Here is a 72,089-nt window from a genome sequence, read left to right as displayed (position 1 = left end):
AAAACCCAAGCAGGGCCCATCTGTGAGGAATTAGATTGCTGAATATGTCATATAGATCTCAACCTATAATTTAGAAATGTTTTAAATACAAAGCAACGTTTTCTTAATTAGTATTTAATTAAATTTAATTCAATTCAATTCAGTTTAAATCACAACAACAGTCACCTCAGGCCCTTTACATTTATATAATATACAATAGATAATAACATTATATTATTTATATTATCTTTAACTTTAAAGAGAAAACCTCAACAATAACCACCTTGAGCAAGTACTTGGTGACAGTGGGAAGAAAAAACTCCCTTTTAACAGGAAGACACCTCCAGCAGAACCAGGCTCAGGGAGGGGCGATCATCTGCTGTGACCAGTTGGGGGCGAGGGAACAGAAAACACAAGAGAGCCAGAGTTTAATAATAACTGATGTTTAAATGCAAAGTGGTGTATAAATACATATAGAGTGATAAAAGAGTGAAGAAGAAACACACAGTGCATCATAGGAAGCCCCAGCATCCAAGGCCTATTGGAGCGTAACTAACTTAGGGGCCAGGGTTAATTGATCCAGCCATAACTATAAGCTTTATCAAAAGGGAATGTTTTAAGCCTAACCTTAAAAGTAGACATGGTGTCTATGTGCTGAATCCAAGCTAGGAGCTGGTTCTACAGAAGAGGGATCTGAAAACTGAAGGGTCTGCCTCCCAATCTTGTAAACTTTCAAACTGTTTCCTATTTTCTGAAAGAAAAATAGGTGGAACTATTATTAGTAAACAATAACAACACCTGAACACCCAGCCCGGGAGAGAAGCAATGATGCAATCAAGAACAACTAGGCTTTTATTATTATTGTCATGTGTCTGGCTGCAAATAGCTCTCAAAATTATGTCTGAAAAATGTAGTGCATTGACTTGATGTCTCTTGGCTGTAAGGGGGAGATTTCAGCTCAGCGCAGTCACACAGGCATAGTGGTGCAACCATACACACAGCAAAATTTGCCCTCTTGATGCTGTGACATTTCCGTCTCTGGTCTGTGGCTATAACACTACGGTGACTGCGATCGATCAAAAATTGTTGTTATCACAAGTGTAATCATTTATGAATGTACTACAGGGGAGTATTTTGCATCATTATTAAAACACAATCATCCAAAGAACAGACATAATTCAGCATCTTCAAGTTAAAAATCCATAGAAAGTAAACAAAGAGAGACACAAAATCTGTTTTGTTTTTTTTGTTTTATTTTAGTAAAAGTAAAAGTTTAGTAAAAAAGTTTAACAAGATCCAAATTTGGACCATACCGTAGTTTTCACATGTTAGAAGATATGTAAGTCACACAAAAGATAGTACAGGTAAAACATAGACAAGCTGCAGATGTTAGACTGTGTATCGTGCTAACTTTGTAGATCATTGGAGTAATGATCTGTATAGAGATGGATGGATGGATGAATGGATGGATGGATGGATGGCTGGATGGATGGATGGATGGATGAATGGATGGATGGATGGCTGGATGGATGGATGGATGGATGGATGGAGATATATTTTATTTTGAGAAAATAACCACGGCCACATTAACAAGGCCAAGCATAGACACTGTAATCATAAGCGAGAGTATCTCAGTATGGAGAACATTCAGGTCTGCAATAACTTTTTAACAAGCAGTTACTCTCTGTATGTCATTAGCAAACACATTCAAAGAAGCAGATAAATACGGCAGATTTACTGTGGAGACTATTTTATGAGAAACAGCCACTAGTATAATAATCATAACCAGCCTAACTGAGCTCTAACTGCAAAAGCAATTCACAGTCTTCATTCGCATTTAGCTCCTTATCACATAGCACCCACTCCCCCCACCCCCTCAACACACACACACACACAGATGCACACAGTCGCACATTTTAAGATCCTATTCCAAATGATTGGCCATTACATTGTAATTGCAGATTACACAGTAACGGTAAAGGAATAAAACTGTCAGCATCATTTATTTGCACATGCCCATTATGTACACAAGACACACAACACACGCCCATGCATACACACACGCATACAATGCTGAAATCCACACATGCATGCATACAGGTGAAACACCTCCATCCTTGCATATAGGATATACTACATACATATACATACACACACACACACACACACACATATATATATATATATATATATATATATATATATAAACATGAGGAAGAGCAACAAATGGCTGAGTGACCCTGAGGTTTGGTCCCTGCGTCATTTTAGCTCCTCTTATCTGTGTACTTTTGTGTATGCTTCTGTGCATGTTTGGATGTCCGTGTGTGTTTTCTGCCCACAAAAAAATGACTTCTGACACCCTTTTAGCCCCTGTAAATCATCTACACACACACACGCTCACAAATGTGATGATTTGTGGGGTAATAACAAGGAAACGTCAATTCCACGCTCCACTCTACATGAAGACCTTCATGGGTCTTCTTTTTCCATGTCAGTTATTAGTGACTGTGTTGCCAGTGTGTAATGGATGGCATGAGACTTTGCACACAAACACACAAACTCAATTACACACAAAAACCAAACACGACCTTTGCAGACGACATCAAAATACACAGAGGGGCAGTTAGGTGGAAGTACCTCGATGAAATGATACTTGGCATGTCGCACCCTCACACGTTCATTTGGATTTGAAAGTGTACGTAATGTTTTGCATCAGAGTGAGTGAAAAAAGAATTCATAACTTTTGTGTTCTCAGCGCTAATCACAGAAACAGAAATTATCTTCTCTGTGGTAGTCTTCCATGAAAGACAGAGCTATCATGATAATGAGCTTTTGATGATTTTAAGATTGGAATTATGCATAATGCTTCACATGAAGGCTTTCTTTGCAAAATGCAAAGCTGATGTGGTAAAACAAAAATTTTTGCTACTTATAATTTAACAGACTTTATTTCAAAGTGATTATCTTTGCAAAGTAGGAGATTACTTTCATTAGAATTGTTTCTATTGATATCATACCAGTTTTCGCTTTGTTGCTTGTGTTGTTGGCCTTTTGACTACAGCGACGCAGGTGTAGCCCATTTATGAGTGTCTCTTAATAGGCTTCGTTTGCATACTGATTTTTGCAAGACTTTCCTGACCTCACAAATGCTGGTTTGGCTAAAACAAATAATAGAAGACATAAAGGGGAGACAGAAAGCAATGAGATAAACAATTCAATAACAACAACAACAACAAAACTGAGTTGATAGCAACAAGAATTGTGTGAGAAAGTTGTGGAGGCAAGCAAAATGAAATTACTCCAGATTTCGGCAGATGCTGCCATTAAACAGATCCAGCTGTGTAAGTTGAATGGATGTTCACAATGCAAAGATGTGCTTCTTCAGTGTGCATTTTTTATGTACACATGCGCTCAGCAGGGGTTGAACTGAGGGCAGTTGTAAAGCGGAACTCTGAAAGGGCTCAGAGAATAGCCATGTTCATTATTTTATTTGAGCATCCCCCTCTGGTTGTGTAATACCACACTGTTAATACACAATTTAAATTAAAAACATTTAAAAAATATTTAGAAGACATTTGGTAAATGGACTGGTTCTTACATAGTGCTTTTCTACTCTACTTGAGCACTCAAAGTACGTTATGCAGCATGCCTCATTCACTCATTCACACCCATTTATACCCAATGCCCAAGGATACTCAGGCATGTAGACTGGAAACTGGAGCAGCCATCAACCTTCTGATTACTAGACAACCTGATCTACCTCTTAAGCTACAGCCATTTAAAAGAAGGTTGTTTTTGTCATGGTTCCCCCATCCTCCAAGTGTACACTTCTATGTTTGTATTGCGCTTTCTCTCTTCTATCTGTGTGGGTGTGGCACTAACAACTCTCAAGTAGGAGTGGGTGTGGTTCAGGAAGGAAGGTACACATATTTTCCATTTCCAAAACCTGGGAGTACTTATATCATGTTCTAGTCTCCCCTTGTTCCCATTACCTGCTTATTTGAAGACCTGCAACAGGTTAACTGTTTTTACCTGCATTTCTCCTCCTCCTTGTCAGTGTGCCTGCTAAAATACTTACTTATTTTGCCTAGTCCACTTTCTCTACAAATTTACCTCCCCTAAGCAGAGTTAAAAACTGGAAGCTGGTCCTGTGGAAAAGTGGAAAGAAAGGAGGATTCACCTGATCTGAGTAGCTCTAAAACTTATCAGAGTTTACAATCTGGTTCATGAGAAAATTGCTGGTGAACTGTCACTGTTTTAAATTAATCGTGAAATTCCATCCATCCGGGTCGCGGGGGCAGCAGCCTAAGCAGAGAAGCCCAGACCTCCCTCTCCCCAGCCACCTCCTCCAGCTTATCCAGGCCTGCCGAGAGATATAATCTCTCCAGCGTGTCCTGGGTCTGCCCCGGGGCCTCCTCCCGGTGGGACATGCCCGGAAAACCTTACCCAGGAGGCGCCCAGGAGGCATCCTTGTCAGATGCCCAAAATCGTGAAATTGTTCATTAAATTCCACGTACTTGTTCTTATTTGTGTCCTGCCTTTGAGTATCTAAAAAATAATTCACTGACCAAGTCACTGGCTGAAAGCTTATTGATTGGATAATAATTAGCTGTACCCCCCAACATTACAATATAACACAAATATATCAAAACAGCAGGCCTTCTAATTTGCTCCTCTAGTCATGAATTTATAAATGTGTCTGCACCAGAGAGAGACTGTGAGAGAGGGTGAGAGCAAAGAGGAAGAGAACATTAATTAACTAGTGCTGACAACTGCTTCTTTTTTCTATTAGGATCTGATTAGAGGGAGAAAGCACAAATTACAGGTGTTATAAGAGAGTTAGAAAGTGGAAAAAAAGGGAGGCAGTGAAAATTGGGAGCAATAAGTTAGGAGTAAACAGGCAGTGAAAAAGAGGGAGATGTAAAGAACAATCTACACTCTGTTTCAAGGTTTAGAAAAATAATATTTTCCAAGTGGATTGGCAATGCTGGGCTTTTGCCCTTCAGCACACAGTGAAAGTAACTGTCACTGTACCCCCTTTTGTACCCTGTACCTCCCACTGTCATTGCTACACAGAGTCTCAGGGTGTTGGATTTGGGACGAAACCTTCTATACATGATGTCAGTGGGTTCTATCTCCTGTTTGGCCAGGTTTTTATTCCATCAGGGTATCTGATCACCTGTTGATTGGTAAGATCTTGTTCTTCCCATTCAGCTGACTTCTAAGGACTTGCCTGGCATTCTGGACGTTTTTGGTGGTTGCTGGCAACCTTCCGATTACAAGACGAACTGCCAACTCTTGAGCAACGATTGCCCCTTAATGTCTGCAATGTTGCCTTCTGGTAGTGTATGAAGCGCTTTGAGGCGACTTTTGTTGTGATTTGGCGCTATATAAATAAAATTGAATTGAATTGAATTAGTGTAATCTTGTCAGTTCTGACTATCTTCCCTCTCTTTGATACCATCCAACAACACTTCTCCAGTTTGAATGGCATTCAAATGTCATTGCTGTAGATCCTAGTGGTGTGGTAGAGTCAGTCCTGGCATACAGCTTGATGTCATCCATGTAGAGGAGATGTTCCTTTCCGTTCCATAGTCGGTATCGTAGCCAGTCTTGTCAAGTCTCACTAGGGAGTTGCAGGCCCTTGCAGAACAGCAGTGGGGACAGGGCATCTCCTTGGTAGATCCCACACTTGATGGTGACATATGCAGTTAACTTGAAGTTGGCCTCTAGTGTTGTTCGCCGCATCCCCACTGAGTTCTTTATGAGGGGTCTTACTGTGCATTGAGTTGAGTCATAGGCTTTCTTGTAGTCAATCCAGGTGATGCACAGGTTGGTGAGCCTGGTCTTACAGTCTCGGGCGACTGCTCGATCTACCAGGAGCTGGTGTTTTACCCCTCTAGTATTCCTTTCTGTGCCCTGCTCATGAATTGAGCCATATGCCTGTTCATCTTAGCAGCTATGGTGCCTCAAAGGAGCTTCCATGTGGTACTGAGGCAGGTCATTGGCCGGTAGTTGGATGGGACTGGTCCCTTCTAGCAATCTTTGTGGATCAGATCTATTCAGCATTTAGTTAGCTATTCTGGATGTCTCTCATCAATAAGCAGCTGGTACATTTGTGCTGCCAGATGCTCATGGAGTGCAGCACAATCCCTACTGTGCCCATCATGTGACCAGCTGATCTACATGACAGCAGCAGTGATCACAGAGATACTTGTCTATAAGATGAACAGTGACAAGGAGCAGAATATCCAAACACAAATTGTCAATAGAAAATTTACCCCTTTAGCCTAGTTTGTAATTGTCAAACACAATTTGTAGTGTATTTGTAAAATGCGCTTAATGCAATTAAATCATTGTCCATCATTATCTATTTTACAACCTCTTTCAGGTCCACTGGACTAAATGGAAATCACATAGAAATATTTTTAACCAGCTAAGAATGCATGCCATACAAACACAAACCTATCCTTGATGATTTGAGAACAGGTGCATTCACACAAGCAAACTTCTGACATTGGAGGCGCTCTTTGAAAGCATATTTTCTGAAGTAATTTGTGTTGGTTTTTTTTTTATTGAGCCATGGTAGCAGATTGCTCTAATGTAAACCTCATTTGTCATTGTCAACACACACTATAACACACAAAACAGACACACATAGAAACATAAGACATATTCTGTCAAACTTACATAGATCCCTCATTTGAAGACGGGACCAGAGAGAAGTCTACATACAACAGCAGCATTGAAGTGGATGCAGAATTGTTCAACAGCAGCTACGACTAACTCAAGGAATTAGAACCAAAGGGCTCACTGTAAGTGAGATTTCACAAACTCTACATGAGGACCAAAACAAAAAATGACCCGGCTTTTATGATCTGATTTTAAAATTGAACAAGCATATTTAAATAACAGTATATCATGATTTTTTTTAAAGAAAAATTTTGGCATGAATATTTCATTCTGTTCTGAATTGCTGCATCTGGTCTCAGAATGAACAGAAATTAGATTAAAAATTAGTTTAAAAGAAACAATAATCCATCATGGTTATATGAAATATTGATATAAAATACATAAAAGGTGAATATATTAAAAATAAAGATCATATTAGATGTTGAGTCTCAGCCACTTAACCATGTTATTAGATGAATGATAAAAAACCTGGCATGTGTAATGAATAAATATATGTATGCTAGCAAAGCTCATTAACCAAATTATGAATAACATTTAATGACTCATAAGATGAATAAAGAGATATGAGATATTGCAACTGTCATAAATGTCTCCTATCTACAACTGAATTACAGTTAGGATACTAATGTGAGTTTTTCCAACTCAGTTCTCCCATTCTGTGGAGTGAAATGTAGATATGAAGCAAATGAATGAAAAAGAATTACGAGACATGGCTCCTTCTCCCAACGCCTGTTATGGATAATTCCGTTCAAAACATCACTGCTGATTAAAAAAAATATCTACCATTGATTAATCATTTATAATTTGATTTACAAATTTGCACCATTATAGCTCAATTGTAGCTAAAGCAGCAATGGCTAAGCTTTTATATGACACTCATACAAAACATTGAAAATTGAGTGAAAGCTGTTTAAACCACATAGCACTATATTAACATCACTTAGAAACAGCATTTGGTTTAACAATGAACTGTGGCGATAGGCTGACACCAATAAAAAAACAGAATAATGGTTCTCATTTAGCACAAATTGCAACTGTGAAGATAGAGGCATTTTTTATGCTAACAAGGGAATGCAGTTCTGCGAGAGAAACCACCTGTTCCAGCATATGGTGTTCCCAAAGACATATTAGCTCACAATGGTGTACATTCATTTTTGTTCATGTGCAGTTGTGTTTGTCTCAAAGACAAAGTTGTAGATCTAGCTCCCTCTTCCTCTTGTTCTGTCAGATCAAGAACATGTAATTTGTTATAGAAAAAATAAAAATCATTGTTGCCATACCACTAATGAGAATGACTATATAAACTGCCCAAAAATATTGAAGACACATCAGACCTCATTGGGGAAAAAAAGCATACTGAATATCTACACTGTGCTACATCATTTGATAGAAATGAAACTTATCAAACAACAGAAAGCTGAATTCAAAGACACCTGACAATCAAATTGAAAAAGATCTGCTAGTCCGTTTTTCTGAAATTTCATTGCAGCAACTCAAAATGATGCTCAGTAGTTTGTATGGCCCCCATGTGCTTGTATGCTTGTATGCACGGACAATGTTGGTGCATGCTCCTAATTAGACAATGGATGGTTTCTTGAGGGATTTCCTCCCAGATCTAGACAAGGGGATCACTGAGCTCCAGCAGAGTCTAAGGTGCAAACTGGCAGTGTTGCCCAAAGGTCGCACTTCCATGTCGAAATGTAATGTTCCAGAGGTGTTCTATTGGATTTAAGTCAGATGAGCATAGGGCCAGTCAATGGTAATAATTCCATTATTCACAAGAAACTGCCTGCATACCTTTTCCAATTGAGGCCTGGCATTGCCACGGAGCAGGTGGAACCCAGGATTTTATCCCAATGCCTAGGGGCAGTCAGGGTGCCGTTGCCTAGCTTGCAGAGGTCTGTGCATCCTACCTTGATATACCTCCCCAGACTATCACAGACTCACCACCCAGCTGGTTATGCAGCAGTAACATTTTGCCACTGTTACATATGCTCAGGGTGAACCTCCTCTTATCAGGGCACCAGTCATGGACATCTCAATTCTGGTATTCTTTGGCAAATGGCAATCAGGCTGGTCAGTGACCACAGGGCCCACAAAAAGACATCAGGCCTTCAGGCCACCCTTATTAAGTATATTTCTGAATGTTTGGTCAGAAGTATTCAAGCTAGTGGCCTGCAGGAGGTCATTCTGTGGGGCTTTGATAGTGCTCATCCTGAAGAAAGTAATTTGCAATGATGTGGCAACCGGATACCATAGATAGGCAATGAGATTTAGTGTCTTCATTTGATGATAAGTGAAAACCATCACTGACAAATTGATGCGCGACTAGCAAATGTGTGGCTGCCCCTTTAAAGAACTACAAGATACCCAACCATCTACAATCAGAGATGCATCTACTGGCCTGAGGATGAAGATTGTCACCAGACTGAAGACAGCAACACAACCAAGGCTGCAAATCCCCAGGCTCACTGAGAAACTTGCATAAGAAGTAATGTATGCAGATATTAAACACATCAGAAAAACTAATGAGCTTGTATATGCCACTGCCACAGTAGTACTGGAACTACAGCCAGTATCTTAGCTCCTATGAAAAGATACACCAGAATATACATCAATAATATTGATCTCAAAGTTGGTATTGGTATTGGATATATACTAGCGTGATAGATTCAATACATCAGTTCAGTATGTAGCCCACTGAAATGTGTTGCATCAAATCAATACTAAACTCCTTACAATGCACAAAGGGTTCCACCCAAAGTCCAGCAACCTGGGTGCTGAACTCTGGTACTTAATTCCAGTCTAGAAATAATTGTGGAAGACCAAGCCCCTCCATGAGTTGCACCATTGGCAAATAAAGGCAGTGGTTGACATCAATATAACCTACCAGTGGCTGGAAAAGGGTTAACTCTTTGTCACCCAAGTATCATACAAGTCATCTGGATTTTTTTAACATTGACTGTGAAATTACAAAATAATTATTATCTTTAAGAAACCATTTAGATTTTGTTTGCAGCCCAAGATGGTCGAAGAGTTATGGTAATGTGAAGCGTGCAAGGTAAAATCTAGGCAGAGCTGATCTTTCTGTCCATGTTGCTCTGCGGGGGGGTGTAACTAAAAAACACCACAGAGGCTCTAATGACGGCAGCACATGAACAACATATATGTGTGTGCATGTGTGTGTTTTGTTTACTTACTTCCAGTGTCTTTAGGCAGAGCCTAGCACAACACTTTCTGTTTCACTTGCACAAGCGCATGCACACACACACACGGTCATCGGCACTGATGTGGTGTGACAGCACTGTAATTTTAGCTGTGCTGACTCTCTGGGCTTGTCTCTCTCTCTCCCTCTTTCTGCCTCCTACCTCTTTGGCTTACGATCACAGAGTGGTGTACATCAAGTGCTGCCTCCAGCAGTGTCTGTTTGTTTGTGTGTTTGGCGTGCATGTGTGTTTGCCATTTTACCATGCAGTTTTTCCCAGGGTTAGGTCATGGAGTCATACTAAGGATAAGACTCCTTCACTAATACATTCCAAAATCTCCTCCCAACACACACAGACCCAGACTCTGCACCACTGTGCTCTCCTTACAACAAACCCAAATCCTCTTTTACACAGCTGCGCTTGCTGGATATGTTCCCTTGTACACTCTTCAACATATTTGAATTAAATTCTCACTCACTTTTAATCACACTAGAACAAAACAGAACTGCGAATTTCATTATGGAAGCTGTGGTGCATAAATGTTTGTCAGTGACTGTTGTTGTTTTTCACATTGCTGTGCAGTTTCTACTCAGGGTCCAGCTTTAGTAGTCAGTATGCTGGGAGAAAGGCTGGCTGGAAACAATCTCGGACTGCTAAAAAGGCCTTCACAATGATTTACCATACATGGTACAACTCTGATATCACTGTGTTTCATTGGTCTCCTGAAGTAAATGTATATATCAACAAGAATCACACAAAACATCTCACTCACTGGGTAGTATTTGCTTTTAAGGCAATAGTGTTGTCCTTTTTTTTATATTCATTTTGTTTTCTTTGTTCTTTTTAAATACATTTTAAGAAGTCTTTACTTTGATTACACTAACACTATGTAGGTGATGGATAATAGGTACTGGCTTGTAACGAGCTGGACATGATTAACTTACATTTATGTAATATCATTATGCTACAGTATATTACAATCTTTTCTGTATGATGTAATTCAGGGTTAACCTGAAAGAAAGGCAGATGTGAAATGTAAAAATGAGATCAGAGGAAGATCAAATGATAACGTGATATTTAGAATCCCCAAAGGCGGTACAATTTTAAGCATAGTTTTAAATATGAAAGAAATTTTATGAAAGTTTGACCTTATTTGACTTTAAAGAAGAAGTAATGTGATATTTAGAATTGCCACATATCATTCACTAATATAGTTTCTAATTAATAAGATGTTTTGTCAGTTTTCAACCGATGAATTCTTAAGTTAACTTTGAATATCTTGGTGGATATAAGCCAAAATTTTAAAGGATTGCTAACATGACCTCGCCCTACACCCTTAGGCTTTGAAAAGCTTTCATACAGATGTCAGTGGTGTTTCTAACAGTTTTACTATTTTTATTGGTTTCTTTTCAAATAAAGGGTTAGATCTAAATGGGACATAGACATTAGAGACATATATCAATTTTTGAAGATGTTCTGTTAAAATAGTATTTGACCCTTTTTGCATTGCTGTAGGGAAATTTTTTGCTGTCAGTAACTGAACTGCGTTGAAGGTCACAACATAATGTCTGTGCATTTTCAGAATATGATTTAGTTTGGATAAATAATATAAAGAGTAGAAAGGTGGTATTATATTTGAGAAGTCAAGTGGTTTTAATGACTAGCAATGAATTACAGTCTGTTCTCTTTTATGTTCAGAAGCAGAGAGCAGAAGTAGCAACAGGTAAGGTTACTGATGTTTCTTGTTAAAATCCTGACACCCCAGGCCTTATACATGTAATGTTTGTATAGGTGTGTGTGTGTGTGTGTGTGTGTGTGTGTGTGTGTGTGTGTGTGTGTGTGTGTGTGTGCGTGTAGTTGCTGTTAAGGCCACACTGTCGTCTGTGTGTCACTAAATAATGACTCTGTCTGAGCTGCGTGCCCTCTGGGCTCTCCTGTCTGCCCACAAATACGTACAAACACACACACACACTCTTGCACTGTTCTGGCTGGCCATGGCTGGCTGATTCTTAAATGTCAGATGACTTCACTCCTGGAACAATATTTATTGAGCACTGTTCTCTCTTTCTCTCTTTCCTACTCTCTCGCATTTTGCTGGTCAATTTCTTAAAGATTCTAAATTGATAAGTCCATTAAAACCTCTTTAAGAAGCCCCATTTTAGATTATATGTATTTCAATGGAAGAATTTGCACAGACAAAGTCAAAAAAAACGTGTTCATTTAACACTTTCTCACTCCTTACTCTTCATTTATATGAACACTTGGGTATTGGTTCCTTAACCAGATGTACATACTTTCTTTACATGCATTTTTATCTTTATCACAATAGACTTTATCACAGTTGTACATATTAACACATGGGACTTGACAGCACCAATGTGCAGTTCAGAAGCTAGTGCTTTCCTCATTCACCTTACACCTATGGTCTTCCATCTACAGCTTCTGCAAGATAACATTATGGTCACTAAATTGCTTTCTTTAATGAGCCTCTCAGCTTTTTTAGTAAGATGTCAACTGTTATTTATTTACTGAATAAATGCATTTAAGAAGCAAAAAAACAAAAAAAACAAAAACACCTTAATGTCACAAAACATAATTCCTCAGGAAGTCTAATTTGTGAGTTCTGGCTAAGATGACTGTTCTCCAAACCCACACACACAAACAAATAATAATAATAATAATAATAATTCTTTTGCTCCCGGTAAATTTCCTTCCATCTAAAGAAGAAGAGAAGAGAGAGAAAGTTAGATAGCATAAGAGAAAAATAGATGGAGGGAGAGCGGTAGATGGGACAGAGGATAGGATAGAGTTTAAAGTCATTGTTATGTTTGTAGATTTCTGCTTGTTTGGAGGAGCAAACTAATGCTGTTGCAAGACACAAAGCCAAGTCGGTATTTTAACTTTATGTTTTTAATGATATTTGGCTTAAGTTTACTTACTTACTGTTCTAGAAGCTTCAGGCTGCTTTACTAGTTGTTGACAGTAAATATTCCACTTGTGCTTTTGAATGCATCCTCAATTTCTAGTAGCATGATATGTGAAAATGTGAGCTAACTGACAGATAGGCTGACTAGTTGTGTAGATTCTGCAGCTCAGGGAGGATATCCAAAAAAAATGGTGTTTGTAGAAAGGTTATCAAGTATTGATATAGCTTACAAAAAATGTATATTTATTTATAAATATTAAATTTGGCATGTGGATGCATGAGGTTTACAGAAAGACAACCAGAGGCAATGCCCACTCTCCACCCCCAACTTCCACGGAATAAAAGAGAAAAAAGAAAACACAACACCGATCCACTGCCTGTGCTTTATTCTTTTATGCATGCTGACAGCCTCCTGCATCTTTCTGCACTCTGCTCGGATGTCATCACCTTTCGGCACTCCTTCCTGGTTGAAGAATTTTAAATTATTATTATTTTTATAGTTTGCATCAAAATATTTATTAGCTGAAACATTCTTTTAGTAGAAATAACAAAACCACTCCATCTCAGTACACCTATACAACATAACTGGTAAATTCTACATAAGTTATCACAAGTAAAAATTATTTTACTGAAGAAAATTTTCCCCATCTGTGCTACCTAGATTCCTATTCCTCCTGCAAACATTTAAGGTTGAGTTCAGTTTAAATACTTTATAAGGGTGGATCATAATAGCATATGGCTATTGAGGCTGTCCTGTGAGGACCTCATAACTGAAAAATGCAAAATAAAATTAAAAATGCTCAGACAACCAGGCCTATACCTGGATTTTAAAAGTGTATTAAAATTAAAATTAAGACATAAAAAAAAATCAAGGCTGAATTTAAAGGCTTTAAAGGCAACACATTAATTAATCAGTATCTGCAGGGGGATTCGAAATATTAATGAATAATGAAGGTGGTGTATAAAAAAAAAACAAATGACTAACCATCATCAAGACATTACTTTCTAACATGCTAAAGGAGTTATTAAAGAAAACTATTACACTGCTAACTCCACTACATCACATGTTGATCAAAGTGGCTAATGAGAGGAAACTAGACTAAACAGGGGTTTTTTTTTCTCATTAATGCTTTGTTTTCACACAACATGCAGATCAAAACTGACCTCAGAGCAGTAAAAAGGACAGCCATTGGCAGCTTAGTCTCCCATTAAAGACCACAGGTTTATGCACAAACAACCAGTAAAAGCTGCTAGCCTAAAAGCTTGAAAAGCTGAATAAATTGTTAATGGGACACTAATGCCGGTGAAATGGAGAGACACTATAAATTCTACTGGCTAATATTCAAGCACAGTAAAGACTGCTTCCAGAGACCAGAGCCAACTGTGGCTACATGATGGTAATCATTTAAAGACTGGCTGCATAAGGGTGAGAAGCTTTAGGACAGGACACTGTTTGAGATGCAAGGAGATGTGTGTTGGAAGGACATACTTAGTATATCATTGGGATTTACATAATTTTTGGAGCAAAAAATCAACTCCTTGAAAAGTAAAATCAGTAAATTGTAAGGTTACGAAAAGTTTAAGTTTCTCCAGGAAAAGATGTAAGTTATTATGTTATGATGTCACAATACAGTGTGCTGTGTGTGTTGGGGAAGGTGGTATTGTTAAATGTCATTCTTCTGTCTGTCTGGGCCTCTTGGGGTCATTACAACATCACACCGGAGGACAAGACTGGAGTAGAACTGACAAATGAACCTGTCCTGCCTATCTGAGCACACACACAGAGACAGGCACTCACACACGTACAGATGGTGGGACAGTCTCGTATGTCAGCAACCTGATGGAAATCTGGCCTGGACTAACCAGCTGGAAAAGTGACCCTCTGGTTAATGGAGTGGCTGAGGAAATGAGAGGATGAAAGAGAGAGAGGTAAAATATGAGTGAGGAAAAGTTGCAGAGGCTGGGAAAGTAAGAGTAGGTGTGGGGGAGAACGGGCACATTTATAGAGTCTGTTCATTTCCAAGGAATACACTTGTCCCAAAATTTGCTGCAATTGGCCGAAAGGGTTACTGACAGAGTAACCTAAACACAGTTCTCAATGAGTTGAAGTCATGTTAAGACCTAAATGTCTGAAATATTCATTTACAATACTTTTAGGCAAATAAACCCAACTTATATTTTAGTTATGACAAGCATAATAAACTCCATCGGTTTTTCCTACAGGGAGGCTGGTTTTTCCAATAAAACAATTGCAGGCTTATAAATAGATACAACAGGAGCAACAGGAGTTTAGTAACCACAGCAGAAAATGTGTGCATGGGTGAATAACAAGCAGCTGGATGTTGCAATAGACAGTGACTGCTATCAGATGTGTGCTGATAGATATTCTCATTTCTAATACTCATTTAATCTGTGAAATCAAAATCGTGAATGCCATAAAGTGACCCATTAAACGTGATGACTCGTATACTTTGAAATCTGTAAAAAGTTTAAATCTGTAATTATTAACTCTACTCATTCTATGAAAGCATAATTAAAAACTTTAACATTTTATTCATTTTTTCAGCCAAGTGAGAGGAGGAGAAATTAAGAAAAAAAGACATAAAAGTGCATAAACTTTATAACTACAATAAATAAGTAAAAAGAATGGGCAAGAACCATCAAAAGGAAAGGGTAAAGTCTTTCATATGACTCTGCAGTAGTCACGCATCTTCACTGGCTCCAGCAACAAAGAAGAGTGATGGAGTGGGACTGCACTGAAGCACTGAAGTTCCAGAGCTACTCTTAGCATCATGTCCTAACAGTCCATTAGTTGTGTAACATACACCTGAATTGTGGCCATACTCAGTATTTAAAAGACAGACATTGTTTCCATGTCTGAAAATTGAAGCCAGTGTGGAAGTATCATAAACTTGCATTCTTTCTTATGACCCGCAGGGGACAAAATTTCTAGAAACCCTCCAGCTCCTTTTACCTATGAAACAATATATCTCAGGGTTTTACAACTGGATTCACCCAACCAACTTGTAAAGTCATGGTGGCTACATCTGTCTTCAGTATAACAGTCATGAACTGATCACCAAATAAGCAAATTAATATAGTAATTGTTGTAATATCGTAATAGAGGGGTTTTTCTTTAAAGATGTTTACTTCGGTTTTAAGGCAAAAGGTGGGTAAAACATCCTTTAGGATCCGTAGCTGCTAGCAAAGCATTAATTACTGCCTTGCCATTATTTACTGATTATTGATGTTTTTATTTTCTTTTTCTTTAAGTGACTAAAAAGAAACAGCTTAAATAAATAAACAAATAAACACTATGTTCGCACACCTCTTGCAAAAAAAAAAAAAAAATGGGAACATGCATTAGCCAACAATAAACCAGCAACCCTGGTTTTAGTCGATTATGTAAACTGTAATAATGGTCAAAATTAATAAAGTTTGGATTAGATATAGTACGTTTATGTCATAAGACAGGCAACCAGCGCTCACGTTTCATCAACATAAATAAATATTTTGCCCATAACCCTCTAAGCGGTGGCAGCACTGACCCATCAAGATTGAAAATTCTTGAGTGTACTGTATGTTTGTACACTTTCATCCCAGCAGTGTAATGATACTCCACAACATATTCAGAAATGTGGAGCACTACAGCTCAGGTTTCCAGTGTTGGGAAGGTTACTTTTAAAATGTATTCCACTACAGATTACAGAAGACTACACTGCCCATGAGGCTACCTTCTTTAGGGCTATTAGCTTAGCACAACAACAACAACAACAAAAAGGCGCTCTCTCACCCAGAAAACACACTGTCACAGAGAGAGCGTGTCACCCTGTAACCATGGCAACCGTAACGCTGCAGCCTGGAACAACAGAACATAGCTGTCAAACAAAACCCAAACAGTTCTGACCCGCCACAATATGAAACAGGAAAATACCGCTGAGTAATCCATTTATTTCAACAAAGTAACTGTATTCTAAATACCACCTTTTTAAACGGTAACTGTAACGGAATACAGTTACTCATATTTTGTATTTTAAATACGTAACGGCGGTACATGTATTCCGTTACTCCCCAACACTGCAGGTTTCACAGATACAAATTGGATAGCAAGTTACCAATTGTAGGTCTCCCCACCAAACATATGACTAAAACCAATGAAGAGAGACATGTTACATTCTTTTCACAGATGTAACAGATATATGCATATTATATAGATTATATAAACTATAGATTATATAGATATACAGATAGATATGTAATAGATGCTTTTGCATTATTTTTTACCACTTTAACATAATGATGGCACAGTTTGTGCACTAGCTAGATTTTGTCATTGATGACTGTTGCTATGGAAATGTGATAAGCAATTCTGATTTGGACACAGAGTTATCTAATTTATTAGATCTGCAAATGCAACAATGTAAAACATAAACTATAGAAAGTGAGAAGGAAACATTTATTTAGTGCTGATGGTTTTGTAATCCCACTTTACAATATCTACAGTATGTGTGGCATTGTAACAGTCTATGAGCCTGTTTGTTTTAATTAATTAATAAACCTTAAGGTTATACAGCATGCCTATTTATATTGGTGCATAGAATAGAGCAAGGCAATGCGGTGCAACAGGAGTGAGAGATACAGTAAGCAAAGGAAAGAAGGAAAAGGTGAAACATTTGTGTGGTCAGCACTCATCCTGTCATCAGGCATCAGCTCATTTCACCTTGAAACACTGGACAAACACACACACAGACAGTCAGGCCACCTTAGCTCAGGTAAAGCAAAAGCCCCCGACTTACATCACACAGAAAATCTGTCACTGCAAAGAGATTTAAACAGAAAAGGAGAAGAGAGAAGTGATTTCTAATTTGTGAAATGGTTGACAGAAACACTTTTATTTCCTCTAACACCTGTAGTAAAACTCAAACCTCCCCACAAAGCAGTCCCATGCAGCCGTTTAGCTCTGTACTCAAGGTCAGAGTTTTTGATGAGTTATTCTGCCATGTGGAAGATTGTATCAACAGCGGGGGAGAAAATAGTTTCGGTATGGGCAGTGACAGTGTACCCCCAGGGAAGGTGAGGACATAGGTAAAATGTACTTCACCTTTCATGGAGGGGATGAAGGGAGGGGGGTTCTGTCAAACTCAGCTTCGGGCAAATTAACATCACAATCAAACAACGCTTTTTGTAATGCAGGTCACATTATCTTTCCGTATATCTGAAATGGTCGACCTAAGAAAATCTCACCAAAAGAATGCTTTACTGCAACACATATAACAATGTGCACTCTAAGGGAACCTTTTAGGTAATACAAAGGAGTGTGTTTTGTGCTCCTTCTTCTGTGATATGCATTCTTTGGCCTAGATTGTATCTTATCTACTGTATTAAACACACGTGTATTTGTCGGGGTTACAGAGCTCTTACAAATGCTGGAGACCTATCATAAAATGCTGAGAGTTGCAATGTTGTTACAGGGATAATGTGAATGGATAGAGATATAGTTTAAGAGGACTGAAATTGGAAAACAACAGAAAAGATTAAGGAAAATTACTCACAAAGCAAATAAAAAGCCAAACAACTCTGAGCAAAATACCTAAATGGAGAGATTTTCTTTCTATGAAGCAAACTGAACGGGTCACATTTAAACTCATGTGTAATGCATTTTAAAGTTACTCTTTACTCCCTTTAATTTTCTGTTTGTTTCTTTGAGTCTTTGCTTGTCTGTACATTTCATTACTCTACATGAAAATCAGGAATGGAGGTGGGAAGTCAGCAAAGGAAACACGAGGCAGATGGGAAGGAGGGAACAAGGAAAAGGTGAGCGAGTGAGTTTGTGTGTGTGGGTGTGTGTGTGTGTGCTGGGGAGGTGCTGTAGAGCGAGAGCTAGTGTCATATCTTTTATGGGGACAGGACAACGAGTATAAATAGATGGTCACTGTGAATGCAGGTTGTGCCACACATACAACTACCTACTATTCTTACCAACATATACCGCAGCAGACGGAGGTTATGGCTGAGGCACTGTACATGATGTGACCTAGTTGGTGGAAAGTAGGCTATAAAGAAATAAGTAAAGGAAGAGCATACACACACAAACACTAACTCAGTTGGTCCAAACACCTGACGTAGGCAGGGTGTTTTTGAGCACACTCTGAGCATCATTCGAACTAATCCTGTGGACAAACTTACACACTTTAAATTAAAGATTTTAAAGATGCATTTTCACTTTAAAATACTGTATCAAGCTTTAATTTGCATTTGCATGACTCATTGTTAGAGGCAAATAGTTTAAGTAGCTTCTTTCTTTTTACTTAGCAAGATACATTAACCTAATTCCATCCAAATCTCTGAGGTACACCCACACACTGCAATTTTAATATAATTGCAAAGTTAGAGGACCCAGCATCCACTCATTGTTTCTCTGAGCCTCTGCTTTTAACGGCAACCACAATAACGCTCCAGTTTCGCTCCAGTGAAACTGCAATTCCTTGCCTATGATTTGCAGTTTTGTTACAGTCATTGCTCTCAGATAAAATTTAATTACTGTAATTTTTTTGTTGTCTGTTCAGTATGTCAAAATAGCACTGATTGATACAGTATCCAGTAGGCTTGAATAGCAGTTCTGCCTCCATAGCCCTGGATACTAAACACAGCAGACATCCAGAGAGACGCATGACTCGACTGCACCCAACATTAGATCACACTCCAAGAAAATATTATGGAAATTTAAAAAATTAAGCATATTTCATATTTGAAATCTCACTAGATCACATATAAATTCACAAGTTATGTTGGCGTTACCTTCAACTTTGACAAAGCTTTTTGCTTGAGCTGCAACATGATAGCAAAAAGTTTTTTGATATTTTTTAGGTAAATCAAGCAGGAGATTTTTATTGCTACATGAGGGGACTGTTTGCTGTTTTCTGAAGGATAAGCTCATGTCGTGGTGAGATGTCGGTTGTCTATCCCTCTACCTACACTACACAAGAAGTTCTACTCCATCTAATCACTCCATTAATCAAACTCAAACACCCAATTGATCGCCTAATTGAATGAGCTAGATGAGCTCCTACACCACCAACATTCTGTTTTCTTTTCTTTTTGTTTTGTTTTCGGTTCTTCCAAAATGTGACTGGCAAGTTAAATGTGCACCCCGTACAGAGTACTGCTCTGCTTGTGAAAACGGTTTTGTAAAATCTTCTGTGGATGAGCTTTATAAAGCTTGACAAAATAATCCTGGTGCTTAAGAATTAAGAACATACCCACACTGCAGGTGTAGAATTTGAAAGAAGGTGGCATTTAGGAAGCAGAGAATGGTATAAAGATGCTATCACTGATAGGAACCGCCGTATACTGAGCTGTTAAAATCTGTCTCTTGTGCGTTATTGAAGTGCTGGTCTGCCTCATTGACTGTAGAAAACACAGTCAATGGTCTGCCTTAAAGCTACATCGCCTTATTTATTTTATTGTTGTATTGTTTGTATATATCATTTCATTTTTTTTTTTTTTTTTTTGCATTCTAATATCAACATAATGATGTAGAGTCTAAACACTTGGTATTTCAGCACATTTGGTAAAAAAAACTGCAACATGCTCAGGAGCTCAGATGGGTTCCAGGTGAGAAGGTAGAGCCAAATTCTCCGCTAGTTATTACTACCAACACCCTCAACATTATACTATCATTTCACTCATTGTATATATTGATATGCTGCTTGCATCTGTGGAAATGTGTTGCATCAAGGACACATGACATGCTTGCAAATGCTTCCTCTTGTCCTGCAGTCTTTTTACCCTCTCCGCACTTGGACTCTATCTTCAAGGCTGTCAGCTTGACTCGGCCCGCTGTCCCAGTGGAGAGCCTGCTGTTGATTTGTCAGTCTAGCTGTGCATTTGGCAGGTGAGTCGTTTGCCTTTCGGGCTGCAAGTTTGTCTATCTAGATTGCTACCTTTGTCTTTCACCTTTTCACTTGCCCAGAAAATCTCTCTGTCTCTCCCTCGCGCTCTCTCCATCTGTATCTTACACGTACTCGTAGTTTTCATTTGGACTCAGTCAGTCTGGTTTAGCAGCCGACCTTGAACAAGTCTTTTGATTTTGACCACACCAGTAGTTCTGCTCCGCTGTGGATTCAAGTTGAGAGGACTTTTTTTTGTCCCCCCCTCCCCAAACTGACGTACTGTAGTCACTCTTCCCTGCTTTGCTGCAGTGCTTCCCTCCTACTCTTCAAAGAAACTGTGACATCAAATGCCATCTACTGCTGAAAACGCAGCACTGCACACCTCCTCTTTTTCACCCATTCAATCCTCTAATCTGCCTGGTTAGCAGTTACGATGTGCTCCATATAGATGTATTCTGGTCTGATCCATTTAAATTTAACCGAAGGGGGCACTTTGTGGCAACAAAGGCAAAACTGCCACAAACAAACTATGTGTTGTCACATAAAATTATGATTTCTTTTGTGTTATCATTTTTAACCTCAAAATGGTTTTAAATGATGCGATCATGCCATAGGCAGTTGGATGGAAGCAGACATTAAGATGTTTGCTGTAAACTGAAACACACACAGTGAGCCAAATAATAAGAAGTAATCACAGAGTCAGGGGTTGACACAGCCAGTGCCTAAAACAGCTGCATTTGATGGCAGTTAAAAAGTGAGTGACCTCTTGTGACACACACACAGCAGGGATATAAACCCCAACAAACCCTCCTGAATAGTAATGACTATTGATTTGTTTACAAAGAAAAATCTGACTGCCGCAGATGTACAATAGCACCTGTTGTAAAGACCCACCTTTTAGCACATCCCAGCACACCCACTCACTTCACCAGATGCACCTTGTTTAGTTCTCTCATCTTTGATTGGGTGTGGTGCTTGTCCTTAATTGCACTCACCTGTCACACATTATATAAGGACTGCATTCACTTTTGGCTCTTTCTTTCTTCACTCCCACATGGGGCGGCAGCAGAGGTGAGGTTCTGTTTGGGTTTTTATTTTATGTATTGTTTAAGGTAATGAGTAACTTAAATCTGTTTTCTTTCAGCATTGGCAGTCCATGTGTCTGTCCTTCCTTCCTTCTTTGCTTTATTGATTTGAGAATAAAAGGAGAACCCTGTGACTGATTAGATGACTGCTTATTCTTATTCTAATCAGATGAGCCCATGATGCTGATTACTTAAACCCTGAGCCTTCCTTCCTTCATAACAGCACCCATTCATAAAGTTACTGGGGTTTCAGTGTCTTGCCCAAGGGCACTTCAGCAGAGCAGATGTTTGCTCTCATGGGACTGACTTGAACCAAAAACCCCATCGGGTGAAAACATTCCACCCTGCTGCCTGATTAAGAGGAGTGGATTGCTGCCTCCGGCAAAAAAAAGGAAAGATACAGCTGTTCAATCTGGGATTCAGTTCGCTTCAAAGGTTCAAGAGTGCAAGACTCTGCCAAATTTAGTCTTCCTTCAGTCATGTCTGTCCTTTTTCTAATTCATAAGCCTGCTACTGGATTAGCACAACTGAAAGCAAAGTCATTAGTCCTACGGGAACAGGATAACCTTTACTAGAAAGGGTCAGGTAATGTAATTCTTTTAAAAATCTCATTGTTTTTGTTCTCGTACAGTGTAAGATTATGACAAGTATCTCTGTAGGATCTGTCATTTTGAGAGAAAAAGCCAGTAACACTCTGTAAACTCTCTGTAAACTGCCATTACTCTGGGATTTTCAAACAAATGTTGGCTGCCCATTAGCTGTTTGGTTGCTAGAACTTGTTTGAGAGCCTTGATTTGAAGTAGCATGTTTGCACTCCGACTCCTAAAAGACTCTACACTCTTGATATGGTCTATTCCGGTGGCAGCACCAATTCAGTATCAAATCACAATGTGTTGATCTGTACAGCCACATAAACGGCAATAAAAACAGTAAATCTCACTAAAGAACATAAAAGAGGTCAGTGCCCCTTCTCCTGATGGACTTAATTGTGTTCTTGGTGGCTTCTGAACCTTTGACAGTCTGCTACTCTAGTCTCAGAAGAAATCCAGTAGCCCTCAGCAAGTAGATTTTTTTTTTTTTTTTTTTCAGGAGAAAATAGTCCTCTGTCTCATCACAATGGCATCAACATCTTCACTTCCTGTCACTCAAAGGGTTAGCCAAGGGTCAGTTCTCAGACCACTCTTGTTTAGTGTCTAAGTCTTACTCTTTGGAGAGGTAATCTGCACTTAAGGCCTCAACATTCAATGCACTGCTGATCACAATCCGCCTACATCAACATAAAATCTGTTAACAAATCTGTGTGACTAGTGTGACTTCGAAGAGAAAGAAAATTGCAAAGTTAAAAAAAAAAAAAATCCAACATGGTATCAAATCAAATGGTAATTTATTTAAAATACATGTATTTCTATTTTATTATCATTTTATTTCTGTTAATCTTTATTTTCAAAGATTAATGAATCATGTTTACAAAAAATCAATCACAAACTTCTGTTGCCACAAAGTACATAGCTTAGTGTTAAAAACAAACGTCAACAGTGGCAGCTAGTAACAACAAAGTAAACAATATTTTAAAAGATGTTAAAGTTTGACAGTACAGTGCAGAGTCTGAATATTCTTCAGGAGAAGGAAAAAGAAACATCTTGTATGCATATCCCAGCTAGTTAAAACAAGAAAGTGACCTTAAAACATCCTTTCAAAAGAACAAAAACACAAAAAAAATTTAAATAACATATTTAAAGACTGGTGCATACCAATCGCAAGAACCCCAGAAACAATATTGCACTCTGTAGCTCACAGCAGCTTGATCTATGCTCAGAAAGCCTACTTTTAAACCAAGCCAATCTGTAGTCAGTTGAGGTTTTCCAATTTAAAGAAAGTACTTCCTGTTCTGCATAAATGGGCTGACCTGCCACCCACTGACACAAAAACAACCCCACTTAATATTGCTGCCACATCTGCATATGTCCACCTTTGAGGCATCTCATTTATCCAACCTTCAGTTTCTTATCCTGTCCAAATACTCATTCACACCTTTGTCACCTTCTGCCTGGACTACTATAATTGAATCCTTTCTGAAATCTCCAGGAAAGTCCCAGATCTTCCTACACTGGCACCCAGTGAATTACTTAACCCTCAACACCCTTAACACTCTTGCCCATCACTACCTCACTAACTTTCTTCATGTCTACAACCACACAGCAAATTCAAAAGTGTTAAATGTTTTGGTGTTAGTAAGTCTTCTTGCAAAAGTAGAGTTAATTTTACTCTAAGTAGAGTCACATTCTTTTAATGTAACTCTCAGGTGTAAAATGATAGTAGTTAAAATTGAGTGTTTCTATGTCAAATCTGGAGGTGTTACAATGGAAACATTAACTCTTGACCTCTTAACTCTGAACTCCTACAGGGGCTATGACACCAATAGAGTAAATTCACAGACTCCGCCCCCAGTAAGTCATTTTTTTAAAGATTGTTTCAATTATTATTATTAGCTTTTACTTCTGTGGCTCTTTGGAGTTGAGACAAAGCTGTGTGAAAGCTGTGTTTTCAGTCAAATTTTTGGTCAAATACACCTAAAACAATGTCTAGAATGTGAAATGTTGGTATAATGGTGCTATACTTCAAGCCTGAAAATGATCTCCCATAAAAATAAAAACAACGAGCAAACAGCAGTAGCAGATGTCCTGACTGGGCTTTGTGATGAGTTTTGTGCACACTGTTTAGGTAAAAATGAAAAAGGTTGAGGTTTTACATTTAGTTCAGTATTACCTGTTGTCTGTGTCCTTGTCTTTTGGGAAAATACTTTACACAAGTAATGGCTCAAAAAGGATTCCTTTTTTTTTTTTTTTACTGTGCTGCAATTGATTTGTGCCATTAATTAGTGTCAACTAATTTTTATTCATTCTCCACATAGGATATGCTTGTGAAGATGGAATATGGGGGAGAGCAGAAGTGCGTTGAAGTTCCACAAAGTGAAGGACATGGATATTGTATTGAAGAAATAAGTGATGAGAAAGCTGTTATTTGCATTTACCAGCTCACCTATGTCAGACCTTTTGATAAACAAAATTCTAATTAAAGTGAGAACATGTACACTGTTACATCTTTCAGAAAATGTTTTGAAATTGTGGTGCACAGTTCAGAATAAATGTTTTTCAAAAACCATTGCGTCTTTTTAGTAAATGTTTATTTCCAGGAAAACAGGAAAATTCCCGCTTTTTAGAATTAATTAGAAGATAACTCTTACGTAGTTAAACTAAAATACTCTTTGAGAGTTAATATATAAACTCTTAACACCTAGTAAGTGTTAAATTATCAACTCCAGACAGATTTGGTGTTTAACACTAAATCAGAGTTAACGTGCCAACTCTCCAAAAAGAGTTAAATTAACACTCTCTGGTGTGGACCCATATAGACACTTTAATAGTGTTGAAATCAAATCTGACAATGTTAATTTGGACATGCTGGATTTGCTGTGCAGTCTCAAAATCTTTGACCCCTGACGCTGGGTACCTATCCATTCTCTTCTGCAGGTTACAGATCCTGCAGGACGTAGCTGTATGCATCCAGGCTTCAACGATTTGTAACTCTGCCCTTCTCAGCACTCAAAATATTGAAACCTTGGGACAATCTCTAAGTCCTTACTCAGAAATTTACCATATCATACCTTTGTTAATCATAGCAGAAACATTATAGGCAGATGTATTGTGTTGGAAGTGAATTAAACAGTCGACGTTCTGCAACACAATAAAGCCATAACATATTTACCTAATGAATGAATGTGATATAAGGGACCTACAGCCTCTATTAACATCAAAGAAGCTTAAGATTATTCATAGATGCGGGAGGGTAGGTGAAATCTTGAGACAGAAACTGTTTTGAAATTGTATTGTAAAAACATGAGCGGTAAGCCAAAGCCAAACAATGCATGTGTTATTATAATACATAAAATCAGTCTGTCATTTTTTTGTCCCCAAACTCTGTCTAAACCATCAGGAGATCAGTGAACAAATTTGGCACCCAGGTACATCTTAAGCTGTTCCCAAACTGGAGCTAAATCTGATCAATCCAAATCTTGATAGTATCTACAGGGTGGGCCATTTATATGGATACACCGTAATAAAACGGGAATGGTTGGTGATATTAAAGTCCTGTTTGTGGCACATTAGTATATGTGAGGGGGCAAACTCCTCAAGATGGGTGGTGACCATGGTGGCCATTTAGAAGTCGGCCATCTTGGATACAACTTTTGTTTTTTCAATAGGAAGAGGGCCATGTGACACATCAAGCTTATTGGTAATGTCACAAGAAAAACAATGGTGTGCTTGGTTTCAACGTAACTTTATTCTTTCATGAGTTATTTACAAGTATCTGACCACTTATAAAATGTGTTCAATGTGCTGCCCATTGTGTTGGATTGTCAATGGAACCCTTTTCTCCCACTCTTCACACACTGATAGCAACACCGCAGGAGAACTGCCAGCACAGGCATCCAGTATCCGTAGTTTCAGGTGCTGCACATCTCGCATCTTCACACCATAGACAATTGCCTTCAGATGACCCCAAAGATAAAAGTCTAAGGAGGTCAGATCGGGAGACCTTGGGGACCATTCAACTGGTCCACGACGACCAATCCACTTTCCAGGAAACTGTTCATCTAGGAATGCTCGGCCCTGGCACCCATAATGTGGTGGTGCACCATCTTGCTAGAAAAACTCAGGGAACGTGCCAGCTTCAGTGCATAAAGAGGGAAACACATCATCATGTAGCAATTTCAAATATCCAGTGGCCTTGAGGTTTCCATTGATGAAGAATGGACCCACTATCGTTGTACCCCATATACCACACCAAACCATCACTTTTGTTGTTCCAACAATCTTGGAGGGATCCATCCAATGTGGGTTAGTGTCAGACCAATAGCGGTGGTTTTGTTTGTTAACTTCACCATTCACATAAAAGTTTGCCTCATCACTGAACAAAATCTTCTGCGTGAACTGAGGGTCCTGTTCCAATTTTTATTTTGCCCATTCTGCAAATTCTGTGCGCCGATCTGGGTCATCCTCGTTGAGATGCTGCAGTAGCTGGAGTTTGTGAGGGTGCCATTTGTGAGTAGCTAATATTCGCCAAAGGGATGTTCGACTAATCCCACTCCCCAGTGACATGCGGCGAGTGCTACGCTGTATCTTAAATTCCTCTACTGCTGTTAAATTTTCTGATGCCTTTAATTTAGTTTTATCTCCTTATAACGATGTTCGTTTTTTAACAAATCTTTTTAATAATCATTGTCTTTCTATTTTAGACAATGTTTGTCTTGTCAAAACTAGACGAGCTCCCTTTTCAAAGTCGTCTCCCTGGATAAATGACAGCATTCGCTTCTTAAAGCGTTGCTGCCGTAAGGTTCAACGTTTATGGAGGAAAACGCATTTGCATGCCCATCTCCTTCATTTAAAGGACCTTTTTGTCTCTTTTAACACTTCAGTTCGAGATGCGAGGGCTGCCCATTTCTCAGACTTAGTGTCTAAGAGCAGAGGTAACCCCAAGGTACTATTCAACACCATTAGTGATATTGTTGCTCCTGCTCCACCTGCTGTCCCAATTTCATCAAATGAAGATTGTGAAAAATTTCTTTCTTTCTTCGTTGAAAAAGTCAGTAACGTGAGGAACAATATCTCTCCTTCTGTGTCTCTCTTGTCTGCTCCAACTCAAGCTAGGCCTGTAATTTTAGAAAGATTTTTACCTGTGTCCTTACCAGAGCTGTTCAAGTTAGTTAATTCGATGAAAGCGTCCTCCTGCTCTCTTGATATTTTACCTGGATCTTTGTTTAAAAATGTCTTTCAGTCTATTGGTCCCTGTGTGCTCACAATTATCAATACCTCACTGGTTTCTGGTCAGGTCCCTGTTTATTGTAAGAATGCTGTTATTCACCCACTGTTAAAAAAAACTAAGCTTGATGCTTCTCTTCTTAGTAGCTACAGACCGATTTCAAACTTATCGTTCATTGCTAAGATTTTAGAAAAGGTTGTGGCTAAGCAGCTTATAGCTGTTCTAGATGAATACAGCATTCTGGATAAATTCCAATCTGGCTTTCGTAGAGCTCACTCTACTGAAACTACACTTCTTAGAGTCTCCAACGACATTTTGATGAGAAGGATGCAGGAGAATGCTCCGTTCTGTTGATGTTGGACCTGACCTCCGCCTTTGATACTGTGCACCATCATATTCTGCTAGATAGGCTGAGACACTGGGTGGGTATATCAGGGGCTGATTTGGACTGGTTTGAATCCTATTTGCATGAATGATCTGAATGAATGATGAGGTCTGATGGCCCAGGATGTGAGTGGGCATTAAGGCGTCTGGGAAGGGATCTCAAAACTGGATTATAGATGGCAGAGAGTTGGTGTCGTAAACCACCGCCTCTGTTCAAAGATGGTCGCTCACAGTGGACATATATGGCTTCTTTCACTCCTCTTTCAAACCATCTGTCCTCTCTGTCCAAAATGTGAACACTGGCATCCTCGAAAGAGTGTCCTTTATCCTTAAGATGCAGATGGACTGCTGAGTCTTGTCCTGTGGAGGTGGCTCTTCTGTGTTGTACCATGCGCTTGTGAAGTGGCTGTTTGGTCTCTCCAATGTAGAGGTCTGGGCATTCCTCGCTGCACTGTACAGCATACACCACATTGTTAAGTCTGTGTTTTGGCGTTTTGTCTTTCGGGTGAACCAGTTTTTGTCTGAGCGTGTTGCTGGGTCTGAAATGCACCGGGATGTCATGCTTGGAGAAAACCCTCCTGAGTTTTTCTGATACACCGGCTACATAGGGGATGACAATGTTGTTGCGTGTGTCCTTCTTATCCTCCCTCGCTGGTGTCTGATCTTCTTTTCTGTGCCTCTTTGCTGACTTTAAGAACGCCCATTTAGGATAGCCGCACATTTTGAGTGCTTCCTTTACATGTGTGTGTTCCTTCTTTCTTCCTTCAGGCTTAGAGGGAACATGTTCTGCCTGGTGGTGTAGGGTCCTAATTACTCCAAGTTTGTGTTCCAGAGGGTGATGGGAGTCAAACAGGAGGTACTGGTCTGTGTGTGTGGGCTTCCGGTAAACTTCGATGTTGAGGTTGCCATTCTCTTCAATGTGCACAGCGCAGTCCAGGAAAGGCAAACAGTCGTCCTTTGTGTCTTCCCTGGTGAACTTGATGTTTTTATCCACAGCATTAATGTGCGCAGTGAAGGATTCCACTTCTTGTGTCTTGATTTTGACCCAGGTGTCGTCTACATATCTGTACCAGTGGCTGGGTACTCTTCCTTTGAAAGAGCCAAGAGCCTTCCTTGCCACTTCCTCCATGTACAGGTTGGCTACAATAGGTGACACGGGGGAGCCCATGGCACAGCCATGTTTTTGTCTATAAAAGCCTTCGTTGTATTTGAAATATGTAGTGGTGAGGCAGAGGTCTAACAGTGTTACACTCACACTGTTAGACCTCTGCCTCACCACTACATATTTCAAATACAACGAAGGCTTTTACAGACAAAAACATGAACAAAAAACATGGCTGTGCCACTGCATGAATGATCCTTTTCTGTGGCTACCTCTATGTACAGTTCCTCTTCTACTTTTCTTGCCTATGGTGTGCCACAAGGTTCAGTTTTGGGGCCTTTATTGTTCTTGCTGTATTTACTTCCTCTTCAACACTTATTGAGCACTTTTAAGGACATTTCACTGCTATGCAGATGATATTCAGTTATATATCTCCTTTAAGCCCCATGATGTTTCCAAGCTACAGATTTTGCATAAGTGCATAGACTCCATTAGAGGTTGGATGGCTGGAAACGTTCTTCAACTAAATGAGGAGAAGACTGAAGTCCTTGTTTGTGCTCCTAAAAAATTTGTACCTAGTGTTATGGAAAACTTGGGTCTGCTTGCTACATTTGCCAAACCGTCTATCAGGAACCTTGGTGTTACTATTGACTCAGCTCTGACTTTGGATGCCCATGTAAAATCTCTGGTTCGCTCCTGTTTTTATCACTTGAGAAACATATCTAAGCTGAGTCCCATTGTATCGCACTCCGAATTAGAAATTGGCATTCATGCATTTGTTTCATTTCATCTGGATTGTTGTAATTCTTTGTTTACTTGTTTATGTAAAGCCTCTTTGGAGCATCTGCAAGTTGTTCAGAACGCTGCTGCAAAGCTTCTGACCAAGTCCTCCAGGTACTCCCATGTCACACCCCTGCTGATTCAGCTGCACTGGCTCCCCGTTAAATTCAGAATCCACTTTAAGGTTTTGACCTTGACTTTCAGGGCTCTACATTGACAAGCACCAACATATATAAGTGAACTTTTACATCCATACATTCCCAGCAGGTCCCTGAGGTCATGTGACCAGGGCTTGCTGGTTGTCCAACACACGAGGCTGAAAACAAAAGGCGACAAAGCTTTTGTAACTGTGGCCCCCAGATTGTGGAACTCTCTCCCTTTGAGCCTGAGATCTGTGGACTTGGTGGTCGCTTTTAAAAAACAGCTAAAAACTCATCTTTTTAAACTTGCTTTTGGTTGATTTTTATTTTAAGGTTTTAGCTTCTGTGAAGCACTTTGTGATTTTTATCTTGAAAGGTGCTATATAAATAAAATTTTACTTTACTTTTCAGCCTTTATACACCTACAACACCTTATGAAAGCATCATATCATTATCGTTTTATGACTGTAACAAAAGTTACAATGCCAAGAACCCAACTAACAACATCCTAAAATAAGGCCATTCAAACAATTTGTCAGTGCAGCTCCTTATGCTACATAAGTGCATTCATGTCTGTGTGCTTTCAAATCTACTTTCATGCCAGCAAAATCAGAAAGAGATGTGCAAAAGCTAATGTGATGAAATAAGCTATACTTCACTTAGTGATGTTAGTACACTTAGGCAGCAGTGGAAAAATTCCAACATGTCAAATATTTGGAGTAAAATTGAGGATTTTTAGATTTCATCTTGTTAGGCTGCTTCAAGCCATCACTGCTTTTGCATTTTATCCTACGTTTAAATCTCATGTGGTGTGGCTGTAACTCAGGTGGTAGACCAAGTCACTAATCAGAAGGTTGGTGGTTTGATCCCTGTCTGCTCCAGTCTGGATGCCAAATATCCTTGGGCAAGATACTAAACCGAAGTTGCTCTCTGATACATCCATTGGAGTATGAATGTGTGTGAGTGTTAGAAGCGCCTACATAGAAAGAGCATAGAAAAATGTGCTCAGTTAGAGTAGAAAAGCTCTGTATAAGACTTGGTCCATTTACCATTTTCAGACATTTTATGGGAGTATATGCAAGCAAAGAACAAGCTTAAATTTATACATTATTGGCATTGCAATAAAATATTAAGTCACAAGATGAATCAAAGAAGTGCAACAAAATTATTTTAAAATCTAGCCTTAAACTTTGAAGAAATGATTTAATAGCTAACATTTCCTCTCTTCAGAAAGGCTACTGCAAGGCCTTTAGGCACATTCAGCCAAGACCCAATCACCCTCAGGATATTTGGCTGGACAGTATGGCTGGGAGGGATGAGTAAGAATGACCAGGAGGGCTCTGCCTCAGGATTTGCTATGGCAGTGATGTGACATAAAGGCAAAGAGCACAATTAACAGACAAACAGTGAAGCATAAAGACTAGATAAAAGCCTGAATGGCAAAGAGCAGAAGAAAACAGGTGTTAAATTTTTGACATGATGTGAAAACAATTCATGCTCCCTCATCATCAGTCTCTGGTGCTCTCTCTCTCACTCTTGCTTTTTGAGATAAGCGCAAACCTAACACACATTCACATACTGTCCCAAATTTATTTCAGCTTTAAAGAACAAACACATTAAACACACATCATGTCTTTGCTCACTGAAACCACCCACTGGTGCAGAAACTCATACTCCATCTAATGTGTTTGTATCTGTGTGTGCGTCTTTTCATCTGGCAAAACTAGAAAGCAAGATTATTTTTTTGCCCAACCCCACAACAGTGGAACACACCAGTACATGCTAAAAAGCTCAGGAAGCACATAAGAAAATAAGGTGCCCTAATGGCTTTCGAGACAGTGGTGTAAAACATTTGATCAACTGCAGCACATTAATGGTGAGGTAGGTCCCCAGTATTTCCTGATTAGTTGAGCTCCTTGCCAGAAATGTCAATGTAATTACTAAGTATTAATTTGTTCGTTAATGTGCAGTGAGCGTAGGGTGTTATTCCGCTGTTTATGTCAGTTGTTGTCCACATCTATCTACTCTGAAGTAGAGGTGGAGGAGGCTGTAAAACTTTGTAAGAAGACTCTGATACGAGCTCACTTCTAACAAATGACAGTGATACCTAGGTGAGGTCTGCTGTTAGCCTCTGTTAGCTGCTGTTAGGCCAGCATCAGTTAACCTCTTTTTCACTGATGCCGGGCGTCACAATGTTCTAACATTGTTAGACGAAGCAAATAAACTGTCATACAATATGAGACGATAATAAAACTGTTATTAGAGGGAAACTGTGATTTTTAGGACACCCAAGCCTAACATTAGCTGGTATAATGTTAGCTTACAACTAGCTGTTGTTGTTGTTTGCTCATTGTCAACTATCTGGAGAATGACTATAGCTTTAGTCAACCTCTGAGGCAGGTAATAACCAATGTTTTTATTCATATTTTTACTTGCACTGGATCACAGGGAGTCTGGAGCTCATTCCAGCTGTAGCGGGGCAAAGGGTTGGGTACATGTTAGATAGACAACTAGTATATCACAGGGCCAATGCAGACAGACAGACAGCAGCACAGTTTTAAACCCACATCTCAGCTAATTTAATTATCAGTTAAACTAACGTGTATCTGTAGGGCCCATAAAAGCACATAGAAAAATGCAAACTCCCCATAGAAAGGGCCGAACTGGCCAGCACGTTTGAAAGCAGAGCCTTCTTGCTGTAATACATCAAAAAGACATCAGGAGGATACACAATATTTTACAATGAGCGTTGACTTATTTACCTGGGAGTTTGTGTTAGTTTAGTGTTTAGCAATGGAAAAAGGCATTTTTGGAAAGTGGGAAGCCCAATTTCACTGATGTGTTCATAATCTGTACATCATACCTGTACTTTTCACCTTGTTCTTTTCCCATTAAAATAAAAAAGAAAACCCTGCAATTTCAGCAGTACTAATTCTAAAATTCTAATTAAAAAATCAGTAGGTGTGTTTAAATATTTTGCAGCATGTCACACTCCAGAAAATATTGACAAAAGGAGGTCTGTCCCAGGAGGGCAGAGACCGGTCTGTAAATGAGTTTGCTGTTGGCTCTATCAGCTTTCATCACGTCTGACTTTCATCTCATCAGTCGTCTGTCTGCCTCAACCCATCCGGTGTCAACAGTATGTCACACTCCGAGGTTGAGAGGAATAGATGAGGCAGGCAGAGACAAATAAAGAGCGACAAGTAGGCCAATTTGAAGGAGGAGGAGATTCAAACGACAAAAGTTAACAGGATTAATCTGAGCTTCTTTTGTTTTTGCAACTGTGCACACACCACTGAAAGGCCTACAAGTGACTTTGAGCCTTAAATGTAGACTTAGTGGTGTCACTAAACTAACAAATTTAAAGCAAAAATGCTTCTAACAAAGTTATATTGTCGCGTGCTGCATTAGAAAGAAACTTTGGTAAGCATATGACAGCTTACCAGGTGAGGCTTGGAAGTCATTACCCTGGAAACCTGGGCTGCTCGGACTGTGCTGATTGCATGAATAAATGCATGACTAAATAAACACTACCCCATACCACAAATGGATTACATAAATGTCCTAATGGCTAGCAATAAAATATCCCAATGTACACAGTGGTCAAGGATAAGCTGAATGTTTTTTTACCAAAGATGTGCATGCATGCAAATTGTTTGCAGCCATGTGCAAGAGATTGTTATTACACAGGATAAGTGTTTTGCACTGAGGGCACATAAAAATGCACAGACTTGCTGATTGCTGAAGCCAGCCTTTTAAAAGTGCTGGATTCATCTTCTGTTCTAAACATATGGACATGACCCTCAGGATACTGGACATGTCTATTTGTTTTATGAGATTTGTGTAGCTTACAGCAATCTTTTTAGTCATTTCTGTTGGACTCAGTTAATTGTTTTTGTTACATTACAGTTTTAATTCTATAAGGAGGTCTTTGTAGAGGAACATATAACTAGAGATGTTACTGGCAAAATAATATAAATACTTAAGTACATGAATAAACATGTCCAGACACTGTTTAAGCTATTATTTCAGTTTCAATAATTGTAGAATAGAATAGAATAATCCTTTAATTGTCCCACAAGGGGAAATTTGGTTGTAACAGCAGCCAAAAAGACAAATATACAAACAAACAGTACACAGGACACGGAACAGAAACATACACAATTTTTCTTACATATTTACATTAAGGACAATGGTTACTATAAACGGAGAGTACTGTACAGTTATTAAATTAAACAAAAATAATTACAGGTAAGAGGCAAACCAGGTTGTAGGTTAATTAACTAACTTATTGCAGTTACAGCATTAATGTAAACATCTATGTTTGTTGGGAGCAGTTCAGATTGTACAGTCTGACAGCTGCAGGGAGGAAGGACCTGCGGAAATGGTCCTTCATGCATCGAGGATGCAGCAGTCTGTCACTGAAGGAGCTCTGCAGTTCAGCAACATCTACATGCATGGGGTGGGAGACTCTGTCCATCAGAGATGTTATTTTGGCCGAGTCCTTCTGTCTCCCACCACCTGGGTCCAGGGTGCATCCCAGAACAGAGCTGGCCTTCCTGATGAGTTTATCCAACCTCCTCCTCTCAGCTGCCGATAAACTGTGTAACACCACTGTTACACAATTATTAGCTGACTCAACAACATCAGTGCATTTTTGTTATGAACATACACTATACAGAGGGCATTTTTCCAGATGATGACAAATACTGTGTTGAATTTTATAGTATAATGCACTGCTGAAAGAGAGCGGTGCATTATAACAGTTGTCCATCTGTGATGGTATGCAATGTGTAAGTAGTGGTTCTTAGTTGTATTCTACCTTTGTGAAGTACTTCAGAAATAGCAAAATCCCTGCTTGACAGAGTGTACACTCGTATTACTCATATTGTGGGTATATAAATCATATTTCAGTTTAAAGTTAGCATAACGATAGCTTTGAGTAAAAGTTTGAGTAGAGGGAATCTGCAAGGTTAAAATGATTCCAGAGAAAATTGTCTATAATTTGCTCAGTGATTGGAGAGCAGCAAAGGATTCTAGTGCATCACATCTAGTTTATATGCTGAATGCAAATCATCAAAGAGAACTCTAACTTTCTGAGATCCAAACGTGTAAATGGAAAAAAAAAAACTGCCCCCAAACTCCTCTCCACCTTTGTTTAGGCAGTTACAGAATTGTGCAGAAGTGCACTTTCCTCTAAGTAAGAACTTGACTCAGGCCTTGTTCCACTTCTTCCCAGAGGTCAAACTTAGTGAGGAGAGAGAGAGAGAGATTTATTTGTGAGGTAAACTTGTGGCCTCCTTTCACAGCCACAGCCTCAAAGTGCTGCCTTGGCTGTTCTGAAGGGAGGCAAGAGTAAAAAAGAGGCGCAGAAGGAGCAAGAGGACAGGGAACAACTTCACCTAATGCTCAGAGAAGCACAGGTTGGTCAGTTATAGTCACCGCCCCCACACTGCCTTTGTACTTTCTATGCCTCTATCTGGCTTACTGTGTGCATTTGTCAGATACTTTTAACCCTACTGGACTCGTAAATAAGTGTTGGAGTTGATGTCAGCCCAAAGTTTCACTGGGTCTGTTCAAGCTAAGCAGGTTAGAAACTATCACCAACAAGGTCACAACGACAGCAGAAACAAGTTATTAGAGATGGGAATAATAAATGTTCACAAGTACACCCAATACATACAGCGAGACAAGGCACACACACACAACACAAACATACACACCTCTGATTTCTCTCTATGGACTAAAAGTGCTAGTCCATGCAGAGAATTATTACCAGAAACACGTATACGCAAGAAGGAGGGTAATGGTCGGATGAAGAGTGGGACCTGAGGAGAGAGAGGTTTCGTGCACGCAATAATGCTGTTAATGGTGAGGAGAATATTAACAGGCAGTAGAGGCAGTCTCAAGGGCATATGCAAATTCACTCCAAAATGCACCTGTAGGTGGCAAGATGTGTTCGGTGTGGCCTTTGTTTATGTGTTACTGCTGCACCCAGTGCTTATGTATACAGAATCAGGCTCCCTTTGAGAATGAGTAAAGCATGATTCACTTTATTGTGCTTGCTGGGTCACTGTCATCAAGAACACTGGCAAGTTCCTTTCATTTAAAGTCTTTTAAATAAGTCGATTTAAATATAAAGTACTCTGAATCACAAAAGGGCACTGTTAGTGTTACATTTTTAAAAATGTGCTATTAAAGGGAAAAAAGGTACAATCCTTGAGCAATAATTGAGTTAGCTGTAATTTAATTTATTACAGGCATATCCAATAAGAGTGTCTATTTTTCTAGGAATTTAGAATTGATTTTCCTATCTGCTTCCTAAACACGACCGGGTAGTACACAGATTTGCTGTGCTTCCACTAAATTACTTCAGCACAGTCTTCTCCTAATTTGCTAAATGTCTTTGTGAAAGAACTTTTCATATACAGTACGTCATTGCTTAGAAAATAATCAAGTTGCCTGTGTGGATCATGAAACACATGGGAACAGTAATTTTGTGTAATACATGTACTTTCAAATCAGAAAACCAGGATTTAGTCTGTGCTAATTCACACTATGACCTTCTAGCTTCGCTAAAACGTCATTTAGTTTCCCAAAAGTAACGCAAGTTTTGTGTTGGGAAATTCTATGTGTTGCTGGGAATTTGTGCAGGCCTCAGTACAAGATAATGGGACTTCTCGCCTTCTGTCAAAGGAAGGATGGGACCAGTTTTTCGATTGGAGTATTAAACTTTCATCAGCCTTTGCATGGAAGCCTCATTGCAGCTTCTTGATGATCAATAAATATTGATGGAGGGATCATTAATCATTCATTAAAGCCTTGAGAAGTGACAGAAAAAACAAAACCTCTCAAGAGGCTAAAAAAAGAATTGCCATTATTTTCCCATATCCTTTCTCCCAGTAAGATAAAGCTTATCAAAGCTACAGGTTAGGATATTACAGTTTAGGCAATGACAACAGGTTGATGGTATTTTGGATAATAGTAAAAAATGACAAATCTAGGTGAAAACAAAAATGGAAACACAATTCATAAAGGAAAAACAGAGTCTGTGCAATTCTAATATATTTGAAAGTCAATTTATGGTATGACCACATTTATTGTTCAACACAACCAAAACTATTTCAGGCAGCTTTCTTGTAATTTCTTCATGTAGTCTTCGGGAATAGTTCTCCAGACTTCTTGAAAGACATTCAAAGCTCATCTGTGGATGTTGTATAGATGCCTGTAGATAGTCACTCATACTCATCTCTCTCCTGATCGGTTCCCTATCTTCCCTATTGATGATGAAATGATGATTTGAACTAAAAAAATTCTAATTTGGACTCATTACTCTTCAGTCCAGTTCTTGTGTACTTTGGTATGCATCAGCTCTTTCTCCCTGTTTCTCTTTTTAAGAACGACTTCTTCGCAGACATCCTTATACAAAGACTGTTTCCATTAAGGCTTCAGTGAACAGTAGATAGATCATCCAAAGGCTCAGATGCATCTTTTAGATACTGTGTCAGGTCTTTGCTGGATTTCTTTCCCATTTTTTAAGGACATGACTTTTAGATAGTGTTCATCTTCTGTTTGGTTGTCCACTTGGGCACACCATGCCAAGATATGTTTTGAGATATGAGATAAGCTTTTTGTCAAGTTCTCTTTTTAAATATTGCATTTAGAAAATGTGTTATCAGCATTGCTTGGACATTAACACAAAAACAAAAATGTAGGCTTAATATTTGTATCGATTTCAAATTCTATTTCAAATACTGTTTAAAAGTTGCTGATTGGTATTTTCTTGCAAATACAGTGGCTTGCAAAAGTTTTCGGCCCCCTTGAACCTTTCCACAATTTTTCACATTACAGCCACAAACATGAATCAATTTTATTGGAATTCCACGAGAAAGACCAACACAAAGTGGTGTACACGTGAGAAGTGGAACAAAAATCATACATGATTCCAAACATTTTATACAAATAAATAACTGAAAAGTGGGGTGTGCATAATTATTCAGCCCCCTGAGTCAATACTTTGTAGAACCACCTTTTGCTGCAATTACAGCTGCCAGTCTTTTAGAGTATGTCTCTACCAGCTTTGCACATCTAGAGACTGAAATTCTTGCCGAATTCTTCTTTCCAAAACAGCTCCAGCTCAGTCAGATTAGATGGACAGCGTTTGTGAACAGCAGTTTTCAGATCTTGCCACTGATTCTCGATTGGATTTAGAGCTGGACTTTGACTGGGCCATTCTAACACATGGATATGTTTTGTTTTAAACCATTCCATTGTTGCCCTGGCTTTATGTTTAGCGTCGTTGTCCTGCTGGAAGGTGAACCTCCACCCCAGTCTCAAGTCTTTTGCAGACTCCAAGAGGTTTTCTTCCAAGATTGCCCTGTATTTGGCTCCATCCATCTTCCCATCAACTCTGACCAGCTTCCCTGTCCCTGCTGAAGAGAAGCACCCCCAGAGCATGATGCTGCCACCACCATATTTGACAGTGGGGATGGTGTGTTCAGAGTGACGTGCAGTGTTAGTTTTCCGCCACACATAGCGTTTTGCATTTTGGCCAAAAAGTTCAATTTTGGTCTCATCTGACCAGAGCACCTTCTTCCACATGTTTGCTGTGTCCCCCACATGGCTTGTGGCAAACTGCAAACGGGACTTCTTATGGTTTTCTGTTAACAATGGCTTTCTTCTTGCCACTCTTCCATAAAGGCCAACTTTGTGCAGTGCACGACTAATAGTGGACCTATGGACAGATTCCCCCACCTGAGCTGTAGATCTCTGCAGCTCGTCCTGAGTCACCATGGGCCTCTTGGCTGCATTTCTGATCAGGGCTTTCCTTGTTCGGCCTGTGAGTTTAGGTGGACGGCCTTGTCTTGGTAGGTTTACAGTTGTGCCATACTCCTTCCATTTCTGAATGATCACTTGAACAGTGCTCCGTGCGATGTTCAAGGCCTGGGAAATATTTTTGTAGCCTTGAACATGCTTTAAATTTCTCAATAACTTTATCTCTGACCTATCTGGTGTGTTCTTTGGACTTCATGGTGTTGTTGCTCCCTATGTTCTCTTAGACAACCTCTGAGGCTGTCACAGAGCAGCTGTATTTGTACTGACATTAGATTACACACAGGTGCACTCTATTTAGTCATTAGCACTCATCAGGTAATGTCTATGGGCAACTGACTGCACTCCGACCAAAGGGGGCTGAATAATTACACTCACCCCACTTTTCAGTTATTTATTTGTAAAAAAATGTTTGGCATCATGTATGATTTTTGTTCCACTTCTCACGTGTACACAACTTTGCATTGGTCTTTCATGTGGAATTACAATAAAATTGATTCATGTTTATGATTGTAATGTGACAAAATGTGGAAAAGGTCAAGGGGGCCGAATACTTTTGCAAGCCACTGCATATGCTATTATATAAAGAGTAGGTTTTTTTTTCTTTTTTTAAACTTTGCACAAAGTTTGTTTAATTATAACTTTGCCAATGCCAAGCTAAACAGAAAAAAAGTTTAGGACTTGGCTGAGTGTGCAAATTATAATAATCACCAATTTGCTGAAATTAATACATTCTTGAGGCAATTTGATGAATCTCAACAACTAAGGCAGGGCTCAACAACAAAATCAGCTGCAATTTGGGCTGGTTGATATGATTTTGTTTTTAGTGGGCCTCCAGTTAGCTGTTAATGGAATTTAATGCAGGAGCCAGAACTCAAAGCTACTAATGAAAGCTTTCAAAGGTGTAAGAGATTAGAAAAGCAGAAAAAGACAAATCTCACCACCCACTAATTTCACCTGAAGACCAGTGCATTTTAAACCATAACACAAAGCTCAGAGAAGGGTTTTACTCAACAAGGTCACATACATTTAGTTGCACTTTGGACAAAGGGTAAAGGAGTGACTCAGGATCTCAAACCCAACTTATACATCCTAAAAGTTGAGGATGTTTTTCACAGTGACATTCAGTGAAAAAACAATCACAACGACACACTGGAGAGAAACAATAAAAAATCACAAGGATTCTGTGTATGAGGAACATGAACATCTTATCCTTTGCTCGGTAACATCTCTCAAGAAATACCTTGAGAAATTCCACCTGCGTCAAAAGTCCCATGTATCTCCAGCCAGAAATGAACAAAGAGGTTCTGGCAGCAACTGTCAGAGATTTTACTAAGTATTTCTTTTTTCCAGGAGCTTAGACTAGTGGATGTCTTAACTGTGTAAAAACACTTGAGAGTTACTGACAATAGAGATGATACTTCAACAATAAAACCAGCTCGTCTTAATGTTTGAGGAATCCAAATATGGGGTACACACACAAGCATGCCTTCCAAACAGTAGTACTAAAGTGCTAAACAATACATGTTGGCAATAGTAACAAATAAATACGAGATTCTTAATGATAAAACTGACCAATTATGCTAACATGAGCAGTATTGCTGTCATACTGAATAACAACATAGCACTGATTTGATTGACTGGTAGATGCTGGAGGCCTCAGAGGCATAGGAGATGGAATGGATTGTCTTCTATTTGGATTGTTAGTAATTAGATCCCACCTCCACCTAGGCTGCATGTCAAAGGGTACATATGTATATATACACATATATATGTACCAGTGTGGGGACAAGGCCTGTAACTGTGCGTATTTTTCATGGTTCAATAAATAGGCAAAATTGGAGTCCTGCAGTGTGCAAGCTGTTCATTTTTTTCATCTACTGTACATTGTTGACTTGCTTTTGGCCCAGCATCTGTCACAGTATTTGGTATGGATGTGTGTGTGCGTGTTAGTGTGTTTTTCTGTTCTTTAAGAGACTTAAAAACAAATGTCAGAAAGATACGAATGCAACCAAAGGAACTATAAGCAATTAAACAATACAGTACGTCTTTAGGTTGTTAGCTTTGCCATACGTTTGGCCCTAGCAATCTCATCTCATTTCCCAGGACATCAAATAGAGTCAAAGCTGCTGGCATCTCAGATATGCACAAGGTGTCCTTTGGCGTACATAGGTTCATTGATACACTAGTCGCAGCAGTATTTGATTCTGAGAGCTAACGGTCTTCTTTTAAAAAGTGACAAAGACGCATTAGGCGGAGAGCGGTGAGCTGATGATAGCATAAATCACAAGAACGTCACCAGTAGGATGCAGTGTGAAACTAAATTAAAGCTTACACACAGGACACAATCAATTTTTTGTTCGCTTTCACTAGGTTTCAGCACCAAAACTACTCAAGCTTTGACTTAAAGTGTACCTTTTAAAAATGTTAACCCTTAAATAAAAAGACAACGCTAATGTGACACCAGTGGGTTCCATCCAAGTGTCCACAGTGGCCGTGTGGCAGTCGATTAGTTTGCTGACACATGTATCATCCTGTTACTGTCACCAGTATATGACAAAGCCTGCAGCCACCATAGGGGTCTGACAGATTTGTGCATGTGCGCTCGAAAGAATGAAGGCAGAAGATGTCTCCCCCTGAGGCAACCTTGTATTGGAATGACGTAACAACACAAAAGATTGATGCTGCATAGTGGCGGTGTGAACACCTTGTGATCCCTTGTACTCATATTGTGTGCATCCACGGACATCAGTGCATAATCAGATGTATCTATTAGAGAGAGTAAATTGCAGTTCTGCCAGGCTGCCAACTAAATGACAGAGAACAATTTCCTCTCAAAAAAAAATACGCAGTGTGACCAATGTCAGCTACACACCCACACACACAGACCAGACAAAATTACTTTCAGTTTGTAATATGCTATATGCTAAATAAGAAAGATTAAAAGTCATTTACTTAGCCACTCTGCTACTGGCTGTGGAAACATATTTACTAAACAGATATACGGATGTACATAGAGATTAAGGTAAAAATAAAACTATACATAAATACACACATTTACATACATGTGTGTATATATATATGTGTGTATATATATATATATATATATATATATATATATATATATATATATATATATATATATATATATATATACCTTACAGCCATACCACCCTGAGCACACCCGATCTCGTCTGATCTCGGAAGCTAACCAGGGTTGGGCTTGGTTAGTACTTGGATCGGAGACTACCTGGGAATACCAAGTGCTGTAAGCCGTTACGTGAAGTACCCTCAGAAGGTCTGCTAGATGATGTTAATGCAGCACCAAGGATAATACCTACAGCCACGATTACCGACACTAACAAGCTGATCTACAATACAGCAGCAGTGATCAGTGAGATGCTTGGCTACAAGTTGAACAACCACAAGGGGCAGTACCCTCCATGGAGAAGAAGGCTAGAGGCTAAGATCAAGGTAGCACGGAGGGAGGTTAGCCAACTATCAGAGTTCCAGAAAGGCACGATGAGAAAGGTGCCTAAGAAGTACAGGAAGCTGTCCATACCTGAGGCCTTGGAAACTGCCAAGCAACGACTCACAGCCTTGGCCAGCCGCTTGAGGAGGTACACCAGAGAGATAGAAGGTAAGAGAATAAACCAGCTGTTCTCCACAGAACCAACCAAGGTGTACTCTCAGTGGCAGGGGAACAATATGAGAACAGCACCACCAAGGCTGGAGGCAGAACAATACTGGAAGAGCATATGGGAGAAGGACGCAACCCATAACGGCAATGCTCATTGGCTAGTGGATCTGAGGGCAGACCACAGCGACCTCCCCGAACAGGGTCCAGTAACCATCACAGTGGCAGATATCCAAGAAAGGGTCTCCAGTATGAAGAGTTGAACAGCACCAGGCCCTGACATGGTTCACGCCTACTGGCTGAAGAAGCTGACTGCACTCCACGAGCGCCTGGCAGCACAAATGAACCAGCTGCTAGTTGACGAGAGACACCCAGAATGGCTAACCGAAGGCCGGACAATCCTGATCCTAAAGGACCCCCAGAAGGGACCAGTCTCCTCCAACTACCGACCAATAACCTGCCTCAGCACCACATGGAAGCTCCTGTCAGGCATCATAGCGGCTAAGATGAACAGGCACATGGGTCAATACATGACCGGGGCACAGAAAGGGATGGGCAAGAATACCAGAGGCGCAAAACACCAGCTACTGGCAGACCAAGCAGTCAGCTGAGACTGCAGGACCAGACTGACCAACCTGTGCACTGCCTGGATTGATTACAAGAAGGCCTATTACTCACTGCCCCACACCTGAATCCTGGAATGCCTACAACTATATAAGATCAACGGGACCCTGAGAGCCTTCATCAGGAACTCAATGGGGATGTGGCGGACAACACTGGAGGCCAACCTCAAGCCCATAGCACAAGTCACCATTAAGTACGGGATCTACCAAGGAGATGCTCTGTCCCCACTGCTGTTCTGCATAGGCCTTAACCCCCTCAGTGAGATAATTGACAAGACTGGCTACGGATACCGACTGGAGCAGTTGTCAGCCATCTCCTGTACATGGGCGACATCAAGCTGTATGCCAAGAGTGAATGAGACATCAATTCACTAATCCACACCACCAGGATATACAGCAATGACATCGGAATGTCGTTCGGGCTGGAGAAGTGTAGTCGGATGGTAACAAAGAGAGGGAAGGTAGTCAGAACGGAGGGGATCAAACTACCAGAAGGCAACATTGCAGACATAGAGGACAGTTACAAGTACCTGGGGATCCCGCAGGCAAATGGGAACCATGAAGAGGCCGCTAGGAAAGCTGCACCACGAAGTACCTGCAGAGGGTCATGCAAGTCCTGAGGAGTCAGCTGAACGGTAAGAACAAGATCCGGGCTATCAACACCTACGCCCTGCCCGTGATCAGGTACCCTGCTGGGGTAAAAGGCTGGCCAAAGGAGGAGATAGAAGCCACTGACATCAAGACAAGAAAGCTCCTTACCATGCATGGACAGGCCCCTGCACGGTATGTACCACCGGCAGATAGAGAAGGTGGCTAATAACCAGAAATCCTACCAGTGGCTGGACAAAGCTGGACTGAAAGACAGCACAGAGGCACTAATCATGGCAGCACAGGAACAAGCACTGAGCACAAGATCCATTGAGGCTGGGGTCTGTCACACCAGGCAAGACCCTAGGTGCAGGCTGTGTAAAGATGCTCCAGAGACAATCCAGCACATAACAGCAGGGTGTTAGCAGGCAAGGCATACATGCAACGCCATAACCAAGTGGCCGGCATAGTGTACAGGAACATCTGTGCCGAGTATAACCTGGAAGTCCCGAGGTCAAAATGGGAGATGCCCCCAAGGGTGGTGGAGAATGACCGAGCTAAGATCCTGTGGGACTTCCAGATACAGATGGACAAAATGGTGGTGGCTAACTAACCGGACATAGTCGTGGTAGACAAACATGAGAAGACAGCCATAGTGGTCGATGTAGCGGTTCCGAATGACAGCAATATCAGGAAGAAGGAACACAAGAAGCTCGAGAAATACAGAGGGCTCAGAGAAGAGCTCGAGAAGATGTGGAGGGTGAAGGTGACAGTGGTCCCAGTGGTAATCGGAGCACTAGGTGCAGTGACTCCCAAGCTAGGCGAGTGGCTCCAGCAGAACAACGGCAGAGATCTCTGTCCAGAAGAGTGCAGTCCTAGGAACAGCTAAGATACTGCGCAGGACCCTCAAGCTCCCAGGCCTCTGGTAGAGGACCCGAGCTTGAAGGATTGACCGCCCACAGGGGCGAGTGGGGAATTTATATATATATATATATATATATATAAATAAAAGAGCTTAAACTTCTTAACTTGTCAGGGTCACAGTTTGCACATTGATTTACAAAACAGTGCAATGTGGTCACCGAGCCCTGCCGCAAAGTTTGCAGAACTCCTGTGTAATCTATGACTATGACATTGACCCCTGTGACTGCTTTCAGTGTTCAATTGATTACCTGAGTGTCTGTGTTTATCTGAGGAGAGATATGGCTGGGTCTATGTTCACCTTTGTCTGCCTTGCTGCTCTGTGTGTCTGAAAATGTGTGTTTAAGACTGACAGGTGCAGTGGCCTTTAATCAAAGCTCTTGGAGGACCCCACGGTGGACTTAAGGTCTCTATTAATCACTGTGAAAACAGAGGGGAACATGGTAAGACAAGACCAGAATGAGTGTGACAGAGAGGCTACCATTTTGTTTCTCTTTGTTTCCTTTTAAATTGTCTGGGCTCTATATACAATATGTGCTAGAATTCCAAACCTTCCAGCAGAAATAAAAATGTTTACGTCCTAGCTAAAAGGCTTCCTATTATAGGTAGGATTACTTATACTTTATTCGAGTAAATAAAATATATGACTTAAAGTGAGCTCAACTGTACTGAAAGAACACGTAAACAGACTGGTTATGTGTACTTTTTAATCGAATGCTATTAATTACTTATTTAGCCTGTTAGTGTTGTATATGTTAGGACTTAGTATCCTTTTTTGTACAATGCAGCTCATGCTCTCATAACTAGTGCTAGCCAATAACTTTGCACTACATGTTCTCATCCAAGTTCAGTCCTGGGTTAAAAAAAATGGCAATAGCTTTTATACTATACTATAAAACAAAATGTTATCACTATAACTTCTGCTCCCCGAAGGATAACTATGATGACAGGGCAAATATGTGAAGGCAGGGGCTCACAAGTGTCACAACAGGTCAGCTGCTTTAAAAGCGTGAATTGATCCATCTTAAGCCAGGACATGCATGTCCAATGTTGTATATGTTGTACCGCACAAATGGACTGAAAGTGAACAGGGGTCCACAAATCATCTGGTGATGTTACAGTGGATACATATTTTTATGTAGAATCCATGTATGCTACACCAGCACTTTATAAAATGCACTATCAATACCTATTATGTTATCATACTAGTTGATAATTTACTATAATGCAGGATCTGTGGGAGCCCTGAGCTTGCTTTATAGCTAGCCACAAGAGTTGGCTTACAGATGCACTGATGTATGGAAAAAGTAAAACAAGACTGAGTTGGGTGCGAGAGTGAGGTGCGTCCTCAGTCCAGTGTTTGGGGACCTCTGCTCTACACCATATTAAAAGTGTCCATTGAGTGTTAATTAAAGAATGACGGGACACCATGTGATGTGACCAACTTTTACATGTTCGCTGTACCCTAACCTACAGCTAAGCAAAGTTTTTCAGATTATTATTGGTTGTTCCAATGGACAAGTGGGTGAGAAAGCTCTGAAACAAGACAAAGGGCAGAGAAAAGGCATAGTTGTAGCTACAAGTGAAAGATATAACAGAGAGGCAGTCACATAGAAGAGGGGTGTTCATAACATGCCAAGTGTAATACGCCTGCTACTGTTGAAGGCCTTTGGCTTTTAGAGACAGCAGTTGAACTCTTCTCTACAATTGCATTTATCGGCAATGTGTGAATTACTTGACTCTCTATCTGGGTGCGAGTGGTTTCATTAACTCCCTATTTTCACTGTGCAAGACGTGTCACTACACCGTAGACTGAGTGCTTATTGAGTAGTCATGCCAAGCTCTCCGTCTCTGCTGAAACTACTCGTCATGAACTATTTCAAGACCATTATGCAGAATAAGCTCAACTGTCAACGGCTACAATAAGAGATTTTTTTTTCAAGCCAAGCTGTCATTCTCTCTATTCAATAGCAGGCAGAGATAAAGACAAGCAGTAAATGGATAGAGAGAAGTAAAAAAAACACACACTCATACACAAACAGAAGGAGAATCAAGGCCTCAAATTCTTTATGTGGCTTGTGTGTGTAGCTGAGGCCAGCGTGCAAAGGTATGTGACTACCTTTCAAGACAAGATTTATCTAGGAATAAAGAATGAAATATCACTGTTGCAAATGGAGGCAGTACAATTTTTACCATTTTATAGATACAGAAAGATATTTCACTTTACAACAGTTCCTCCTGTATGTTTTTTTAGCCCCTCTCTGTTGCCTTGCAGGTTCCCGGTTGGTGCAGCCTCCAGGGTGGCTCTCTGAGCCTTTTCCCAACGTTTGGCTTTGGCTAAACTTTGACTCTATACAGCACAACATTTATACTGAAAACACTAACTATAACACAACTCACAAACAAATCTATGGCTTTAAATTTTTTATTTATTTTTTTGTTAATGCATTTTATATCCTTTGGTATAAATTCTGGATAATTTGCGTTTTCATACCTTATAAGCCAGACAGTGGCACCCATGAACACCAGACTTACCTAACCAACATTACCTAAATATTTTTCACAGAAGAAGCCACCAGCAAAAAAACAGCAAGTCAAAGAATAAGTTTAGTTTGTTGCTTCGAATTCTTTTCCTCTGAGTTTATTAACTAGCTTTAGCTTCGTATAACATTGCTAAATGATAATGTATTCTTCTTTAAGGGGCACAAACAAAAGATTTGTTGTTTGTAAAAAGAAAAAAATCTATTTAAGTAATCACAGAGAATGTCCTGGTAATTTTCTACCATACTGCAATTTTTTTAGCAGATATGAAAAACATCCATAAAGTTTTTACAGATTATTTTCTTTCCAGTGTGTATTAGATCAGCGGTCCCCAACCTTTTTTGCGCCACGGACCGGTTTATGCCCGACATTATTTTCACGGACCGGCCTTTAATGTGTCGCGGATAAACACAACAAAATAAAACTAGTACCGGTACCGAAAAAAAGAAGATTTATTCATAACACACGTGAAAAGACCCAGGAAAACCGAGTTAACGATCAAAACGATAACAAAATAACGCTGAAAACCGATAAAAACCCTGAAAACCATACATTTCACACCTGAGCCTCAACTCTCACGGCCCGGTACCGGTCCGAGGCCCGGGGGTTGGGGACCGCTGTATTAGATGACAAAATCAGACAAAACCAGTCCTCCTGTAACGATTACATATCTGTGAAAAACACTGTTGATCATGAGCTCAGAAACACAGGCCTACAAATTGATTTTTAAGTATACTGAAATGCACCACTGACAAAAAAATCTGCTGACTTTAAAGCAATTTAAGCTGTGTGTGGCATGGTTAACCACAAATATCAACAGGGGCTATTAAAACATTAATGAAAAATGAATGTGGAGTGTTGGCAAACCAGCCGGTTAAATGTATTACATTTAGTCACTCTCACTGATCATGCTAATTAGCTCACTGTTAATGCTGCTTAGCCTTCATCTGCTCAACTTGCCTGTTTCATTGGACCAGACATGATCAGAGCTAATGTCCCCTCTCCATCATGGTCAGCTTTCCTTCCTAATGTATTAAATAAGTTATTAACACATTTTTCACACTCTATCTTCTCTACATCACACATGTTTGCCGAGATGGTTAGCGAGTAGAAACTAATCTGTTACGATGATAAATCACTGAAGCTCATTTACTTGCTAGTGCTAGCTGTGTTTCTTCCAGCTTGCCTCACATGCTTACGAAGGAGTATTAGGGCCACGTTAAGAGAAAAAATTACAATGATCATTTTGAGAATTATGTTGTAAAACTATTTTTAGAAAAAAAAAGTTGTAATTGTGTTTTGAGAAAAAAAGTTGAAATATCAGTTGTTTCAAGACAAATTGCAACAGCTGCTATACCCTCTACAAAATGCCTTGTTTAGATAAGTTAACAAAACAATTTGGTGATACAACATAAATCCACTTTATTGCACAAGGGTGTGACCATGGCTAACCTTGCATCTGTCTTTTACTAGCCATTTCATTCTGTACAATCCACTCTTCCACATTTGTCTGTTTTTCCATCTCACCAGATGAAGCTTTCTGCACCTGCATCTTTTTGATGTTCTTATACTTGTTACTAAAGTTGATTCTGAGTACAATTTCACTAGCTCAGAGAGTATAGAAACCACGGCAGCTTGTCTTAAAACAACAACCATAATCTCTGCATTTTGACTTTTTTCTCTAAATACAACTTCAGCTTTTTTCTCAATATAGATTTTCAACTTTAATCTCAAAAAGTTTGACTTTATTCTCAAAATGATCAATAATATATTTTTATTTTAATGTGGCCCTAATACTCTGTCATGCACACTGATCTCCTACTCTGAAAAAACAGCGGTTTATGCACAGTCTGTATGCGAAAACCATCAGAAAATCCAGTCGTCTTTAACAGGAAATGGACGCACCCAGTAAACAAGGATGGCTACAGTCTAAAGTGAAGCAGCACTGTCTGCGATTTAAAGAGAGCGATTGGTCTACTGTGGGATGTTTGAATTCACGTCTATTCTTAGATTTGAATCTAAAATCAGGACAAATCCAAGCAGGGCAGCTGCCTTGCTTGTCCTGATGGAATGTCACTGGCCTACACATATGCCTAGACATCGGTCAAAGTGTTAGGTGTGCTGTGTTCAGGTGGTGTTTAAAATACAAGTACTGTGTGTTAGTCCTGAATTGTTTGACGCTTCATATCCATGTTGTTTTTGGGTCTTTACTTCTGTAAGTCTGTGTGTGCATGCATGTATGGTTTGCATATATGTCAGGATCAGTGCAGCATAGAGGATTTCAGGATAAATCATAAAATATCTCAGCTACTTCAAGGTTAATATCTATGAGGTGCAGAATCCTATATATCCTCACCACAATGAGCCACCAGCTGTCACGCTCCACAGACAAGAGGAGGGTGAAGATTCACAGTCTGGGCCATGATGCACAAGTGTGAGTTTGTCTGCATTTGCTTTGTATTTCAGCCGTTGTGAGGACTGAATATCCTGACAGGGCTTTGATGAAGAGCATGATAATAGTTAGGATCACACTAGTACTACATCAGTATCACTCTCTAAGGGTTAGTTAAAGCACAAACCGAGCACAAACAAAGAGAAACACATGCAGAGAAGGTGCACCACTCGATCATTTTGAGAAACAAATTGGATGGCATAAAAGATAAGAAAGCATCTACAATTTTTTAAAGTCTGACAGGAGGAGTGCAGCTAGGGAAAATGTTTTTAAATGTTTCTCACGGAGGGAAAAAAGTAACGTGGGTTCATGCTTTGGTTCTCCGAAAGAAGGGGAGAGGCGGAAGCTCTAATTAAGGATAAGAGACTTTTTTTCTGTCTCTCTCTTTTCTTTTGTGTGCCTCAGCAACTTTTGCAGCACTTCTTTTTTTTTTCCTATCACCTCTTTTTTTCTCATTTACTGCAGTGGCAAGCACATTCCCCCCACTCTCTATTCTATGCCTGCAGGATGGGAGAGTGCTGTACAGCCTCCTGTCAAGGCAGAAATGCATATAACCCACATACTTGCACTTGTGAATTCTGCAATTTGGGGCCTGGATAAACATGCACATGCTTAATCATGTGTTAACACAAAAAAGCCAAAAATACATTTACACAAATATTGTGTAAGAAGAGCCCTGCTGGGAGAACAGCAGGGGTGTTGATTTAAAGATGATGTGATCCCTTCCAATCTCTGCTAATGTGTTTGTTTCTGGAGAAAGATTTAAAAAAAAAAAGAACTTGAATTACTGCCTTGCGGTCCAGTGCCTCTACCAACAACATTAGTTCATTAAGAGGAAGTATAAACAGATTTAGAGTCCTTGATAGGGATGGGTATTGTTTAGGTTTTATCCAATACCAGTACCAAACCGGTACTTTTGAAACGGTGCCGGTACTGAAACGGTGCTCGAACGGTGCTCGAACCGGTGCTTAAAGAATGGAGAACACACACTTTATCCAAAAACCTCTTATGTTCAGCTGTTTTTTTGTAAAAAGATAACAATGTTAGCCTTTTCTGCAGCTATAGGGCATATATGGTATTACTCTTGGCTGGAAGCAGTGCTTAATCAATGGAAAAAACACTTTGTCTAAAAACCTGTCATGTTTAACTGTCATCCATTCGCTTCCGCTTATCCTTTTCAGGGTCGCGGGGGGCGCTGGAGCCTATCCCAGCTGTCATAGGGCGAGAGGCGGGGTACACCCTGGACAGGTCGCCAGTCTGTCGCAGGGCCAACACACAGGGACAGACAACCATTCGCGCTCACATTCACTCGCACATTCACACCTAATGGCAATTTGGATTTTCCAATTAACCTATCCCCACAAGCTGCATGTCTTTGGACGGTGGGAGGAAGCCGGAGTACCCGGAGAGAACCCACGCAAACACGGGGAGAACATGCAAACTCCACACAGAAAGACCCCGGCCTGATGTTGGAATTGAACTCAGGACCTTCTTGCTGTGCGGCAACAGTGCTAACCACCGTGCCATCGTGCTGCCCATGTTTAACTGTTTCCCTCTTTTTCTTTGGTCATTTTAGTCTTTTCGGCCAGGGTGAAGGGAGTATCTGCCATCAAACAAGAAGACAGCCGCATGTAACTACGACGGTGTTTGCTAGTTCACCTTACGTGCATTAATTTAATAACGTGGTTAGCCTACTCAACGTAAAGTATACACGAACAACATTAAGCTACTCGCCCAGAGAAGAACGGCTGTTGCTGCCATCATCATCCGTCATCATTTCTGCTACACTGGCAGGGCTAGGGGCCAGGACTCTCCTCTTCGGGTTCTTGGGGGATGTTACTCTGGGTCCGATAACAGGCACCACACCCGCAGTAGATGCGCACGGTGTGAGGTCTCGCAGCAAGCTATCAAATACGGCGCATTTCTCGGCTTTTAACAAAATGCTATACGTCGCCAGGCGTTTCATCAGATTCGAGGAGTTACCTCCTTTGCACAGTATCAGCTTAAAGCACTTGTTGCAGGCTGCTGAGTTTGCATCTTTTGCTGTGAAGTACAGCCAGACTTTTGACCGCATTTTTAATCTGTAGCTCTGCTCTAAAAGAACGTACGTATCTGGGCCCGCCTACTACGCTTGCAAAGGTAAAATGATTGGCTAGAATCCAAAGTGTATGACATCTCAGGAAAATAAAGCACCGAAATGTGCGCTGCTTTTCAGTCTGGTTACTACCGTTTATGTCAGAACTGGTGCCATTATGGCACCGGATACCGGTACCCATCCCTACTCCTTGAATGCGTTCACATGCCTCGTCAATAAAACTAATATTGATTCGTGCCATGTTAGTAGACGTCTTCAGATACTGCACGTATGTTGGTGCAAAGAAACTACAATTACTAAAACAAATTCTTAACACACATTTAAAGCACTGTTGCAAGATTGTTTCATCAATTCTTAGTCAGCCAAATCTGGAATTGGAAAACATTCTCCCATTCTGTTCCTCAGTAGATTTTCCTTTTCTCATAACATTGTCATATCCCAGTGCTAGCCTTATTATTGTGTCATTATTATTGTATGGGTTCTTTAGTAATGGCTGTTAAAAAAAAAAGTGGGAAAAGTAACAAAGACATTGACCTTTGATCACCAACGTGCAATCAGTTTATCCTTGAATCAAAGTAGCAAAATTTCCATCCATCCATCATTACCTTTGAAAAGGGAGAAGCAGGAGGAATCAAAAGTTTATGCAGCAGAGGAGTGCAGAAAGTTGGGGAGTTGGTGACCAAAATGTAGAGAAAAAGGAAGGGAGTCAGGTAAGGATAAGAAATAGATGAGATGCAGTGATGCTATGGATGTCTTAGCTAGGAGACTATTAGCATTCACACCCTGATGCCTTCCCCTGATTCTACCATCGCTCCCTCTATCTTGTCCATCAGTTTCCATCTAAGCCTTCAGGGCGAAAGATGCACTTTCACACATGCATGCACACACACACACACGCACACATAGTGAGCAGTATACTAATTTTGTATAACAGGAAATCTCTTCCTGGAATTTACTAAATGGAATTGTGCTATCGTTTTCTATATATCGGTTTTGATTCTTAATCATAAATAGCCCTCATGACTGGCCTGGAGTGTTTTTATTTGTTTACCAAAATATACTGTCAATCTCAAAACTCCAGTGTGTTCCACTGAAATACTTCTTGTGCCTCTTTTACAATGTTGTAATATATTTATTATTTACCTTTGAGACCCAATCTCTCATTGAGCCACAGACCATATTAAAGATTTGTATTTAATCAAAACAAAATGTTCCCTGGCATGAATTTAAATTGTACAGTTGTTTTCTTTTTTGCTTCACTGAAGTTTTTCCTCTGATGGGCGAACACATTTTCTGTTAATATGAAGCCTAAACACGCTCGGGCACAGTCTTATCTCACGTGTTTGTGGCAATTACACCAATATCTCAAAATAGAAGCAGTGACAATTTATTAATGTACACCCACCACCTCACCCATACTTACTGTGTCAGTAGCAGCTCATTACACTGACACTACATAAAGGCTATGAGACGACCAAGCAAATCTTTTGCAGTAGTCAGCTTCTCCATTAAACTTTTACACTTCACTACTGTAACATTACTGGGCTTCAGCTGGACAGCTGATGAGTGATGAAGCAGTATAGTGTAAATTTCACACAGTGAAAAAATAATGGAACTGTTGGAATTACCTTTTAGTTCTGCTCATGCATGGCAGATAGTAGGACACAATGATCAAATGGGTTAGTCCCTGAAACCTCAGTGTGGAAGGTAAAAATCTCTGCTTCTCTAAGGCAAGGTCATTAGGTCATGAGGCTAGTCATTGGCCCCCTGGCAACCTCTTTTGGCAAGTTTCTGGAGATTGCCGCCAGTTGTGAAAAAGTTTCCTTGTCATTGCTTTGCTCATTGTTGCAGTTGTTACTTCAAAAAATGCAATGTATTATGAATTTTTCATTGCTTTGTTTAAAAGTAATACAATATGTTACTTAATTACTCAACTGAAATGCATTGTCACATCGTTACCATTTAACAATATAAACTGTAGGCTACAATTCCACGGAGGCTACTAGCCTGACTGCTCATCACTGCCTGGCTGTCAGGTTCTGCCTGCTGGGCTGGGGTCAGCATACACTCATCTTTATCATCAGTCTGACTCCTTTGCTAGCTTTGTGTTAGCATCCTGTCTGCAAAACCCCAAAGTTATGTTAACAGCATAATGCAGTTGTTTCTGTTCTGGATACAGTTTGCACTTTACCATCATTTTGTGCCACCATTTTCTTCCATTTTCTTCTTCTTTCTAATTTGCTGCATAAGCGCATTGGTAGAAAGAAACAATGTTTGATTGATTTTTTTTTCTTTCTACCAAATCTGCTTGCAGATGACTGAAGAACCTTTAAAACACAACTGTAACATATATTGCATTACTGTCGTACTGATAATTTCTAAGTAATTATAATAACGTGTTGCTTTCTAACAAACACCTTACGCGGCCTATGGTTACATGGAAGATGCCAACTTGTTAGCGAATCCTCCCTCACTACTAACTGAGCTGAAACTTGGAAACATTTGACAAAACTGGAAATGAAGAGCTTTTACCTTCAAAGTAAAAGCTGTGCCTTATCACTCCATTTAACATATTTCAAAATGTGAAGGTGAACAGTTTCCATTTACTGTTTCTGGCCTTAAATTTAAAAAAAATTAATAAGTAAATGAAATCTAAATGTAGCATGGATCGCCAGCTTCTCTGCCACATTACCCACAATATCAGCATTATATCAGCAAATATTGATATAATTTGCTGTGTATGATTTTTAGTTAAAATCATACACATACACACAAACACACCTCCAAGATGCAATAACTATAACTGGTAATGACTGTTAATTGAATAATCGGATCAGTGTAATTAAAGAGGAGTGATAACAAGGTTACATATTAATTTCATTGCTGGCACTTTTACAGCCAGACTACTGATTTCAGCCAGCTGTGAACATGAAGCTCTTGATGCAGGCTAAATGCATTTGCGTGTGTTCCCGTTTGTGTGTGATTTGTTTCTGAAGGAGGAGAGGAGAGGAAAGGAGAGGCGAGGAGACAAGAGATCAAACAACAGAAGGCTAAAAAGGGTGAAAGTGAAAAGGTTAGAGGGAGAGTCTGCGGAGAAATCAATACACCAAATGTTGACATAACCTTCTACTCATCCTACATTAACCACACCCTTGTGGCCTGTATTTGGGGCAACACACACATGCTCATATGGTCGAGTGCACTCTGTAATGTATCATCCTGGAGTTCACAAGGGAGGGCTAGAGGTTAAGAGGAAACATATGTTGCAGCTAGGTGACTGCTGTGTGTATGTGTTTGCATGTGCATCCTCCTTTGCAAAATGCAAATATATATTGCAGTAATTAAAGCTTTTCTGTTTTTTTCAGCCCCCACCCCTCCACTTACACGTGGCCTTGCCTTAACCTTCATATGCACACAGATCCTGAAAACTCCACAGCCATTGTTCAAACAGTACTCATTATGCCTCATACTTAGAGGCAGTGTGTGAACCTCAGAGGGCATGACTAATGCATATTGTGTATGTCTCCATTATATTGGAGGTACATAATTTAAGAGAGGAGTGCAAGCTTAAATCACAAGTGACAAAACAAGAAAATCTTTCCTTTAGGCATGTCCCCGGACATCATACTGTTGCAAAATGTATACACACATAACATATGTTCCTCTAAACCAGTGGTTCCCAAACATTTTTTGCTAGGCCCCCCTTTGTTTTACAAGAAAAATATTCGCGCGCACGTGCGCACGCACAAACACATCCTCCAACCACACACACCCATATTATTTCACACCTTAAACATTAAGTAAACAATTAAGCAAATACAAGTAATCTGAAATAAATTACAGGTAGTAATAAAATAAACTACTAACTCTTTTACGCTACGTGCACACCTACACGGGTATTTTTGAAAACGCAGCTGTTTTGTCCACACGTAAACGACGTTTCGAATCGCGGAAAACTGAGATTTTCACTCCTTTTTTGCGTTTACGTGTGGACGAGGAATACAGAGTTCGTTGCGCAACGTCAAAAGTATGTGCCTTTTTTCACGTCACGCTGTGCGCCACGTTATTGTTTACATGAGATGAATTGCAGAATGGCAGATAGAGACAGACAGTTACTGTCCCTCCATTTAGAAAGGCAGAGGCGTCACGGTGTGATTAAATTATGTGTAGTTGTTTTTCTAACAACCTCCAATCCTCTAGATTTTTCTCAGGTTTTTCCACTTTTTGTCAATAAAACTCTTACTGAGCCTTGTGAAATAATGTGTCCTGAACAGTTTGGGGTTGCTTCACTGCCTTGTAGCTTAACTGGAGTTGCACCTTTCAACAGGATAATAGTCTTAACACAGCAAGTTACAAAAGGTGTTGATAAGTTACAAAAACATATCTGCGTCATCTTCACCCTCCTAGCACTGACTTATTTAAGGAAAAGCAGAGCCCTGGATTTTATATCGGTTCTCAGGATTTGGGGCAAAATACTGTGTCTATTTACAGTTAGACCTGCTGTAGCAATTTAGAGACAAGAACCTCCACTATCTGCCAGGATTAATAAATATATAGTTTGCTGGTGACATTGCTGCAGGAAAAAACATGACAAGTCCCAGTGACATTACTGACACACTTTAACAAAACAAGAGAACTTTGCATCCAGTGGATGGGAACAGCAGACTATAAATATCAACCTACATTTTTATATTGAACAAATGGTCATCATGTGTATTCATGCAGTGTGCCATAACTATAGCAGATTCTTCAACTAGAAAAACACAGTTTTAAAGACATCTAGGCTTTTTTCCTCTGAGATAAAGTCAAATTCACCTTTGTTTCTTTGGATAAATAAATGAACTAGCTTAATGTAATAAAAACTACAGATAGCATAATAACTTCTAATACTTCTATAACATTTTAATATAAAGTGCTACCAAACTACATTGCAGGCTATTCCCGTATTTTGTTGATATCAGGGTTTTTTCACCCTCGTTCCCTGACTGGTTTAAAACAACTGTCTCGTTACTGTATACCACTGTATAATATTGGGTTTTCCGGATAGCAACAGAAAGAAGATAAGCTACAAGTTCAGTATAGCTTGCTACAAGCACATTATACAATGCCAGCAATGCTGTGGTTGGTGCATTTTCCTAATACACCTGTGAAGATATATTAAAGTCACTTAAATGCGCTTAAGTTATGCTGTCAAATGCAACTTATGTAGCATAAAAGTAACTTATTTGCAATATTCTTTTCTAATTATTTAATTACTTCATGCCATTATATGACAGTGTATTAGTTTTGTTATACTTTCTGACATTGTGCAGTGAGAAGGATTAATTCATCCATCCATTCATTAATTTATTAATTCATGCATTCATTCCCCAAAATCTCATTAGGAGTTTGTGTTTCATTGTGTTAAAATTGCAGGTGGTACTGCTCATGTAATCTTCAGAGATAATAAAGTTAATCAGGATTCCAGGAAAGATGTGAAAGATCCCCCCTCACTGTACTCCGAGATAAACAGCAAGAGAGTGATTTGTGGCATTACTGTTGCATGGTAGTTTCTGGAAGGCTGCTGCTTTTCATTAAATAACAGCTGCAAGAGCCTTTTATAATGAGGGGCTCTCTCACACATAATTACTTGCTTTACTGTTGCACATACAAGAAGGCACACACATGTGCACACACATCTTCCAACTTCAGGCCAATTAGAGATTCAACATTTAGCCCCTCTTTCTCCATCCCCAACTCTCTTACTTCCTCTTCCCTCCAATCTTGCATTTTTCTTCTAATTGGTCGTCTTGGGTTCTGCGTCCGTCTGTGAAAATCTGCCATTTATTCTTGTTTCTAATGTTGAACTTTTAGCTTTTATTGCTTATTTACATGGCGCCTTGTCATACCCCGCGGGCTCTAACACAAAACGCCGTCTAACGCTTATGACTCACCCAGTATGTGATGTATTATTCAGCTTCCAAACCAGCAATCAAGCTGGTAGAACTCACTTCCCATCAACTGTGGTGTTCATGAATGTGCTAAAAGTGTGCATGCTTGTATTTGACTAAAAAAAAACAGCTTAGGAGAATAAAAACTGAACACTTTCAGTATGTTTAGTAAGAATCCCATTTGTAAATCTTAAATCAACTTGAATGGTGCCAGTGCAAATGAGGGTCTAAAAAGGGCTCTCAAAGCAAAAAACAAACTCTTGAAGACAACCTCACAGCAGTCATAGAGGAGACTGAAGATGGGGCAATTAATAGTGGGTTGACATGAAAGCTAACACCCAGATTGGGAATGTGCTGCCTGTATGTGGAAGCAGGTGAGGCAGAACGCATGTGTGTGATGTGTGTCCCAGTTCCAAAAAAGACAACAGAATATTCTCTTACACAAAGTCTAGACCTTACTTAAAGATTTATAAATTCTTCTTTCACACAAATTTGAACATAAATTTAAAGATATACTTCAAAATGATTGCAAATGTGTTCTTAAGGCCCCAATCATGCGGCATGATATGAGGGGGAGGTTGTGCCTAAGGAGGTAGAGCATGTCATCCACTAGGAAGGCTCGAAGTTTGCTGCTCCAGTCCTTACACTGAAGGCTGGGGAAGATACTAAATCACAAAATTGCCAAGAGGCATAGATGTAAAAACAACTCTCAGTTCAGTCAGCAAACCTTTTGCTGCACGACAATATGCAGGAATTACGTTTGTTGGTTTTTGTTATAATAAAAGGTTTCCTCCTGTGGCCTGGATTCAACATTACAGAAATGCATACAGCCAATACACATGAGACCAGCCAAAAAAGCCATTTCATATAAAAAACCTTAACATTTGTTCATTGTATCTGTTTTCTAAAGGTTCGAGAGTTTCTGAGTTGGGGCTTTTATGGCAGGTATTGAGTCACTGATTTGTTTATACATGTTGAAGGTCATTTCATTCATACTTATGCATAAATGGGGCCCTTGAAAGGCTTTCTTAGGTCTCTGATATTTAAGGCCCTAATGGACTGTTTCACTCGGACACTTGTGCTGTGCGGCAGACTGCTGTGTTTGACCTTTCACAATTAATATAAAAACATGGAGAGAGGTAAAAATATTCACCTGGAAATGAAGAAACAAACTAGAGAACACTTTAATAATGTCAATGAAATTTAAAACATTGCATTAAAAATATGTTTTTAAAGCCAGCTACAAGCAGAACTCTGGTTTTTAGGAATTTAATAATGCACTGGCTATGGTTTTCTCAGTCTCAGTGTATCTGTGTAAGTTTTCTCCAGGTCCTTCAGTTTCCCCCGACAGTTCACAGATGCATAATATTTGATCGTAGTTGTGAAGGTGAGCGCCAGGTTGTGTCCCTGCGCTCTGATTTAGCCTTGTGATGGACTGGCAAGCTGTTCCCCACCTCTCACATCATACTACAAGCTTGATAAGCCACCCCAGGCCCCAGCAACACTTATCACCAGTGTGGTGCTGTGCTTTAGCCTATCTGCCTCAAAGTTCAACCTGTTTTGTATTTAGAGACGCTCTTCTGTACGTCTTGGTTGTTATAGAGTAGTTATTTAACCTTTGGCATAAGCAAAATCATTTTCAGATGATAGAAAACAGAAAACAGCAGCTTTCTTTTTCAGTCTGTTCTCTCTGAACCTTAGACATGCTTGTCCAAAGCAATCTCAGCAGATCAGCAGTTTCTGAAATACTCAGATTGGACCACCTGGCAACAACAATCGAGTTACATTCAAAATCACCTAAATTACCTTTTTTTTCCCAATTTTAGTATCAGAATCAGACTAGTTTATTACAAGTGACTGGCCAGCACATCATGGAATGGGTGGGAGGTATTGTGCAGCATTGTCCTTAACTTAAGACAGTATCCATCTATCCAACACCACCTTCAGAGAGCCCAGTTCCATCCTCACAACGCTACTAGCCTAGCGAATCAGTTTATGGCCGCGCAATTGGCTCTTTAACTATTTAGATTAGCAAGCAGCTGAACGTATGTGTAACTTATAAAGTTTACATTTAACATGTTGATAATTTCTGTTTGTAAAAGCTGTGTATTGTGACAGTGTAGAAGTCAAGTCAAGTCAAGTCATCTTTATTTATATAGCACATTTAAAAGACATCAAGTGTCGGCCAAAGTGCTGAACAGAGGGATAATATAATAAAAGAATTAAAATAGAAAGAAAACATTTTTAAAAAGAATTGTAAGACATGTAAGAGTATATAGCATACAATGTACATGCAAATATGCACATACATATACAAAACTGTACACATTCAGACACAAGCACACATATGTGAACATAACGTATATACACATACAACACCATCCAATAAGATAAGAGACCAAATAAAAAAAGATATCAAAGAGATTCAAAAGCCTTGGAAAATAAGTAGGTCTTGAGATTCGATTTAAAGACTTCCAAGGATGAAGAGAATTTTATGAAGGGGGGAAGACTCCTAGAAGGAGTTGTAGAGCCATAAGAAAGAAATGAATTAAATGCATTTCTCCATAAAATGCCACCATCCATCTATCCAGCCATTTTTTTTATCCAGGTTTAGGTTGCATGGACAGCAGTTTGAGCTGAAAAGACCAGACTTTTCTCACCCTGGCCACCTCTTCCAGGTTATTCAAGAGGACACCAAGATGTTTCCAAGCCAGCTGAGAGATGTAATAAGCCCAGAAAGCCCTGGGTCCAAACCAACTCAACTGGTTCCATTCGATAAGTAGGAGCGTTCTGCATGGCCCATCACCCAGGATCAATTTACCATCGGAAACCCTACGGCAGCATAGCTCCTGGGATCACTCGAATGCACAAACCCCCCAACGTGATAAGGTGACAGTTCTTGGAAATGCCTATAGACTTAAATTGATTTTCATGGCAATCTGCTGACCTACATTGACATGTATCTGCATTTAAACAATCTTGAATAATCTCAATATTACAAATTAAATGTTAGCCGATGACAGTGCACTCCACAGTTTGTTTTAACACACTTGTTATTATTGTACTGTTGCACTTTGGAGAACTTTTAATTCACCTTCATGCAAACTGAGTCAGTCCCCCCCCCCCCCCCCCCCAAAGAAAAAAACAAAAAACACACAAAACACACACACACACAGCCACTTCTTTCCACTATCGATTGTCTTTCATCAGCTCTGCATTGCATTTAAGCCACACTTTAGGCACCTAAATGGTTCAGAAAGCTCACTTCTGTGGGCTGTGGTTTTAAGTTGAAAAAAAATCTGACTCTGCAATCTGCTATGGCCTCGGGAGTGGGATGAGAAATATCCCAATTAATCAGTATGGGGGGATGGGGAAAAAATAAAGCCTTGAGTCAGGTCCACTCCGCGTCCCCTTTAATCAAATCCACCCCAACCTCACTTTAATCAGGGCACTTTTTTCCAAAGCTAAACACTAAAAAAAGCCTGGAGGGCACGAGGGGCCGAGACGGTGGAAAAACCCCTTGGAGATGGTCTGTCATCAGATAAGCTTGTTACTGGAGTTGAAAATTAACCTCTTCAAAGACACCTGACACAGTAACACGTGAAACAGTAACAGGCGTGTCCATTGAGTACACATAGTACATAATGTTATATGAATGCATGCAACATATTCCCAGTTAAGAATCAACAATCTGTGCAAGTGTGGTTTTTGTTGCCTTTAAGCTTTTTCTGACTGACCCCCAAATATTCCATAATACAATAACTCTCATTCAGTTATTACAAAAAAAAAAGATAGAGCCACGTAAACTGTTAATTAGCTGATATCTTGTTCAGTTTGCGTATATGTAGTTTCCATCAATGGCGAAACCTTTTCTTTCAAGGAATTTTGAAAAGCCGAATCAAAAAATCAAATATTTAGTGTTCAGATACTCAAGTCTTTGGTTTTCTGTAAGGCTCGATCTTATTGATGAAAGCTCGAGCTCTGGCTATCGGCTCATTGTAGCGAGTGCTCTCTCTGTCCCTCTCTCTCTATCCTACACACCCACATGGACACACACTTGCCACCAGTGTCCTCATTAGGGCTTCCTGCCATTTCAGCACTTTGCATCCTGTCTGGTTTCAGCACAGCCAATTTAAATGATTCGAGTGTAGATGTGAATCATTTATGTAAACCATTGCAGGATTTTCCACGTAATGAAAAAGTTTATCAAACTTTTCTTGATTCTGTTTCCTGCTTCTGTGTCTTCAAATAAATGTGATACTAAACTTCTGCTGTGAGAAGACTTCGAAGCTATAACTGATACTTTAAGCATTATGAATAGTCCCATCAGGCTTTGTCATCTCTTGTGATGTCGATGATGATGCCTAGCATTGGGGGTGATATGATCCAACCACATGGGTCCTAGTAATAGGAAAAAAACAAAAACAACTACTGGAATATGAAACTCTGCCCAATTTTAAGATGTTTTTATTAATGTTTAAAATATCTGGTAATTTATGCTCATATATGTTAGCCTACAAGTACAACTACAAGTACACTCAGGATAATTAAAGTATTATCAATCAATCAATCAATCAATCAATCAACACATTGCAAACAAACCAACAACTAGGTGACATTAAAACCTGCCACTCCTGACCACACTTTTAATTTTTTTTATTCATAAATTTGTCTTAATAAAATTTAAGCATGTATTATATTTTAATCTCAACATATATGCTGTAAAAGTGTGAACATCGGTCACAACTGTACAGTATGTGGACTAACACCACATACTGGTGAAGCTAGTCAAGTATCCCTATGAGGAACAGCAGCATTTACCGTAAGATTTCTGAATTGTCTTCATTTTCAGCCACAGAGGGTGGATCTCAATGATGACTCACTCGCAGCATACACAAAAAAATAATCCCGATAATATATGCAGACAACCAGATAATTTCATCTATACCTTACTTGTCATAAAAAATGTGTGTCCTGTGCGTCTGTGTAAAAATCAGCCTGTCATTATGGAGTCTCTGTGTTGACATGTGTGATACAGTAAATTTGCAGTGTGTAGCTTTAATTTCGTCTTCCTGCTGTGAACATGTCACATAGGTTTTTCTGACGCTGTTTGGGTCTCTGTCGGAGACTGTGTGAGAGTATGTGTATGAACGGGGCTTGTTTAATCTGATGAAGCAAATTATGTTTGACATTAATGAAATGTTTAATGAAGCCACGGCCAGAGGGACGCTGCAGGGAGCCACTTGTGCACATAAGCACACACCTATGTGCACGAATACAAGTGTTTGCATGCATAACAATACACAAACGGGCATGTTCTTACATCCATATGCACATTCACAAACAAAGTGAATGCATGTGCGGACGTGCACGTGCATGCACTTGTGTTAAATTTAACAGAGGGACACACTAAGGTGTTATAAAGGTCCAATGAATCTAACCAAAGGTGGCAGAAAAAATTTCACCTATACATGGTGAAAGGATGTCAGGTGAGCATCATCGTGGCTCAAGAGTTGGGAGTTCGCCTTGTAATCGGAAGGTTGCCGGTTCAAGGCTTGGACAGTCTCGGTCGTTCTGTCCTTGGGCAAGACACTTCACCCGTTGCCTACTGGTTGTGGTCAGAGGGCCCGGTGGTGCCAGTGTCCGGCAGCCTCACCTCTGTCAGTGCGCCCCAGGGTGGCTATGGCTACAATGTAGCTTGCTATCATCATGTGGATGACTGGATGTGTAAAGCGCTTTGGGGTTCTTAGGGACTAGTAAAGCGCTATACAAATAGAGGCCATTTATACCTCCATCTTGGGACCATCACTCTGAGAAAAACAACAGTATTTGTTGTTTGTTCATGTTTGCATGATCAAACAATGTCACCCCTGCTAACATATTTACATTACTTGGGGATATTGGACTTAAATGCAAAGTTATTTTACTAATATTTACTTACTTTGGCAAAAATGCAGTTAATACAGTTAAGTCATGTTCTGCTTTACTACAATTTTTTTTAATAGGTGTCAAGTTGTCGAGCATACACATTACAGTCTGTTGTGTAAAATCTACAAACAAGAAAACTCTGTAAGATTTTAAGCAAGATTAGGTATGCACAAAGGGAGTGGCAGTATGGTCAGAAGACCCTTTATTTACACATAGCTGGAAAGGTCTGAAGTTTAGTTTTTTCTGGTTCCTGTGAAAATGTTACATTTTAGAACATTCAAAATATTTTAAGCAAAATCAGTGCAACAATGGATAATTATTAACATAAGTTGACGCACTGTAACAATTGTAGGCCCAGTGTGCACCTTCAAAAGACTTTTCAGTGTTTTGTAATGTTATTTTGATGGCTGTTCTTACTCTGCAATCTGCAGATATAGAGCATGTGCCTCGTTTTCTCATACTGCCCTTTCTTCTGTTTCTTTTTCTATATTTTTCTCTTTGTGTTTCTCGCTTTTCTATTCATGATTCCAGCCTGTCTCATTTGAATATGTTCTGTTAGCTTGTTATATTTATCACCATTTTAACCTTTCACACTGCCTGGATTTGCAGGTTAGAGTTCTGTGATTTGCAAAGACCTGAACAGCTGGAGAGCAGCCAGGGCTCCCTAGGCAAACCACCTTTATTTTTTCTGAGTCACCAGCCTGTAGAATAGGTCCTCAAGGTCACAGTGCTGCTGGGCTTTTATTCTGCTGAGTTTTATTCATTTCGGTTGTCTAATTAGGCGCTGTTTACACTGGACTGCCAGAACACGTGAATGGAATTAGCCATGTATCACAACAGAGAGCTCAGAAAACACCACAAAGAGAATTAGTCACAGGTTCTAATGACTATGGCTAGTTTTTACTTTTGCATTCTTAAATCAACTCTATGCTCTTGATTTAAGAGTTTGCTTTTTCAAATTGAACCATTCTTTACCTACTTGGTGGGATATGCATAGGAAGTAACAGTACTGAATGGGCCAGTCAAAGCAGATGCGAAGTCCACTGACATGTAGTTAATTTTTTTAGGAAGGTGTTTCCGATTTGGCTTAAGTTGTGGTGTAGATTTAACACAGAGGCATAATGTAACCGATCACGTTGAAATCGATCTTTAAAGCATTATTATTGAGTTAAAAATGTTTTATATATTTTTTTGTACTCTAAATAAGCTAAGAGAAGAGAAAGTTACCTTTTTGGCTATTCAAATTCAACCAGACTATTCAAAACAAATTACTGTTGTTATTCATTTTGATTCAGCAAAAGCTTCTGGTCTGTTTTTAGGCCAGGCTATAACACAGATGATTTGCCCCATCGCTAGAATCCTCAAGTGTGTCAAATCCACCCTTTACAAAATTCCACATTTACATATCCAAGAGTAACTTCCATCAATTGCAATAAATACTTTCCAGCACCAGCTGAGGCAAAAATCTTTGATGGCAGTGAGGAAGGGTTAGAGGTAGAAGATAGAAGGAAAAACATGCATAAAATTTGGTTAACAAAAAAATCATACAATGTACGACAATGTGATATATTATCTATTTTCAAATGAAATTACAGCTGTTGCTTTTCCTCTGCTCTCGCTTTTTAAATCAGCTGCACCGTCTTTCAGTGCTAATCTTTCTCTTTTATTGTTCCGCTCCATTAATCAATGAAAGTTGAACTCAAAAATGCCACTTGGAGTTGCACAGCTTTTTCCCCCCTAATCCTATTTATTGATTGGTTTTAGCGCATCACATGATTAGACGCATGCGTTAGCAATCGTGAGCCATTGTTTTGATGACAATGACGCGGTGGTTATTTTTAGTTATTAATTAATGGATTGGATTTATATAGCGCTTTTCAAGGCTGCCCTGGGGCAGACTGACAGAAGCGAGGCTGCCATATTGCGCCATCGGCCCCTCTGGCCAACACCAGTAGGCGGTAGGGTAAAGTGTCTTGCCCAAGGACACAACGACCAGGACAGAGAGCCCAGGGATCGAACCGGCGACCTTCCGGTTACAGATACGCTTCCCAGCCACGGTAGACCCTACAATTTTTAACCATTATTTTTAACCATTGTTGCATGCAAGCGACACTTTGCAAGTGCGTCACAAAGCAGAAGGTGTGGAACATAAAATCAGCCTTTATGCTGATGATGTGTTACTCTTTCTCCAAAATTCACAAACCAATATCTCTGGGGTGATTGAATTGATAAACTCTTTTGCAAGAATATCAGATTACTCAATTAACTGGTCAAAATCTACAGTCCTTCCTATTAATTGCTGCTTCCATAATTCCTCTTCTACTCCACTGCAATCGGGAAATATAAAATATTTAGGTATTAATATTTCTCCCAAGCTTGCAGATCTAACTAAATTAAACCATACCCCACTTTTAAAGAAAGTAGAAGGTGATCTGGCTAGATGGAAATGTCTACCCATATCACTCATGGGAAGGGTTGCTGCTATAAAAATGATGGTATTACCAAAAATAAATTATTTATTCTCAATGATCCCAACTAAACCTCCGCAAGATTGGTTCAGATCTCTAGATTCATATATGTCCAAATTCCTTTGGAAAAATAAGCCCCCACGTATAAGCTTAAAAACACTACAAAAGACCAAGGATAAAGGAGGATTAGAACTACCTAACTTTCAGCACTACTTCTTAGCCAACAGGCTTCAGTTTATCTCAGGATGGCTAAAACATACCCTTTTAGATGAACCTTGGCTAGATGTAGAACAAGCACTTTGCAATAATCTAGAGATTTCAGATCTACCATTTATCAGCTCAAACATCCAACGACATGAATGCTTCAAAAGCATCAACATCAGCTCTTCTCTGACAGCATGGTGGGAGTTTCTGAAGTTGACAGAGTCTTCATTAATCCCATGCAAACGTACACCTATCTGGAACAACCCTGACATATTACAAAACAATAATATGATAAACTTTTCAGATTGGAATGGTAAAGGAATCAAATATGTAGAACATATACTAGAAGGAACAGAATTTATTTCATTTGACAGACTAGTTACACAATATGGGATCAACAAGAAAAGATTTTTAGAATATCAACAAATTAAATCCATAATAAAAAAGAAATTTAAACCGGGTCAAGTTGAACTACAAACACCACCAAGTGTGGTTCAATTTTTTACTCTTAAAACCCCCAAATTACTATCCAAAATATACAGAATGCTTTCTAAAACAGATGAATCAATATCACTTCCTATTGCAAAATGGGAAGCGGATTTATCAGTTAACTTAGACCAAAACTTCTGGTCTCAGATTTGCTTAAAAACCTTTCATCTAATAAAAAATCCCAGTCTTCAATTAATTCAATACAAAATACTACATAGAGTGCACTATACAGGTCATCGGATGTTCAAGATGGGCTTTGCATCTACCAACAACTGCTCACACTGCCAAACCAATTCACCGGACAATTATATCCATGCTCTTTGGTTCTGTCCACCAGTTCAGAAGTTTTGGCGCGAGATATGTGAAGACTTATCAAAGTGTCTGAAATGTAACATTCCAACTTCCCCCTTAGTGTGTTTGTTGGGCAGCTTAGATAATGTCACTTCAGAAAAGAATATAGCCCATATGGTTTTCACTGCCCTATGCATAGCCAAGAAAACAGTCCTCATGAACTGGAAAAATAAAAACAATCTTAATTCTAACCAATATAGAAATTATCTATTAGATTACATTAGTCTTGATACAGCCTCTGCCACCACATCAGATCAATCGCTCTGGGCTCCTCTGATCAGCTCCATCACCTAGTGGGGGTGGGGGGTCATATTTTGGTCTCGCCTTCACTGTTGTGATTGGTGTGGGGGTAGGGTCAGGCTTAGGGCGTCGGGGGGTTCCCCCGGGAGCATCTTCCTTGGGGGGCTCAACCCGGGGTAGTGGTCATGGCCAATTAGGGGCTCTGTTGGCTCTTAGGTGACGGTTTCCTCGTGGCTACGTGCAGCGGGGCTAGGGGAGGGTCTGTGCTGACGGACGGGGGTTACTGACCTGGTAGCCTGGCTGCCCCTGGGTGGGTCCGGGACGGGCGTGAGGTTCTGGGGGCGCTCCGGCTCTGGCCTGGGGCCCTGGCCGGGCCTCGGGGGCCTGGGTCCTGGTTGGTGTGTTGCCGGGGTTGTGGGCCGGTGGGTATATGGGGGCCCACCACTGGCGCGGGGTGCCGCCGGTGCGCCGAGCCACCTGGGGGGCTCTTCAACTGGTGGGGGGGGGGGGGGGGGGGGGGGGTTGTCACATCTTGCAGGAGCTTTCCTCTCCCAGGAACTCTCTCTGCAAGAGGGGGAGATACAGGAGAGGTGGAGGAAGATCTCAGCCTGGGCGTCTATTGTCTTATGTAGTCTGGAAGATGAGTGGATGATGGGGTGGGTGCAGTTTTCTCTGTGGTGGGGTTGGGTGGACTGCCCCGGGCTCTGTGGGGCCGGGCGGCGCCGCTGCACTGGGCCCCGGTTCGGATGGGCCTGGGCCCCCCTTCCCTGGCGGGTCGCGGAGTATGGGGGTGCCTACTGGGGTCAGCGGGGGAGCTGGCCCCAGGGAGGGGTCACTTGCCCCTCCCTTCCTTCCCTCCCCATCTCCAGCTGCCTCCCTCTTCCCGCTCCACCACAACCACCCACACATGCAGGGCCTTGGAGTAGGGGTGTGTCACCAGGGTGCAGAGGAGGTAACCCCCCCCCCCCCTCTGTCCCCTTCTGGCTGCCTCTGCCTCAATTTTATCCCGCAACTTAGACATTCACATTACTCACACTCTCATTACACATACATATAGGATCTTGGGGGTGGGCACGCTACACGGAATCCCAATTACCATCAGGGTGTACACCTCACCCCTGGCGTCGTTGCCCACCTCTCAATTTTAAATACACGTAGACATTGAGGGCTAGCAGGAGGGACTATGCGCTTACCTGCTGCTCTCTGGCAGGTAGCTCCATGCCCTCCTGGGTTTTAAATGCACCTTAGAACACACATACATCAACACTACAATGAGCGGGTGGAGGGAGGTTAGGAGTCTTCTCTCACCCTCGTTCTCTGCGGTCTGCTGGAGCAGGGGGGCTAGGAGGAGGAGTTGGCCGTCCGACTGGGGTCCGGAATGTGGGGCCTCCCTGCTGCTGCGGAGTCGGGGCGGTCTGCTTCTCCCCACCGCAGGGAAAAAGGGTAACACAACCTGGGTCTGGGTGCGGTTCCCCCCTCCAGGGGCAAGGGTACCTAGACCCGGTTCGTAGAGTACGCTTGGGGAGTGTGATTGTGTGTACAGCGTCTCTTTATGTCTGTCTCCACGTTGGTTAAGTGTGGAGTAAGTGCATATGAGAGCATGAGGGTGGGAATGGATGTTTGTATCTGTGTGTGCCTGTATGTCTGTGTCCATATGTCAGGTTGGGTATCAGACGCCACCTCTCTGAGGACAGCTCAGGCCCTCCAAGGTTTGGAGGCCTATCTCCCCCCACCACTTCCCCTGCCGGGGGCGGACTCCCTCAGACATCGGTGCGTTGGTGGTTCTTTGTGTCCGGGGGTGGGTGTCCGGGTACACACCGGCTCACTCCTTGGCGGCTGCTTATCGGGGCCTGGAGCCTGGGGCTCGCTTGGGCCACTTCGGAGGTGGGGTGCCCCCAGCCTCTCGGCCTGGGGCTCGGTCACTCAGGCACAGCTGGCTGCCGGCGGAGCTCACGGGCACGTCGCTGCAACCCCCCCTGGCTTCTGCTCCGTGGCTGCTGGGTGACCCCTCATCTGGGACTCTCCTCAGCTCTTTCTGGGACAGTGGCACGGCTGCCCCTCTGTTGGTCTTCCTTGGTCTCTTGTGTTCTGGGGGCCTCTGGATGTCTGGAGTTTTGATCTCCTCCATACCTGCTTCATGCCCTGGAGGACGGGGCAGTGGCCCCCCACACCCTCTAGCAGATCATTACATGAGGGAACCTTTTAAGAAAACAAGCGCGTCCATGCTCACAGGTGTACACACGGGTGATCACACACACAAACTACACCCTTTTTGGCTCCTACCTCAATGCACACTGTGCTGTCGATCTTACGTGCTGCACAATAATGTTTAATATTTAGTATTTACTGTCATATTCCCATATATCATTGTGATGTTGTTTATTGTATTACTCTCGTTTTCTTCTGCTTGTTTTCTTTTTTCTTTCTCAACAGGTGATCGATATATGTATTTTTTTTTTTTTTTTTTTTTTTTTTTGCTTATTCTGTTGGTTTTTGTTTTTTGCCCTTTTCCCCCTTCCCTCTTCTCAACTGTTTTTCTTTCCCTCTTTCTTTCTCCCTTTTCTTTCCCCCAGTCAAGTCTGTCCCGTATTCAGCAAGTGAAAATAAAATAAAGAATAAAAGGTGAATCAAATGGACCATTACGGCAAAGCTGGGATGGTCAATTTGGTAAAGAAAATCCGTTGGGCATCTTTCTTCGCCTTTAGACAATAATTCTGATGGCAAAAGAGCCAAACGGGACAGGCAAAAAAAAAAAAAAAAAAAAAAAAAACAAAGCAGAAGGTGTTTTAGCGGCTCAGAATGTGTTTCGAGTTTTGCACAAAGGATGAAATAATAATCTGGAAATCGTGCTAAGCTAGCTGATCAACTCCTGAATGCTGTTCCAAAAGTGACTGGTTTAATCAATAAGCACTGTGGATTATTATTATATAGATGTCTCTTCTTGTCTTCTTGTAGCCAGGATTTTGTAATCACATGTGGTCTCTACGGAGGAAAGGGCTGTGTGTGTGTGTGTGTGTGTGTGTGTGTGTGTGTGTGTGTGCACGTGCGAGCAACGCAAAAAAACCTAAAAAACTGTTGTTCATCTGCTGTTTAAGAGCAGTCTGATGGTATTATGCGACCACTACTACATCTTAGATCGAAATTTGCTCGACACATTCCTGCCGTTTGTGTCTCCTTTAAATGAGTTTTCATATTTGTTATTGGGTTAAGTTTCGTGCCTCATCATATTCTTGCACAGTTAATGGAGTTACACAGCAAAAATGGATTTCCCATCATTAGGAACAAGAATATTGAGAGGAGGGAGTATTTTATGAGCAAAAGCTTCTTCTGCGCAATCAGGACGGTTTGAAGAGCACTACACATTATTGCTTCACTGAATAAAACTCATCAATCATGATGCATAAATGATAATAGATGATAACAATTTAAGAGGCCTCACGGCTGTTTTCACAAAGCGAAATGCAACGTATGATTATAGGTGTGCACTGCTAGCTTGAATCAGGTATCAAGTATGTAAAATATAGCCCAGTTGCTATATCTTTTCACAGCTTCTCCTTTTAGGAGTCAACACAGCGGATTATCCTCCTCTTTAACACCAACCCTCTGAACATCCTCAGTGTTGTTAATATATTCGTTGATATTAGCTATTTGCCAGTATTTCAGTATTGGCTTGTATAACATCTGATAAAAATTTTAAAAGTAAAGAATAAATGTGACAACATCCATCAGCTATGGTACAAGGGTTAATGTTGCATAGTTTGTCCATCAGAGGGCACTGTGCAACTTCCCCGTGTTATAAAATCTTTGGCACAATGACAAAAAAAGGGTATAGAATTTATCTTACGGTAATCTTATCAACATAAACTCTCAAATCTTGTATAACCACAACCTGGATGAATAAGAATCTTCACAAGAAAAACTCCCATCTCTGTGTCACTGTACGACTTTGATGCACACTCGCACAAAACAGCAAGCACCATCCAAAGACAATTAGTGTGAAGTGACAGGCAGTAAGAATGTGCTGGGAGAGCACAAAAAAGAGCGAGCGAGATACCGCGTGGCGGTAGAAGAAGAAAGATAAGACGAGCAGAACAAAAAGTAGTAAAATGCATGCAGAGAGAAGTCATTAATCTGGAATGCCCGCTCCTCTCTTGTTCTAAATTGCCTGCTATTTATAGGCTTTCTTCAGAACTGCACCCAGGCGTCTGGGATGTTCTCATTGGTCCAGAAAGAGGTCAAAGGTCAAGTGATTTAACTCCAATCACAGACTCTGTGTCCCCTCTGCATGAGTGTGTGTGTGTGTGTGTGTGTGTGTGTGTGTGTGTGTGTGTATGTGTGAGAGAGAGAGATAGAGAGAGAGAAATGATTTAACTCTGCTATGAATGTTGGTCTCTGGCGGCTTCATTATCCAAGCTGGAGAATCACACACTGAGGCAACAGAATCACCTTTTAATGGGACTTTTTTCAGCAAAATGGAAAAGAATGAGATGAGTCAATACACACAAACATGCCGAGGTGAAATAAGATATTTGCAATCAGCAATAATGTGATATTCAACAAAGAGTGAGTAAACTCTGAGGAACCAACTAGTGGATGGTGGAAATTCATTTTTTCGACAACTTTAGCCCCAAACTGGACAGGAATTGAGAGGACTTTGGGACATTGAAAGAAATCAGAAGCTTTAAATGTTTTTGGAACACTTTCTAAAAGCCTTTGTGGACAAATGGTAAATTAACAGCTGATTAAATTATAATTAATTGTGTTCCCTAAATGGAAATTCTCA

At 40.3% G+C, this 72,089-nt stretch overlaps 1 non-coding gene across 1 annotated transcript; it reads left to right on the top strand.

The window, feature by feature from the left end:
- Positions 1-41,995: 41,995 nt before the first annotated feature.
- LOC118454739 (5S ribosomal RNA) lies at positions 41,996-42,114 on the top strand. The gene has a single exon (XR_004843874.2). It is a non-coding gene; the product is annotated as a 5S ribosomal RNA (ribosomal RNA).
- The last annotated feature ends 29,975 nt before the right edge of the window (positions 42,115-72,089 follow it).

The sequence above is a fragment of the Neolamprologus brichardi genome, chromosome 4, assembly GCF_056152115.1.
Source record: "Neolamprologus brichardi isolate AB-2024 chromosome 4, ASM5615211v1, whole genome shotgun sequence".
Lineage (NCBI taxonomy): Eukaryota > Metazoa > Chordata > Actinopteri > Cichliformes > Cichlidae > Neolamprologus > Neolamprologus brichardi.
The sequence above is the reverse complement of the archived record's forward strand: the minus strand, read 5'-3'. Positions and strand labels throughout refer to the sequence as shown.